The sequence below is a fragment of the Molothrus aeneus genome, chromosome 11, assembly GCF_037042795.1.
Source record: "Molothrus aeneus isolate 106 chromosome 11, BPBGC_Maene_1.0, whole genome shotgun sequence".
NCBI lineage: Eukaryota > Metazoa > Chordata > Aves > Passeriformes > Icteridae > Molothrus > Molothrus aeneus.
Genome location: NC_089656.1, coordinates 16,036,348 through 16,108,436, shown reverse-complemented (window position 1 = coordinate 16,108,436; position 72,089 = coordinate 16,036,348).

Below are 72,089 nucleotides of genomic sequence, written 5' to 3'. Positions count from 1 at the left end.
TGATAGCTGATAAGTTAATTTTGGATGGGTGATTACATCTATTGCTTCTTGTCTTCTTCACTTTCATTTTTACTTGATCTAATAACTGTTTACTGATTTTCATTTGGGCTCGTGGTGAACTTCTAATTCAATTGGTAATAAATTCAGATTGGTTGAGGCCTGTTATTGCAATCAGGTTTCCCATTTCCAGTTTAAAAGGGCAGTGGAGTTTTACTGGTGTTTTGAAGGAAGTTGGAATTGTTTTGAAACTGATGATTTGCAAAGCTGTTTGCAGGCTGACCGATTGGTAATCAACAGTGAGCACTTCTCTGTTCTTTACAAGAAGGATAACCAGCCATGCAATGAGAATACGTGATGGCAATTCACTAAAACCAGGAAAAAAACCCCCAACAGGCAGAGCAGGTGTCACTCTAGTCAAGTACTGAAAAATAATGTCACCCTTGCATTGTTCGAGCCCTTCATTGGTAGCCAAGAGACTGAAAGGGGAATTACACACGTTTGCTGCAGATTTTAGACAGTTTATGCTGTTTTAGTTCTCTCTTCAACCTGAACCTTTAGTGTCTTCACTTGCATCTTAATCCTGAGCTGATTTGTCTGAATGGAAGACAGGTACCACTGAAATGTGGATCGTGAGCTTCATCTGTCATCCCTGCTGCTGTATCATTGACTTCAGTGAGCTTCCAGAGGAATGAGTCTGGCCCACAAGAGGATGTGAACTGTCAAGAAGATAAACCTCTTTCTCATCCATTTGAAATGTTTGTGGGAAAGAATGCCCTAAATATTTAGCAGCTTGTGTAATTTGAGAGGCAATGCAGGGGTTTTTTTAATTTTATTTTTCTCTCTACCTTTCCATTTTCTTTATTAAATAGAGGAAAACCTTGCCTTAGGCCCAGTGTGCTTATGACAGGGAAAAAATATCTGCCAGAATCTCTATTACTGCTCAGGCCTGTATATATTGCTATTGCTCTTGTATTTGTAATAGCAAAAAGCGACTATGTAGCTTATAAAAAATCCTATTTGCAGAAAAATATCCTCCTCCCTCCACTTTTTTCAAACCCAGCACAGTGTGTGAAGAATCCAGGAGCATTTATATTGGTTCTGTCAATGTAGCAGGGCTCAAAGCAGCATGGATGTAAGTACTGGGCACGTGTGCATTGAGTGATGCAGCTCCTGAAAACAGGAGGGAACAGAGATGTTTTAAGCTGGTCTAGCTTCCTCTCCTTTGCATTTTTGGGAGTCAGTGCAGCTGCACAGAGAACATCACTCAAATCTACTGCAGCCCAGCTTGGTTTCTGGTGGACAGAAGAAATAATGTGGGATTTGAGTGCTGCAAACCTCATATGTCCCCACTGGGGTCACCTATTTCAGCACTTCCAAAAGCAGCCAAGCTGATTGCTTGCTTCAGCCACCATCAAAGATCTTGCCCCTTCCTATTTCACTGCAAGGAGCTGCAGTGAGTCAGGCTTGGGTGGAGGGGGGAGATCCTCCACCCAGATTGCCAGCTCAAGCTTGCCAGGGCTTTATCTTGTGTTCTTAGGCAATGTGTTAGAGTTCTGCCTCTGGAAGGGCACAGGGTTGCACTCTTAGAGAAAAGCACAGTCCATCACCATCATGCACCAGTGCCTGGCTGCTGCCTCTTCAGTCCTGGGTGGAGCAGGACCCTGAGGGACCCCCATGTCTGTGCTTTAATGGAGCTGGTTTACATTTCATATGTGAAAGGGATGGCTCAAAGTTCATGAATATTCTCCCTGGGAGTGAGGCTGTCCGCTTGTGTGCACAATTGCAAATTCCCAGTCGGAGTGAATATGTAAAAATTCACATTTATGCACCATTAAATTTACATGATACTGTCCACAAAATCAATATTTTGGAGCTTTTAGACCATTCTTAGCATTTCTCCCCTGTGCAGGGTGACTCTGAAGCAGATTCTCCTTGACTGGGATATCTAGGCAGCAGGTCCCTGGCAGTGTATCTTTCTCTCCAAGAGCTGTGCCAGCTCCAAGACTGGTTGCTGGTACCTTCAAAGGATGAGAAGTTGGCACCTCCTTTGGCTCCTGTGCAACCAAGTGCTCTTCTTTCCCAGCAGAAAGATCTCTGATTTCTGCCTTTGCCCTTGCCTAGGGCTGAGATGTCTTTGTCACATTTACCCTGTGGGCACAGGAAGTGATATTATATAAGAAATAATTTTGCAACCCTATTTCTACTAATCATTGCCACTCCTACTGTAATAACAGACAGATGCAACATACACTATTCATGTTTCTATTATTTTTTGCTACAGTTTGCATGTGTTTTCCATTTAATTACAGTATATGAATTTCGTATCACTCATTTTTTCCCTTCTTGCATTTAAAATTGAATTTGATATCTGTGATATATAGATAGGCCTGTGGTAAATTGTTTGATGCACTGTACACTCTTAAGTCTGTCTCTGCAAATCTCTTAAGTGCTCTGAATGTTTTCCAGTTTTGTTGGTGATGCAATAGCATCTGGGATGGTATTGGAGTAGTTTCTGCACAGGGCAGAGGAGTAGCTTGAGCATTTAAAGAAACTTTGCTTGACAACAGTACCAACACCAAAACCAATCACAACCATTTTTAGTTGTTAGAGAACTCTTTGCAATTTATATCTCAAAACAAATTGCAAAGGACTTTGCAGGAGGAGAAAACTGAGGTGTACTGCTCAGTGATGACCAGGAAACCATCAACAGGGTAGTGACAGCACTGAAATAGGACCCACATTTTTGTGACTGACCCACTCAGTGGGAAACATAACAATTCAGGCTTGAAGATCTGTGCTGTGCTACTTGTTGGATCCTTTCTTTATCAACCTGTATTCCCATGTTTGAATTGAGCATGTTTTAAAACTTGAGAAAGGAGATTTCAGTCCAAGTTTTGCATGAAAGAGGCCAGCTGAACTAGAGAGAAACAAAGAAACATTGCTAACTGCTTTTTCCTACATTGAAATAATAGTGGAAATCTTACTAACAGTGGGCTCTGCCTCATCTGTAACTTCCCATGTGTTTCAGATAGAGTTGAATTGTCCTGCTCCTTACCAAGAGCAGAAAAATAGCATAAGAGTACTGGTGAATGGGCATGCTTTGGATTCACACTGAATCCTGGAAGCAGAATTGTCCCCTCTGGATGTACAAGTATCATGGTAACTCTCCTCAGGTAGTAGTAAAGTCTTGTTTTTTCTAAGGTGCAATGTCTGTCTGCAGTGTGTTCTACAGATCAATCAATCAACTGCCAATGACACGATTTTAAAACAATGGCTGGGTGCTTACTTAGTCCACACATAGCTCATAGAGGCTTTGAAGGATGATGCACTCTATTGAGTAAATAACTATAAATAAAACAGACTATTAAAACATCTTTAAATGTGCATTATGCCATCAAGCTATGCTGTTTGAAAAGGGCTGTGGTGTTTGGGAAAAATTAAACATTTTCAACAACTGTCCAAATACATATTTCTACATAGTTTATGGTGTACAAAAGATATGTCTGTGACAGCTCTTGGGCCCCAACAAGTTTTATTAATTATTCTTTGAATAAAGTATGCTTTCAGTACATGTTTGTTCAGCCAGGTGAATAATAAGACATTTCTCTTGGTGAGAGCTCTCCTGGTCAGTTCCAGCTGGACATGACCAGCACTGGGGTTGTTATCACTGAAGTGTTTTTTCATTACTTGTGTGCCATCTAGGACCTGCAGATATTTTGGTATTCTGAATTCCCTAGACACTCAATATTAGATGATTTCAGTGTCCTAATTCCTGTTCAGTCAATGAGGAGCAGAGTCTGTGGGCTTCTGGCTTTGTTGTTTAATGGAGGGTACAGTGTGATGCTTGAGAGACAAAATTTCTTTAGATAAGAAACTTCAGAGTAGGGACCTTACTTTCCTGCTTGCCTGTGATGTTATCAAGCAATAATCCTTGTTAAGTAAGGATTAATGTTCAAACATGATCATGCTGATGAAATGTCTTTTTGGCTGGAAAGGAGACCTGGCAGAGTCTCCCTGTGCTGCCTTTGGATGGTTTTATAGACCTCGTTCACATGAGCCAGTTTGCCTGTGAGTGATGTGGGGGATCATCAGCTTCTCCCACTACCAAGAGGAGCATCTTGGGCTGAGATCTCACCTGCATGTAAGAATAATGCCTTACAAAAGCATTTTTGAGTTGTAAAGCTCCGAAACCAAGTTCTCTGTCAGCTCTAAAGTTGTTTTGGATTTCATCAGCTTGTTTTATCACATGCTAGAGAGTGCCAGTGTTAAGAAGACTTGTCTTAAGCAATCCTCTTAGTGTTCCTGAGAGAGGTGGTTATATTTTAAATATAGTGAGTCAATCTGTTGTCCATCTCTTATGGACAACTTGATCAGACCCCATGGGGCAAAGTTAATGGAGTCTTGTAATATCTAAAAAGCCCTTTTAGCAGCAGCACTGTTTATTTTTTGGTTGTACTGCTTATTTGCTAATTCCCATCTCATTGCAAAACTTTCTAGGTACTCTGATTTCATTATCTGACTTGTTAGGAGTGAACATGGCCCTTAAGGACTCCTCTATTTTTGGACAGTTGTCAATTTTACCAATTAAAAGAACGCCTTTGGATGGTTATCAGAAGCTGGAGCTGAAAACATGTTTGCAATTACTGATGACATAGCTGTTTCTATTTGCTGCTCTCTCTTTTAATTCCCAAAAGTGATATTTTTTTTGGCAGTAGATATGAGAAAATATGTCACTGTGTATAATTACAAAATGCTGTTCCTTTCTGTCTTGTAACTGTGGGGGGTTCATTGGTACAACACATTTGGTTCCTTCTTGTCTCACTCAACTGCATGACACACATTTAAGTGTATTATTAATTGTCATGTTAATAGTCATTATCATGTTAATTTCCATGGAATCATGTAATTCTGCATGCCTCCAAATTTATGTTCAAGGGTATATGCAAGCAGGAAAAAAACCCCACTGAATGGTTTCCTAGAACATTGCAATAAGCCTTAAATAAAATCACCTTTTGAACATTTTCCTCTAGGGACACCTGGGTTTTTCCAACAGACTTTCACCCCACCATGATCATGGCTACAAAACAAGATTCATCCCTGGGAATGGGCTTTGTACAAAGCTGCTTTAAATGTTCATTGTGCTTTCAACCAGGTTCAAAATACAAATCCACAGTACTGGCTTTACTTTAATTTCCTAGGTTGCATCTGCCATCTTATCAGAGCAATCTGACTGCACTGAAGAAGCTGCATAATATTTTCAGTGGCCTGGATTTTTCACTTGATATATAACAAATATATGAATAATGGCTCCATAAGTATCTGTGAATTCTTCAGAAGATAGTTTTGCAAGAGAAAGTTCTACTAGAAACAGTAACTTAGGAAGGGCAAGTCTGTGGGATAAGAGGTGAACCTCAATTTAAATGACTGCTGCTTGGGAATTTAAAAGGATTGATACAAATATTTTGAGGACACAAACTCCTGAAATCAGTGAGAATTTTTTATTGGTTTTGAATGTGTATCAGACTTCCTGTGCATGTTGTCTATATAAAAGAAAAGAGGGCACACAATGTCTGAAGTGCTCTAATTTTCCCAGAAAATTGTCCCATCTAAGAAAAAACTTGTCCACTTTTGAAGCATTAGTTACAAGGTGAGTGCACCTGCTGCAGTTTGTAGGTGGGTGGGTTCTTTCCTCTGATCCTGGTGACGTTTTAAGAGGTTTCAGATACGTTCATTATCCACTTTTACTTCTCTTTCTTAGAGAACCCCCAGGCTTAGGCAGAATGGAGGGTGGCTGTGGCTTCTTGCCGCGGCTGGGGGTTGTCACTCTGAGCAGGCGCGAGGCCATGGCACGAAACCAGGGTGGGGTCACAGCACTGGGAATTTTATTGTAGCATAAAAATAGCTCCCTGCCAAAGTCCTCAGAGAGGAATGTATTTCAAGGTCAGTTACACTCCACAATCATCTCAGAACATGCTTGTAAATAAATTGCATGGGCTTAGCTCTGCTGTCATTGACATTTCCCCCCAAGTAAATGCCAGGCTTGCTGTGGAGAAAATTCCACTGACTGAGAGCCCCACACCTGAGCAGGCTTAGAGCTTCTCTTCTCAGCTGGGATTTAGTAGTCTCAGTTCTAGGTGGCAGCAAAGCCCTTCTCAAACCCTCTGAGTTGCTTGGGGTACACCTGCCCTGGGTACTGGAGAGCAGAGGTTCCCGAGTCCCTGCTGGCCAGGGCAGCTCTGGGAGCAGCAGGGCTGCAAAAGCAGGGCACTGCTGCTCCAACAGGCACTGCTGCTGCTGCTGCTGGGGCTGAGCAGGGCTCTGGGGACAGCTGCCTCTCAGAGACTGCCTGTTTATTTGGGCTGGAGTTGCTTATTTTTCTGTGCTGCAGCTGCACTTCCCAGGGTAGGACTCTGCTGCTCCGTGTCTTTCTGTCTGGTGACAGTGTAGGCAGTTTCAGGCACAGGTGAACTCTTACCAAGCATTTGTGTATTTGCCTACAACAGCGGCTATTATCATTATTATTATTATTATTATTATTATTATTATTATTATTATTATTATTATTATTATTATTATTATTATTATTATTATTATATCAGCAGCAGCAGCAGCAGCTTGTATTCAGAAGTCATAAGTCTTATTTTAGGATAACAGACCTGCTTGAACACAGGCATTTGGAAGTGTGAATTAAAATATTGGTAATATGTTAGGATAGATATTTTCAAACTTCTTTCTAAACAGAAATTAACATTTTATCTGAAAATAGTAATGGACAAAAATTCTTTAGTCTAGCAAGGTATATAATTTAGAACTCGATGATAGATTAATTATTTTCCATCAAGCAAACCAAAGAAGAATCCATAATAAAATTTTACAAGTTAGCTGCCACCAAGAATAAACTCAAGAGCACTATATGAAATGAATTGTGTGTTTTAACTGAATCTTCTCTCAGGACAATAACTCTAATGTAGAGCCAAGGTCTGAAGAGGTCACCTGCAGAAAACCCTCCTGGGGCATTTCAGAGGAGAAAGGAAATATTCTTCTCCCTGTCAGGTTCACTTCGTGTCCTAATATGTCTGAGGATGTGCATTGAAAACATAATCCACAGCCACCATTCTGAGTGGGGGTTTAGATAACAAGGGTCATTAAGGAATCTCTGAGGATGACAAACTTAACCCTGTATGAACTTAAGGACCATATCATGCTACTAATGCAAAGAGTAAGTCTGGTTGATTGTAATTGTGACTGAACTAAAATGTCACTTACCATTAAGATCAATTTCTCTTTTTTTAAGAATTGAAGCACTTCTCTAAAAATATGTGTAAGATCAAACCTGGCATCTATTGAACATAGTCTGCACTGCTCTTTTCCAGTGCTACGTGAGAGAACATCTGGATTTCCATATGTTTCCAAATGTTTGCCATATCTCACATTGTGTTTGCAGGACCAGGGTGTGGCAATCCAGTGCAGAATCCCAAATTAAAATACCTATTGAGAAACCTCTGCATTTGTCATCACAAGCATCCGACTCCACAACTTCTGCTCAGGCCCTTCAGGTGAACCAGGGTGTACCGTGACTCTTCCTGCGCCCGAAGGATGACGTGAGCTCCCAAAGAATGTGCAGCACTCCTGGCTCTGAGCTCAGAACCAGGGGTACTGCTGAGCTCTCAGGATGCTGCCCCTCAGCTGGCTGTGCTGGGGTGAAATGCTCCAAACCTGTTCTTGGGGATTCCTTCCCCTGTTAGCTGTGTGGAATGTCAGGATGTTCACGGGTTAGGATGGTTGGCCACTGGAACAGCCTCCCCAGGGCAGTGGTCACAGTGCTAAGCCTGAAAGAGCTCAAAAAGTGTTTGGACAAGCTCTCAGGCACATGTGGGATTGTTGGGATGTCCTGTGCAGGGCCAGGAGTTGGACTTGCTCCTTGTGGGTCCCTCCAGATCAGCCTATTCTGTGGTTCTGTCATTCTGTGATTCTGTGGTTCTGTAATTCTGTGGTTCTGTAATTCTGTGATTCTGTGGTTCTGTGATTCTGTAGTTCTGTAATTCTGTGGTTCTGTGTGCCATATACAGCGGAGAGAGTTTGAAGTTGCCTTGACAGTGACAGTGTGAAAGATTCCTGACACCTGGCACTATAAAAATCATTCCCTGAGCATTCTCAGACCTTTATGACAGTGGCCCAATTTATGCCTGAATGAAGCAAAGATGCCACTTCAACTGCCCTCACCCAAATCCTCACACTTCATCCTACAAGCATGCCTTTGAGCCTTGAGCCTTGTGTGAATTTTTACAGCTCCATTCACTGGGATGTCATCAATTTGAACAATTAAAAATTACAATGATATTAAAATATCCAAGCAGCACTAGCTAGAAGTCAGCAAGGGTGAGAATTATCACATTCCTTGTCTCCAGTCATGTTGGGGCTCCTTGCTTGGTTTCTCTGCCCCTTGTCTTGCGTCAGGGTGTCAAAGTTCTCATTTGCATTTTAGCTTCCTTGAACTCCTAAAAGTGAAGGAACTTGGCTAAGCATAGAGTTTCAGTATATTGTGTTTACTTAAGGGGATTTAGGTGCTTACAGAAAATGCTGGGTAGATAGAAACAAACTATAAGGATTGTGGGTAATTTTTTTTAAGCTATACTTCTCAGTTCCATTCAGTGAGAAGGGATTCATTTTCAGATTTCTAAGCTGTGGGTGTCTTTTGTTTAAAGTAAAAAAAAAATATCCCTTGGGTGCCATTCATGGACAAGAATCATAGAAGAATCCTTCTCTGCTTTACAGCAAATTCAACTCTGTTTCTCAGTAGGGTCCATCTCTGTGTTGCTGAGCTGGTGTCAGGGTGCTGCAGATGACAAAGCCATTTCCTTTCTCCTGGGACCAGCATGAATTTTTGTCTCATTGGATTATTTTTTTTCAGAAGACTTTTTTGATTCCTGATGATTGGATGCACTGGCTTTATGGCTTTTTCTCCCCTCTTGGTTTGGTCACAAGACACAGTTACATTAATTTTTAGAGTGGTCCACAGTGCAGTATATAACTGAAGGCACTATGCAGCATAATGTCTTTGGGATGTTAATAGACACACAGTCACCAGGGAGGGACAAATTCATGTCCCTGGGAGACAGGAAATCCTGTTTTTTGGAGGGCTTGTGGTCTTGTGAAGAAATAGGTTCAGGCTAATAATCCTCTCAGTACGATAAATCAGGAGTGATTTCCTTGAACTCAAAAGGGGTCACAAAGAGATAAAACTAGTGACAGGAGAATCATTGCCCTTCTCTCTTAAGAGCAGACAGTTGGTTAAATTCCTTTGCTCCTCAGATAGTGTTGAATGTCATGCAAGTGATCATTGGGTCTGTGGGGAGTGGGATACAATCAGGATGTTAATGTGCTGGCAGTGGAGCTGTTTCTTCCCTGGTGTTGCCTGTGCTTTGACTCACCTTTGCTGCCAAAGTACTCCTTCAGTGCTCTTCATTTGTAACTCAAATCTTTGCCTACACACATTTGTGACTGAGATTTGTAAGAGACAATTTTATGCTTGAAAAGGGGAGAATTACTTTACAACTATACCTGTTGTCTGTGCAACTGCTTGACAACCTCGCAAGAATTCCTTTCACTCTGTGCCTCTGGTTCTCTTTGTCAGTAAGAAACAGAACATGTATAGTTCTAAGTGCTGAAAATCAAATACTGGCATGATATATTAGCTTCTCTCTATCCCCCTTCTGCTCCACCAGTGTTCTAAATATGGCTCTACTTTGAAATTAAGTGCACACAGAATATTCAGTTGCAGCACATTGCTGGCATACAGTTTATAAATTGTTAGTGTTTGGCAGCCCTTGGTTTTTAAATTCCTACTGATCACAAGTAGCTGGCACTAATCAGCTCCAATAGAGTTACGTTACTGTGTACCTTCTTAAATGGCTGGAGTGGAGATACACATCTAAAACCCAATATATAATAGCCACATGTCAGAAACACTTTACTCTGAGCAGGCTTTTTATTTTACTTTTTACATCTCTCACATTTTACATCTGGTTCAACAATTCTGAAGGAAACTACATCTGATGTGATAGCAGGAGATCTATATCACACATCTCAAAACCTGCCAGAAATGCAATTTAAATATAGTTTTGGACAGAGTAAAAGAAGTATTATTGGTATCAGATGTTTGGGCAGTGAGAAGTTGAGCTCCATCCCCCCTTGGTCTTTTTTCATACAGAAGGAAATCATAATGTGAAATCCTAGTTGTGCTAAAACTTGTGAGAGCTTCGCTGCTGATTTCAGTCCTCCGCTTCACCTTGCAGTTGTAAGGTACTTGCCAAGTTCAAGCAAAAGTGTGAGGCTGGAGCAGCAAAGACAGACCTGGACATGGCCCTTTGCAGAGATGAGCTGGGTTTGAACTGGTTTCAGTGGGGATAACTGTCAGCTGTACTGTGTCACAGACTTCAGAGAGACCTTCTCCAGTATTTGGAGCCACAAAAAGTTTGTGCAGGGCAGGCTGGTTCTCATAGATGTCACTCCATTCCAGCTTATTTTCATGGTGCAACTTTAGAAATATCTAAAATTTCAGATAAGCTAGTTCAAGTCAGGAATTTTATGCCTTGGTCATCTGAGAGGGCACACACCACCTGAGCTGAACTTCTGAGGTTTGTGGGAATCATTCAGCAGCAGTGAAGGAGAACAGGACCCGCTGGCTGCGTCTGTCACACATTAGCACCTTCCATGGCTCACGTCTAAGGGGCTGCCTGCACGTCCTCCACACATGGCAGTGGGCTTAGTTGCTTGGAAATAGGAGAGCCTGTGCATTAAAGAGATGTAATTTTAAGACTGTTGTTACTTGGGGTTTGCTGAAAACCAGACCTCACAGATCCAGGGTACTGAGACCTGCTAATCAAAGCTGTCAGTCAGAGCTTGGGAATGTGTTCAGCCACTTGTGTGTCAGCAGTGTGCCAAAGCACCTATGCATGTGTCCCAAAAGCCTTTTGTTCTTGTGCTGGGTGTGTAAGAGGTGTCACTGTGTGAGTCTGGGGCTGCCTGAACACACAAACCAAGATTCACTCGGTTATTAGGATCCTAATTGTTATTATTTCATCACTCCAGAGCCCTAATGAAGAGCAGGGGCCTCAGTGTGATGGACCCAATAAGGAGATGAGCATCAGCTCCTGCTTTGAAGCATGCTATGTTTTTGTCTCATTACTTCTGATCATAATCCAACACCAAAAGAAATCAAAAGCTGTCTCTGAATTCAGTGAGGGCTCAGGGCACACGAAAGCTCTCAGGAAATGCTCAGTGTGTTGTCAGGATCAGGCCTGTAATGTGTAACTCCAGCCTAGAAAACTCATTTCCTTTGAAGCTCACTTGAGTGTTACTACTACACATCAGCATGTTGCACCACACAGAGTATATCAAATTTGATGTCATTTTTTTTCTTCCTTTTTCCCTGGGAACCTGTAAATATCCTTTGGTAGCAAAACCAAAGAGGAATAAATTCTCCTCGATGTATTTACAAATGTGAGAAGCTTTTCAAGTTGTATTTGCAATTCTCTTTCTTGCAATGACCTCTATTTTCATAATCCTTCATGGAATATCATGGTTTAAAGAGCTTTCTCTCCCTGCTGTTTTTGTTAAAAGGTTTTTGGTGTGATATTTGGGAAGTCAAATTCTGCATTTAAATGTTGTGTTTTCACAGATATAAATGAAAGAGGCCATATTTATCTTTTTTCCCCTCTTTTCCCTTTTTCTGAGAACATCAAGCAATTCCACTTTTCTACATGCATTGTTAACTAAACCGTGAGAGCATACAGCAGCTTTAATAGTAAAGCAATTGTGATTACATCTTGCTTGTAATTACATTTATTTCCTCACATATGTCCAAAAAGGCAAGCATTAGTTTGGCCTGTATAGGCATGTGCTAATGGCAAGAAAATCATCTGGCAGCTTGACAGCAAGGAAAATAGCTTGCAGTCACTTAAAGTCTTTCATGTCATGGACACTTGCAAAGACTCTGAGCACTCAGGCTTTTGCTCTCATGCTTTTAAAATCGATTGCGTTCTGAGAGAAGGGGAATTTGCAATGTGCAGTGGATTTGCATCTAAATAATCCAAATATGAAGAGATACAATTGGCAAGGTACGGGTGTGTGATCACAGATGTGAAGAACCTGGTAATGGCACTCTACAGGACTAATCTACAAATATCCCTGGGCCCCTGCTCCGCTCTGTGCTAGCCTGGCAGAAACGCCTGCAGCTGTCCATGGAAAAAAAGGTGGGCAAATAAAGAGTCCCTGGCATCTGGAAGGACTCTGAGGCTCACTTGTATCCCACATTGCATCTCATTGATTTAATTGACCTTTATGTACAGGACAGTGCAATCCAGGGTGACCCAGAGGTTGTTCCTGTAGGAGCAGGGCTGTGCCAGCCCCGGCATTCCTGGCACAGGATGACCACACTGGTGAGTGTTCCTTTCACTTTTTAACAAAAACCTGGCTAGAAGTTTTACAGACTGATTTATGACAAAGCTGAAATCACATGCATTTTCTCAGTGCAGAAAAGTTTCTTATTGGAAATTATGAATGCTACAAAGTTCTTCAGAAGCTGCATGTAATGTTAAACTGAGTAGTGTCCCAAATGCTGTCTAGGAAGAGTGAGAATTTTTCAGTGTCTATAGAAGCCACAAACTAGGACAATTTGCAAGATTTTCTGAAACTAGAAGTACATTTGTATCTTCTATCTAGTCTGCTTGCCTTCCGGTACTATGGCTACCAAGAATCTCAACAAATTCACTGGATTGAGTGCCTAGCCAGAACAAATACACTCCCAGAAGGCATGCCTTGATCCCATGTTAGATCTTTCCCAGATTTGTGGTCACTCACACTTGATTGCCCGCCATATCCGTGATCTATGACTACACAAATGATGTCCACAGCTGTGGACTTCACTGAAAATTCGTTCAAGAGTCGGTAAATACATGAACGAATCTGCACACTCAACTCAAACACAAGCTTGCAAATATGTCCAATTTGATATTTTTCTTGCTTAGCTAGAGAAAAGCCACTGTATAAGTCCTGTAGCCCTGTGCCAGCCAGCCAGGCAGACAGACAGACAGGTATAAATGGTGCAGCTTCACTGTCAGGGCGGGTGGTCCCTGAGTTCTGTTACCAGATGAGCCATCAGCCCTCTGGTTTTTGCTGAGTAATTGGGCTGGGCAGCCAGGGGAGACAAACTAATGCTCCTGCAAAGCTGGTTCAGCCCTCCAGGCAGCATGGACAAAGAAACAGCAAAATAATAATGGAAGTTGCTTGTTGTCTGCAAGGGTCAGGCATGTTGTAGTTTTCTTGGGGCAATAAAGCTCCCAGTGAGTCCTGGTCTTCTTTGAGACATCCCTCGTTCTTTAGGTACTCACAAAATCATTAAATCTTTTAAAACGGATTTTTTGAGGGTAGCTGTGAGACACTATCGGACTAAAACTTTTTGTTTTAGGCTTTTTGTTTGTTTAGTTTAGTTTTTGGCTTCTTTGTAGCTTTATTGTGTTTATTATTCCCTGTCTCTCAAACCTCCCATTGAGCTGAAATCTTTCAGCAGCAATAGCTAGTAAATATCATTTACTTTCCAGAAAAAAGAGCCAAATCTCTCTCCTCCAGGCGTTATAAGGAAGGTAGGATTATTATTTGCTGTGGAAATGGGAGAATGCAGGAATTAGCATGGACACAATGATAAAATAAAGGTTCATGATCTGTGTTACCCTACAGAAATAAGGTTTGTCTTCTGGCTAGAATCGAGGTCAAATTATGACATCTGAGTACTGAGTGAGGAAAAGCAGAAGGTTGGACTGGAGTTTTGGTCTGTTCTCTGTTCCAGAATTTAGGGAGTGCTGAGAAATCTGCCTTTAGATCTATTTCTGGATTTGTATGCTGTGTCTCCAAGAGTTATATTAGCTTTTTCCATTCTGCCATCTGAAAATGTTAATATTTAGGGGATTTTTTTCATAAAAACGGCAACAAGATGGAAAATATTAACAGGAAACATTTTAGATGCTACAGGAAATTACAGCTGTGAAGAGTGTTTCATATTGTATTAGCAGGAGATTGAATGGAGCTTCTTCCCATCCAAACTTTTAAATCCGTGAAGAGGAGGAATGTCTTGACTCCGTGTACCTGCTCTGAAGGGGTATCAGATCTGTGAAGAACAGGTATTGTTTGCTTTGCTTTCACTGGCCTGGGAATCAGCAGAAACACTTGAGTTGTGCAACAGCTGCGTTGCACATCTGTGGGAATTGTGAATGAGGTGACAGAGATGTCACAGCTGACAGCCTGATATCCCAACTGGGGTGCTGTCAGTGGGACACACATGTTTGGCAGGCAGTGCTTGGTCCTGCCTGGGATCCTGCTTTCTAAAGTGGAGGATGCTCTGTCCCCTGTCTCTCACATCAGGGAGGGCCCTTGGATTTTAGAGCTGCTCTCATGGGACAAGGGGGCTCTAGAGCCCACCTGAGTCTCCACCTCACCAGCAGCCCGGACCTGGCGAGGTCAGAGTGAGCAGTGAAGCTCCCTGAGCTGCTGGTGAATGAAGCAATGCTGAACTTTGTTTTGTTAGCAAGCTAGCATAAGTCTAGTCTGGTTATTTCAATATTAAATTTGAAGTTTCACAGTTTATATCGCTCAAGCATTGTGGTGACTCACACTGGCTGGTAAGCTCTCAAATCCTGCCTGTGTTCCTACAGATGCAATTTATTTTCTGACTTGCTTGACCTAGAGAGAACATTGCTGCTGGAGGAGCCTTTCCATGAGAAGAATAATGCTGCTGGGTGAGCCTTTCCATGAGAAGATGATGTGCTTGTTTCATCCTATTTAGAAATCTCTCTAGATTCCATGCACAGAAATAGTAACAACAACAACAAAATACTTGAGGCTATCTCGAGAGAAATTCTCTGCTTTGGGAAGTGCATAAAATCAGAGGTAACCTCTGCTGCTGCTGTGTCTGTCCTCAGGCCTGTAGGGAACCCCGGGTTCCCTGGGAGCTGTACAGCTTTGCTCTGTTTGTGATCTAAGATCAGCCCTGCACTGGAGGAGTCAGCCCTGGCAGTGTGGGAGTGTGTTCTGTTCTCCCCAGCATCCCCTGCCCTCCCTGAATATCCACTTTGCACACCCACGGGATGGCATCCCTTCCACATGTGCTCACATCCGCAGAAGTGCTGTGCTCTGCAGGCTGCAAGGGCTGGATAGACCTCATCTGCCTCAAACTTAACAAATCCCCCTGTGCTTGGAAATAAAACAAACCTCAGAAGGGGGGAAAGTTCCCTCTTCTGAAATGATCAGATGCTATAATACAGTTTCTTTTGAGCCGAATTCTGTTGGGCAGACAGCTATTGATGTGGTCCCCATTGTCACTTAGGTATTTGGTCTATTCATTATTTTCATTTATATTGTTTATGTAGAGCACCTAGAGGCCTGTGATAAGCAAATTTCACCAAATAAAATAAGCCAACTTTAGTAGGTCAATTAGCATTCTCCAAAGATCATACATTTTAGCAGGGAGTTTTGCAGTTTACTGCTGTTGTCTAAGGAGAAAATGGAAAGTAGACCCCTCCCCTTGTATACAGTGTCAAATATCAGCTCTAAATTAGAATGTTACTTATTCTTACTGAAACTGGGAATTCATTGTATGAGCTGAGTAATCACAATGCTGTGCTCTGATTTTGTTTCTGGAGATCATCCAATGAAAACAGCCTGTTGTTACCTACTGGGAAGAAATAGGCAAATACAGTCGTGTCTCTAATATGTGTACACAGTATATCAGTGCTCTCCAGGTTGCTTGCTAAATGCAGCTTAAGAATGTTCTAAGATACAGACAGGGAGATTTGTAATGAGACCTGTGCAATGTATTTCTAGTGTCTGCTGTTTTCTTTATAGTTATAAAATCAATAAAACTTAGGTGTACCAAAGGGTACAGCTCAGTAATAGAGCGTTGCAGGCTGGTGGAGGTTGTTCTGATGGGGAGTTTATTTTTGATTTGAACATTAAGAGCTTCCTGCTTTCTCTGCTTACACAACTTCTGACTGTTTTATTGCCCCCTTCTCTTTACTTGGTTGTCCTCTTCTAGGGGTCCTCTGAGATGCTTTTTTCTTCTACTTAAGTTTTCATTGGCTCTTTTGTGATGTCTCTCTGCTTTAAACTCTTTCTCATTTTAGGTATCTTCTGATTGAGATTTCTTGCAATACTGAGAGTCCTAACATAAAACCAATTAATTGGTAATACTGCTGCAACAGGCAATGCAATATTTATGCTTTGTATGCCATGCTGTTTGTGCCTTACATCCCAGTTTATGAAGGTTGACCTGCCTAGAGCTGGGTATTTTTACCTTTATAGCTCTCCATCTGAGTAAGTGACCTAATCTTTACTCAAAGTTTTACTGACTTCTAGGTCTTGACTTGAGCCTGTTGATATGTTTCTGGTTTGCTAATTTAGACTTGAACTTCCTGCCAGACTCAGGCAGACCAAGCCATATAAGCTGTCTACCTTCACAGTGTGCCTCATGTCTGTTCTTCCAGTTGGCTGTGTTTGGGAAGCTGACCTCCCCAGGAATCCACCTTAGAAACTGGATGGTTTTTTTTTTGAGGGGCTAAGCTTGTTCTGACCAAAGAAATCACAGAAGAGGTGCATGAGTGGGCAGAACAGTTGGGAGGAAAGAACAGGGAGTAGCAGGATTGCTGCTGTCCAGACTCCTGGGTTCAAGGCTCGTGATCCTGGGTGAATTGCAAATGCACACAGAAACGCAGTGTGGGAGGAGCTGTGCCAGGGTATGGTCAAATCTGAATGCTGGGGTTCAGAGGTTTGGAGTCTCCACATCAGATACACAACCAATTCCATCCCAAGAACATCAGCTACATCCAACTGCTAATTGTGCATTGAAAGACTTTTAATCCTAGAATGTGAAATACCCAGCCCAAGTCAAAACAAAACTAAAAACCAACTACTACCCTAAATCTAGTGAGGTTTTATCTAATTTTTTTTTCCTGGGATATAATGAATTAAACATAGTATGAAATGCAAAAAGGTTACATTGAGACATATAATATTTGAAGGTTTAATTCATTTTTCTAGTGTATAAGACACAAGGCTATTAAATTTTTAAAGCAGTGATCTCCTGAAGTCCCTACTTTATGAGGGCTTTCTTCATAAAGATAAATGGTTTCCTTGCCAAATCAAATGCAGATTTGAAACAAATTAAGTTAATGTTCAATGGTACAAGGTAGAATGGATGGGGGAACTGTTTTATTTTGCATTGTAATAACCATATACACCTAAATCAATAGCTGTGGAAAAAAAAGGCAATAATATCACGTAACTGCAGGAAATGAAATATAGTGAGATGAAGGGGGGAGCGGGTTGCAGAATGAAAGGATTTGTATTGGAATAATGACATTTCATTAAAAAGGGAAGGAGTGCTATTGAATATAAGTCCATACCAGTAAATTCTATTTCTTATAATAACACTTGAGATGAGTTAAAGTTGCCCAAGTATTGTGATAAAGTATCTTGCTGGATTCCTTTCTTATATTATGCTGTAATTTTACATTAAAAGAAAAATTTGAAATGTTAAAGAGGCAGTGCATGTTTTCTAAAGTGCTTTCTATTTCTCCTAATGTTTCATTTAACTTGTTATATTATCCTGTGCTCCTGCAATCTGAGCAGGAGGATGTTTATCAGTTTCGTTCTTCTGTAAGCTCGTGTTAAAGGGACAAAACAAAATGTGAATCTGGCAGTGGTGAAAGGCATTGGATTGAGAGTCCTGGGGATTAAAGCCCACTATTTATCTGCAGCACAGTCTCAGATGGTGGGTAACAATGAAGACTGAGAGCGGGTGAATCTCTGCAATACAGGGATCAGATTCCTGCCTGGTGCAAATCAGCAGCAGCCAGGGCTGATCCATTGGGTAATGGCACTGAACAGGAAAGGATGCAGCCTTTTTCAAAGTATTTCACAAAGAAATTGTTGTTCCTCTGAAGTCAATGACAAAAATCCCATTGATTTCATGGAAGTAGGGATTTTAACCTTGTTTTTTATTGTTTGTCACCCTGAAGTCTCCCTGAAAGACTCTCAGATAGAAAGGAAAATATTATATGTGCTTCACTTCAGTCACTTCCCTGATTTCCTTCTTTTGAGGTTGCCCACAAAGGGAAGAGTTCCACTGACTGGGCAAACTGAGAGACACATGTGGCTGCTAGAAATTAAACTGATACCCTGCTGTTCATGTCCCATGTGTCACATGAAGAGGAGTTCATTAGAGGGACAAATCCATTTTGTTCTTTTGTGGAAAGAGTATCTGCTCTTTCAGGATACTCTGAAACGTGGGTGTGTGGGCACCTCTCCTGAACCTCTGCCAAGCAATCATCTGGAAAATCACTTGTAGTGGTAAGAGGTGTACAGGATTGTAAAGAAAGCAGGATTGATAGTGTCATAATACTTCAGTGTCAGTGTCAGATAGAAACATTGTGGGACATGGATGTCATCTGTGTCAGAGCTTCTCTCTCCCCTTCCTGACACGCTGTGTGCAGCTGCATGGAACTCTTGTTATCCCTGTCAGCAGTTTCTGAGCTCTGCCTTCTTTTCCCAAAACCATAAAAGGGTCTCTATGAGGTGGCAGCAGAGCTAGACCTATATTTTTATATTAATTAGGAGAAGGTTTGGAACTTAACTGAGTTCCTAGAGTTGCTCGTGGTTGGGTACAGAGGAGCCCTTCAGGAGAATGTGGTACCTCCTTGTAGCATTCTCACACCACCATGTCCTGTTGTAGTCTGGTTCCTGTGGTGCACTTCTGGCAATTATAGAAATCCAGTAATGCTTCACTTAGATCTCCTGGACTCATTATGCAAATTTAATGTGGTCAGAAATGCATGAAAATCCAGAGGACATTTGGATAAGACTTGGCTTTTCATTTAGGGCCTAGGAAATTGCTGTGTCCTGTCTCCCCATCACAGAAGAGGCATTTTTGTGCAGAGCTTGTGACTGAAATTCTTTTGAGCAGACATCTGAACAATCCCCTGTGCACAGTTAAAGGATGAAACTTGTCCATACACACACAGCTCAGCATCCTCCTGTCCCCAGTGCAATTTGCATCTGTGCCGTTCCTCCTTATACCCTGCACAGCCAATGAGCCATCCCTTTGTGTGAGCCAGTGGGGGTCTTGCTTTGAGTTATTTTTGTAGTCATAATCAGCTCTGTGCTTCACTTGTTGGTTCATTTGTTTCAATAAGAATGGGCAAAGCATTCTCAGGCAAATTTCAGACCTCATTCAGTCTGCAGAGTCTCATCCCTATGAGCATTATGGAGAGGTACATAGCTGTACTTGAGCTTGTCTCAGTTCCTTAGTCTGCTTCAAAATAAGGTCCAAAGTGGAGCTTCCTGAAGCAAATCAGCTTTTCAGAGCTGTGTATTGTGAAATTGGTACTCATCTCTACCAGCAGGAATTGATCCTGTGTGCTGAGCAATCCTAATAATGTACCTTACCCCTGAGTGTGTCACAGGCTGCACTTTTCATGCAAAAAGTATCAGTTTCAGGCACGTGATTTTTATTCTCTCCTTTCATACATTCATCAGCTAAGGTGTCACCAGATTTTTGCCAAGGGGCCAGGGGTAACTGATAGTATCTGAGGAGATTTGGCTGTCTCCCACTCAGGATATGAGTGAAATGGTTTGCTCAGTGAAATTAAATTTTTTTTTTTTAAATAAAAAAAAGCTACCAAATATATCCAGGCTCTCATAAAAAATGTCACAAGGAGTTTTATTTTAGAATATGTACAACTAATCAACCTCTGATTCGTGCATTGCTATCACATTTTCTGGTCTCTGTTTCCTCTGGATAGGACACTTGGGATGTGATCCTTTCAATTGCTTTTAATTTTACTCCCCATGAAATTAATTGTTGACAAGTCCTAGAATCTGAGCCACTCAAACCAACTGTTCATGGATTTCTCATGTACACGTACCAGTAACATTCATAAGTCACATTGTACTATGAATTGTATAAGTCAGTTGGAGAACAGAAAGAGTGCTGTATGGTTTATCTAAATAATAAACACAGTTGTAATGGTAAACATTCACTCTGAACTTTCCAAGAACATCTTGCAGCATAAAAAAATTTACTGCAGAAATTCTCGGATAGTGTTTTTAGATAATGGTTAAATGTAAGAATTTCACTGTGTTGCAGCAACAGTAAAAAAAGATGAAATATATTGAATAAAGATTTTATTTTGAGTTATTTGCTCAGCTCTGTAGCACCATCAATTTTTTCTCCCTATATAAAAATAATGAAGTCAATAAATGTGTTTAGGTGACCTCTGAGACATACAAAAAGGATGTTATGAGATGGGTGAATACTGGATACAGTATTTCATTCAGATGCTGAACAGCTGTTGTGCTAGACAGTGCTGGCATCCTATTTTTCACCACTGGTGCTAATGCAAATTGTGCTCTGATTGTATTTATATTCTGTCATATTGTGGGAATGTGAAAAAGACTGTTGGCCTGTCAGCCCTTGTGTCCCACCTGGTTATGCCATTTGCTAATGTGCAATTGCAGAATTGCAGACAGTCAGGAGCCTCGGCCACCAGAGTGGGAGCCTGCACTCAGACTGGCCCAGCCCCTGCTGACAACCAGGCCTGGTGGCTGAATTGGGCTCCAGCCTCTTCCAAAACCACTGGGCCCTGCTGTCCTGATGATTCCAACAGGCACGTGACAGACAGGCACTGGTTTTGGTTTTTCCCCCCTCTGGTAAAGTAGATTTTATTCAAATGCATTTAAAAACATCTGGACTCTGTCCTGGCCCTGTCACTGTGGGCTGTTAATTGTTCTTTTCCAAATCAGTGATCCCAGCTCGCTGCACATCGTGTCAGTGAGCAGCAGGGATTTGTTAGGGATCAGATTTGCCTGTGTGTGTTCAGAACATCCCCTGTGCATCACAAAATGGGAGGGGAGGACCCTTTGTTCTTCCCTTACCTGTGTGCTGCTCCTGTCAGGGTGCCTGCCCTGGAACCTGTCTTGTCATCAGTGCTACATGTTCATAGAAAATGTGAAAGTATTTTTCAAGGAAATACACAAATTAGCACTTCAAGACTAATTCTTATGCAGATTTAATATTTATACCTGTGGTGACTATTTCCTTTACAGGATGATGAAAAAGGAAATATGCATTAACATTAACAATTAGCAATATGATGAGAATTCTGTGTTTGATTAACCACATTTTCTATATGTTTTCTCTGAGTTCAGTATTTATTTTCTTTTCAGTCTGACAGCTGTACAAAAGTAGGTGCACACCTTGTCACTTTCAGAATGGTCTCTGTTGTGAATTGACTTAGGGTGTGTGATTTGCCCTGCAGCATCTTTTTAAAGTAATTAGTATAAATCAGTCAATAGATTTGTGTTAATGACACCAGCAAAATTGCAGTAGTTTGGAAAACACTGCACTCTATTATATGTTATCCTCTTTAAGTGCCATTGGTTTAAAATGTGAGAGAATTATCCATTTTAAAAGGTAGATCACTGGTACTTTGATTAAGCAGCTTTTGTTTTAGAGAGCTCCATGCTTTTATTCAGGACACAGTTGACACTACCTGCAGATTTCTGTTTATTTCATGGAATCACAGAATAATGAATTATTTGGGTTGGAAGGAACCATAAAGATCATTTTGTTCCAATGAGACACCTTCCACTTAAAAAAAATACTTTCAAAATATTGCTTCATAAACCTCTCACACTGAAAATAAGGCTAGAGAAGAATCCTTTTGACTTGCATACAAGTGACCTCTTCAAAACTAAGTTGGGGATTTGTTAGTCAAAAGGCAAGTTCCAATGTCCATTTTGGCATGTCAGGCTCCAGTTTAAATTCTTGGGTGCACTTCTTTCACCCATAATCCATGAGTGGTTCTTTGCCACTTATTGAATCCTTGCTAGATGAGTCCAATTTTTTTTTTTGTTTTTTTTTAGGGGAGTGGGATATATTTTCAGTCCCTGCCTTTGTCAGATTTTGTGGTTTTGCAACTCCTGTGTTTCTGTTTTCTTTTCAAAGTAAGTCTGCCCTTTGTGACCTCGGGGAGACTGTCTCTAGTGAGGCTCAGTGCCATGAGAAATGCTCTCAGAAGCATTTCTAGGAGCCTTCACTCCTTCACACTCATGTCCTAGAGTCCTCTTGCTTGTTACTTGTGTGAATAACAAAAAATATTTTTTTAAGTAGTTTGGACAATTTAATCAAAACTGAAAATAGTCTTAGATCCTGAATAGGTACCAGCTTTGAAAATGCTGATTACAGTAGCTCTGTCATCCCCAACATAAATTTTTCCTGCCTTTCTAGCTGTGTACAAAAAACAAGCTGTTTAGACAAAAAAAAAAAAAAGCCAGGAACTTTAAAAAAAAAATCTGTAATTAAGCAATCATAACAGCCTTTAAATAAATACAGCTTGCATTTACATTTTAACATGCACTTCTGGTGTTTGTTTAACTTTATTTCTTTTTCACCCCATTTCAACATGGTAGAAAATGTACAGCAGGATTCCTGAGTGCCTCCAGTGCCCCAGCCTGTCAGAGCCTGTGAGCTGCTCCTCAGAGCCCTCTGGACTCAGGCTGGCAGGATGCCTGACACTGTCACTGCTTAGCACTAGTGGGTTTGAACAGAAAAGCCAACCATTTAGAAAGGCACATTGTTCTGCCCATGCCCAGATCAGAATCTATTAAAGCAATTAAAACTCAATTGTGATCAGAAATGGTGTGTGTTCGTCTCAGGCCTCGGCTGTGGAAAGTTCAGATTCCCAGAGCTGGAGATCTGGGCTGGTTTTTCACACTTATTTCTCTTGTTGAGAACAATGGGTGTGCTTCTCGAGATCGGATGCCTTTGAGAATCTGATCATGTCACTTTATTTATTTATGTAGATTTGTGTGTGCACAAGTATATAAAACATGCCCAGAAACAAGCATGCACACATACATGGCAGCTCCAGGGTCTGGATTTTCAAAGGAGCCTAGGAGAATTCAGTGAGAGATGGGTGTCTAATTAAAATTCATATCCTCCCTGCCTTTGGCATAACTTAAGCCTGCAGCTAAGTTAATACCAAAACATGACTGAAGGGCAGCAGGATAACTCAGTAATGCCCACAAGAAGGCAGGCAAATTAGCCTTCCTTTCACCAGCCTCACATTTTCTCATTTCTTATTTTCAAAGATGGAAGTAAAATTACAAAGGAATGCCAAATCTCTTTAAAATACCACCCTTATATGGGATGCTTTAGATTGTCTGGGGTCAGGACCTATCTCTGCTTATTCATGTGTCCAGACAGCAAAAAGTGTCTGATTTTTGTTGGGACTTCACTGTACTGTTGCACTGGTGTATGAAAACCATAGCCAGGTAACCAAAGACTTTTGGGCACCTGTAAAATCATAATGTAAGCTGTAAAATCATAGTAGAAACAGTGCATCTTTCTGTTCAATATACTGCATCCCACACAATCAGACAAAAAACTCCCCTGATTTAGGATTTCCCAGAATGTGGTTGCTCATCTACATGTACAAAAAGAAAATCTTACATCCTGGAAGATGCTCTACCAAGCCTTTTTTTTTTATGATAGTGCACAGTACAGTTTACATTCCAGCCCTGGTCCCAAGAGGGAGGAGGGCACTGAGTTCAGTGCCTCTGCTTTATCCAACTCAGATGCTCCAGACAGCCCACCAGGGTGCAAAATGGAAAAATGGAATGCAGCCTTAAGAAAGACTTTTACACCACCACGGATCTTGAATTCTTCACTGCCCAGGATATCCTCAACAGGTAATTTGGGAAAAAAAAAAAACAAAAAACCAGTAGAGAAGATTATAATTTTTGTTTTCTGGAGACCACTGTGGGGAGGGAGGAATCTGAATGCCCCTCTTTTCTTGCCTGGGTGAGCGACAGGTTTGCACACCTACGACAGAATTGTTTCTCCAGCTGCTGCATTTTAAAAGAAAGTGTCTGCAAATACATTTTGCAAGAAATGCAATGGTTTCTGTTTTCCTTAGAAAATATTTACAGCACTGGCCATCTAAGGAGAGACTTTTTAATTCTCGTGTCCTTCCAAGACATAGTAAGAACTCAGTTCCAAATCAGTCCCCCTGAGCTGGTACTTGGGTATCCAAGGAGACAAATCATGGCACAGGGGACACACCTGGGCAGGTGTCACTTTGCTACCTCTGACCAGGAGTACAGGAGCCCTGAAAGGGATGGGGGCTTGGCTCCCAATTTTGCACTTTTCCTCATGGAATCTGCCTGAGTTGTATTTACCCAGGGGCACTGAGCCACAAGGGAGAGTGTATCAGAGCTAATAGGGCCCAGTGTTTTCTTCCCTGTTTATTGGTGTCAATCTGTGCTTTTTTTTTGGTGTGAGCTGCTTTATGGACTTAGAAAGAATGAATCCCAAACTTCTTTCTTTTCCAGAACCACTCAGGTTTGCTGCAGTTCTCTCACTTGTGCTCTTGGATGGTACTGACAGTAGAGAACGGATTTTTAATTAAAGGGAAAAAAAGGTATTAACAATACCTTACATCAAAGCAACTGGTCTCTAACCTGAGCAGCCCAGGATGCTTGCCCCTGCTAGGCTCCTGGACAAACACACTTCACCACTGTGATCTTAAGAGGCTGAAGTATCTTTCAGACAAGCTCATTCCTTAGACTTAATTAAAACCTAGTTCGCTCCTTTATTCAATTTATGAGGCCTAGCCAGTAGGATTAAGCGATTACAGGCAAAAAGCCCCATTTGTGAAACACTCATAAGCTCAAGCTGCTAGACTGCTCAGTTGTACTCCATTAAATTAATAAGGAATGAATAGACTGATCCATTATGAATAAAGCTGTGGGGAGCCTCAGCATTGCCTCAGACTCTCTGCACACTCCTTAGAGAACATTTGTGCAAAATGATTATGTTCATATTCATTCAATTGGAATTCTATAAAAGTGGAATGCATAAATTACTCTAAAGATGGGGAGTTTATCTTAAACATTAACTATGTGTGTGAATTAATAAGACTATTATAAAACCATTAGCATTCAGTGTATTTACCTACGTATGCTGCATACCTAAACTAAATTCAACAATTGTTCCTAATTGCTATTCTTGTTGTGTGATCAAGCTGTGGTTCATTTTCCCTTGTAGTCATAATATTTATGAATTGCAGTTTTTCCTGTGAAAACTTCTCGATCTCCCCTTTCCCCCCACCAGCTTTTCACTTGCTCCTGCAGTTTTTGTATTGGGAAGTGAAAGATCAACAGATGTTTACAGATGTGTTAAAATAAAGCACTGACTATCCCCTGAAAATATATATGTGCCAACCAAACCTTTATCTTTTACAGAGTTTTAGTTGGAGAAGCATGTCAGTGACTCCTGGGTGAGTCTCCCCTGAATCTTGTGCTGTTCAGCAAAATCCCAGTTTCAAATTGCAGAGGGTACAAAACTCATCCACCATTCTTTGCCATGTTGTGAACATGCACAGTCTGTTTCTTCTGGAAGAACTCCAAATGAAAGGTAAAAAGCAAACCCAAAAATGAAAATGAGAGGGTGCCTTACTGGGAAAAAAAAAAAAAAAAAACAACCAAAAAATAAAAAGTTTTTAGAGGACTTTGCAAACAAGGAGTTAAAATGAACGAACACAGGTTAGTTGCTCAGGTTATAAAAGCAGGAGCTGAGACAGGCAGTGGCAGGGGTGTGCTGCAGGATGAGAGAAGGGCTCAGGGCTGAGCTGCTGGGACAGACACTGAGCAGGCAACCTTTCCTCCTGCCCTGCATCTCCCTTCCCATCCTTTGACACTTTCTGACAGAGAAGCAGACCCTGTGGGGCTGTAGAGTGGATTCACCAGGGGCTGGGCTGAAGCCAAAGGACTGCATTATTAGGGCTGGTTTGATGTGGTATCAGTGAGATGGCAGCAGGGGTATCCAGGCACGGTGTTGTTTTCAGAGCTGTTCCTGAGCAGAGCGAGGAAGTTCCGTGTTAACACAGGTTACCTGGCATGTCTGACCTTCATTGTTCCCAGTGGAAACAGTGACAGTCTATTAGTCCTCCACAAGGGATATCACTGTCTCACAGCAGCTCTGAAAATCCCCCAGGACACTCCTGGAACAACAGTAATTCTGCAGGAGTTCACACAATGTTAGAGCTCTGTGAAATGTTTGCAACAAATCTTTGCCTGGACTGGAGAGGGGGATGTGGTGGGAAGGGGGAGAGGGAGAGCTTTGAACTCAGCTGCATTTGAGAGGAGACACTAACCTTGCAGGCAAGTCAGACCAGGTGGGGCTTTTGCCACAGGAAAATCTTGCTAATTCTCTTGAAATGAAACAGCCAAATGGATAAAAGAGGGTGGAAATTAGTTTTTTAGCTTAATCTTGCTTCTGAAGTAGAATATCAGCCTTTAAATCTGAATTTTAAACTGAAAGACAAAGAATTTAAACAGTGAAACTCGTAGGGGCTAAAAGCCAAAGAAACCAATTTTCAGCTGAACATTTAGGAAATGGAGTGACAGAGTTTTAATACAGCTTATAGGAAGTAGAATCTGAATCAAAGTATGATTGCCTTTGATGCAAAAATAATGCTATGGATGGGAAAATAAGTCTGTAGCTTTTTACACATTGAGTAGCTGCTAAGATCTTTTAATGGCTGTACTTTTAGAATGAAAGGGCAGAGTAAAGAAACTTTTAGGTTCACTACTGGATTTCTTAGACCCAATCTTCTCCTCTATGCTTATTATCCTTTCCAACGTGTTGTTCCTCTCAAACATTCCTGCAGCCTGTGGCATGGTTGTGTGGTGTGTCCTGGCCTCAAACTCAGCCCAGCCCACAAGGGCAGCAGTGATGCCTGTGCACAGGTAACCTGACAGGTGTCCTAGGCTCCAGTAAAGACAAACATGGGCTATGTTCAAGGTAACCTGGAGCTGCTGCTCTGGAGATTTTTCACCTGGGGGGTGTACCTCAAGGCACAGAGTTACTTGATGCCATTAGGGCCCCCGGATGACTTAATCCAGGCTTGATCGAAAGGATTAATAAATGAATTCTTGACAGAGCCAGCATGTGAAATCTGTATTGGAGAAAGGCTTATTCTTTGGCCTGGCTCCAAGAGAAACTAATCATCATGAACTTCATGCAGATTTACGATTATTCTTTCTGTAGAAAGGGTTAGGCCAGAGCTCTCTGGCAGTGCTGGAAAATCTGCACAAAAGGAGAAAGCCAAACACTCACATTGCATGTGGGCTTGTTTCTTTGAGATCCTTCCCTTGGATTTTCTGCATTTTCACAGAAAACTGATATAAGAGCACTATCATGTATTAAACCAGATAGAATCATTACGCTCCTCTCTACTCCAGGAGACAGAAATATCATACACTCTTATTTTTCCAAGGGAGATGATATCATGGAATAAAGTGATAAGAAAGAAAGCTACCGTGATAGTATGAAATATGTCCACTGGCTGCCTTCAGCACAGTAATCTTTTATATTCAAACTATTACTCAAAGTAGGGATTATTGAAATGCTGTTCTTCTGTAGCACTCTCTTGGGTGATCTATGGAACCTTGTAGAAGTCAGTGAAAGGAATCTTATCATTTCTTCTTGTTCCTTTAAAAAATGGTAATAAAATAATCTATATATTACATTTCAGAACACATATATACATGTATTGGAAATGCAGTATGATAGTGCGGGTTTAAAAAGTGCTATTTTATTATCAGATTTCTAATAATCTTTTAAAATATCCTGGAAAAAAAGGAAAAACTGCAACCTGTACATCCAGAACTTTGGGCTTTCTTTTCTTTTTTTTTATTGGAAGCTGGTTGAAGACTTTTTGTAATCTATTTCCAACATTGCATTTGCACATATGTTTGGATTTGTTAGGTTATCTCCTACTCATAGGATTTTGTTAAACAAAGTTGTGGAACAGTCATTAAAATGAAGACTGAACCTTTGTCCAGGAGCTTTGCTCCTTAGTCTTGAGATAGCTTTTTGCTTTTTCTTTTTAATGCTAAATTTTTCACGTTACAGCATTACTTTCTTGACTCTTACATACAAAAAAGGACATAATGAGGGGACAGAGATAAGACAGGGGCTGTGGAATTCTTTAATTTTACAAAGCAACAGACCAGTGGTCTGAAAGATCCAATATCTATCCCAAAAGAAAATTAAAATCACTTGGTCAGCCAGGCAGTGCAAGATGACCACAATTCTGTGAATCCCTTACATGATTAGGGTATTCTAGAGCCATGGGGATTGTTAATCCTTGTGATTTAAACTATGTAGTCTAACTACAGATGTTGCTGCTTTGTAGATTCTGCATTATTTGGATCCCATTAGTGTGTGACCGGGTTTATGAGCTGCAGGATGTGTGATGTGTGAATGGGTGTACAAGGACAGGGAGTGGCTCCTGCTTGTGGGGCTGCATAAAGGCTGAGCTCATTTTGTGCACGTGTGCTAATTAGACATGAAATCCAAGATCATCAACCTTTTGAAAGATTGATTTGATCAATGGTTGTACCCCAGATAATGCCCTCAGGAGTATACATGTCCCAGGATATCCACTTTTCTTGTATTGTAATGATTTTTGTTGGATTTTGTATGCCCAGGACCACTGATTCAACCATGACATGGAAGCAGAAGAGCCACAGCATGTGGAGCTGAAGAATCATTTCCTCCTGTGCTCAGGACAGGTATTTATTTATTATTAACAGTTCGTCATAGAAAATTAAGCAAGGTGATTTTTCTAGTTATGAGATGAAGGAGAGGGGCCTATTTATTCTGTCATCTTCTATAACCTTTTTGGGCAGTATGGATCACTTGCATTCCTTAAGATGATTGGATAAAACATTCCTGTCCAACTTCCTCAAAGAGATTCCTTCCTTGTCTCAGTGAAGCAACAGGGAATGAGATGGACACACTTAATAGACTTGTCTTTGGATTTTTTGCATTCCAATGTTAATATATCACATGTATATATCTGTCCCCCTTGAAAACAAGCAAAACACTGAGGAGAAACACCACCCTTGCTTAAACATCACAGGAGTCCCAGGGAGGAGACCTCAGTAATAATGTTTGCTATGTTGGATGTATACATTTAACTGTATGATTAGGGACTCTGGGAGGTGTAGAAACTCCAACCTAGTGGAATGAACCACCCTCCTCTATGAGAGTCTCTTGAGTGCAGGCTGGAGCTGGGGTAGAAGAGGTATTTGATGTGTGAGGAGCCAGCACACCCCAGTATGTCCCTTTTGTCACATTCACTGTGGTGCTTGCTGATAGAAACCAGTGGGAATCCTTCTAAAGTGGGGCTTCTGTGGGTCTTCTAATGAGTCAACTACTCTCCAAAAATACTTCTGATGAAAGCACAGTGCTCTCAGGAGAGGGATAAAGGTCACCTTGGTAAAAAATGATAGCTGTGTTGCAGTCTAGGGAAAAGTTCTAAGGTTTCCCAAAGTTTGAATAGGGATAAGTGGCCCGTTAGGTAATTTTCCATTTCTTGTAATATCTTGCCTTTTTTTTTTAGCCAATTTGCCCTCTCCCTGCATGCTCTATTTTGACCAGTTTCCCTGGAAGACTGCTAGAAACCCAGCATGTGCTAAAGACCTGCAAATCAGATGATCATGTAACAATGATTTTCCAGTTCCAGCTGCGTGTATCTCTGGCTGCCTGGTACGAGCAGGAGTCCACTGGGTACCCAGTGTGTCACACCAGTCCCAGTGCACTGACATTTTGTTGTCCTGTGGCTGTATCATGAATTAAGGGCTGAAGCCACACTGTCTCTGCTGGGCTGCAAGCACATAATTCCAATGAGCAGTATCCCCCACAGGGTAATAAACTCTTTAATAACAGTAATGCAGCAACCACAATAATGAAAAAAGTGATTACATTCTACATAAAAATATAAAAGCTCATTTGATCCTAAGGTCCCCAGTGGCATATTACCTGGACTTTTATTTAAAATATAACATTTCTTACATCTTATTCAGGTCCTTTGTTAATGCTAATATAAAACACCAGTAAAATTGTCATTGGAGGAATTTAATAAGGAGTGGGTATGGCTCAGCAGTGCATGCTGCTAATTCTGAGCCATTCCACGAATCTAATCTAGAAAAACACAAGATGCTCTGCTTGAGTGTTTCAGTCCTGAACCCCACTTTGCATATGCAAGGCAGATCAGAAGATCCCTTCTTTGGAAGCAGGGCTCTTTCCTAAAATAGGAGTGCTTCTACAAGTGCTCGAGTTTCCTGAAATGTGAGAGTCCCTTCTTCTACTTGCTCTTCATTCTTGATGGTTTCCCTGCAAATCCAGGCTAACTCCAGAGATCTAGAGTGACACCTGGGGATTTTCTTCCAAGCATATGTCAGGGATTCTAAAATCAGAAGCCAGCCAAACCTTAGTCTATAATCCACCTTGCTATATTTCTGTTATATCTAATACTGGGAGGAAACCAACCCTGTTAAGTATTGCTTTCCTCCCAGTATCCATAGTAGAGACATCACTGAGCCCATGGTCAGACTTCAAAAGAACCAGAATTCCAGCAGCAATCTTTTTTGCACTGTCCCTTCTTGTAATCTGTACAGTTGAGGAGAAATATATTCAGACTTGTTCCATTTCCTTTATTTTTCTGTCAGTACCACATGATTTCCTGCTGGAGGCTCCAGCCTTCCCATCATGTCACTGAGGAGTTAATCCCCTGTGCTGTAAGTAAGAACATATGGCAAACCATTACTCATCAGCCAGTGCCTGGACACAGTTTTGTTCTAGAAAGTGGGCTGGCCAAGATGCTGAGTGGAAGGATGGGGTTTTTAATAAAAGTTTTTATCAGGGTTTTAAATGTTCTCAAATCAGAGACAGATCTGAAGATTTAGAAAGTGTGTGAGCAGGTAAAGTGCATTAGTAAATCCCCCTGTGAGGTTTAACAAGGACGTTGTGGTGGCCTTGGAGGTTGTGATGTAAAATAAGCTTCTGCTTCCCTTTCTATGGAAGCTTCACGTGGTCTCAGAAGCCAAGGGCCTGCCTTCATTTCTGGGTGTGCAAATTGCTTTCTATCAAATGGAAATAAACAAATTCAGGTAAAAAAAAAAAATTACCATTTTGGTGGGGTTTTTTTCCCAAGTATATGAATATGTTGACTGTAATTCCAGGAGCTCCCTTAAAAATTTATGTGGCCATTTACCATCATCTAGACCTCCTCTTCACATGACATAGTCCCTCCAGCAGTTGTTGAACCCACAAAAAATGTCATATATGTTGTAACTCTCTCTGACCCTGTTCTTCCTCCCATTCTTTGATCATATCCATTGCTTGTCTCACTTGGTGTGTATGATCAATCACAGCTCTAGGGCAAGGATTTAATATGTTATGCCTCTGTTTTAATATGCAAATAGGCATGTGATGCAACAGGATGGGTGTTTCTGGGTGTTAATGAAGAATAAACACATAATGGTAATCAAGGCAATGGACTGCCTGAAATGGAGGTGATAGAGGGGAATGCCTTTTCAAGGTAGCATCTGCCAAATATCCTTTTACCTGAAGAGAAAGAGAGAATTCCCCACAAAGAGAGAAGTCACGTTAGAAATCTTTCTTGTGTTCTTCTTCAGGGTGTGGCTGCAGCACCAACCAAGATTTTTAAACATCTTTCTTTTTTTTTTTTGAAGTGATGAGCCTTTTAAAAATAATATTGCATGGGTAGCCTTGGTGAATAGGAATTGAGGGAGATGTGCTACTATGCTTGTTCTCTTACTAGTCATTGACTGGAAATGCTCACAAAAGGAATAAAAAGTACATTTGCCTTGTTAATACAATTTGTATTACATATTCATAAACCATTTCATAAAGCTCCCAAGGAAAAATTCAATTGTACTGAAAGCACATAATGGTGGAGTGGCCATACAGAAAACAGGCAGCATGTTGCAGAATTAACTGCACAATGAATGAAATGCAATGTCTATAATAAACCCATTCAGATATAAATTATGGGAGAGTAGATGAAATGTTTGTTAAGCAATAAAGCTTGCAACCGTACATATGAAATTGAATGGGATTTATCATAAAATATTGTGGAGGATACAGTCTGAATATGTGTTACAAATTGGCTGAATTAAAAATAATCCAAGGAAAGCAAGCTTTTGGGAGACTGAAAATTTTAGGAAATGAGTTCATAAGTGTTTAGCTCTGACCCAAAGTCCCCCGGTGCCAAGAAAAAGAGAGGCAAGAAAATAAGAACAGAATAATTTCTTAGAGGACCACAGTTATGTTGTCTTAATTTTAACCTCCTAAATTTTGTCTAGTAATCAGACTCCCTGTTGAACTAACAGTATCTCACTGGAGTAGAGTGTAGAGAATTTGGCCCAGCAGTGTTTGGTTAGTGTGATTTACAGTGGAAGATTCTCCCCCCAACTATTTATCTCAGCAAGGCTGTTGTACTGAGGGCGGGATAGATGATATTTTGGTTGGACCTTAAAGAGATATGTGGTATGTTTTCCCAAAAGACTTTACCAGATATCTCAATACAAACAACAGAGTTGCTGAAGAACACATTCTGTGGGATTCCATACCAAGCTTGACTGAAGTCCACTTCTCAAAATGACAGAGCCTATGCTTTTGCTCAATTTTCATAAACTGAAAATACTTACAGTTTTCACAATGTGATGGAAATATTGTACTTGTGAACAACAACCAAGAAAATCACCAAACCCTTAGAATTAAATTTAAAATTCAAGTAGATGTTTTTGGGGTACAGGGGATAAAAAGAGAGTGCATAATTTCCAACCACAAATAACATTTGTAGCTATGGAAACATAGGACAACCTAAGAAAAAGAAATAAGAGCTATAGAATCTGTGCCTGAGAAGGTTAAGAACATTATCCCTTTTCTTAATCTTACCTAGATGCTTTTCAAGTCTTTTCTCTCCTTTTGAAGCAATGAATAATGACCACTTCTCAAAGTAGTTAAATGTATATAAAAGAATCTGGAAGCCAGAATACAGAGTGCTGTTTCTGTAAGGGCTTTAAGATGGTTGCTCTGATTTATTGTTAGAAGATCCTGCCCCTAGACTAGACATGAGTGCAGCCAAGTGACATGGCCTTTGTAGGTCTGTTGACCCTGAGACCTTTTTTACTGTAGGTGTGTGTCACTGTGGTGACATTCCATAGAGTTTGTCACACTGAAGGAGTAAATACATAACTTCACCCTGAGTAACACCTGAGTCACCAGCAGATCTCCTTTAATCTCTTTGCCTATGCAGCCCAACGCTGCCTCCGCTGTTTCATAAATAAAGGGGTCCCCCTTCTCAAAGCCACAGGAAGAGAACACTTCCACTTATTACCCAGCAGTGTTTTAATCCCAAGAGACAATGCCAAGCTATTTCAATGGTCCATTACTGTAGAGTTACGTCTAAGTGAGGAGAAATTAGCTCAAGTAGACTCCATTTTGCTTCTCTGCCGAATGGATGTATTTCCCATGTGTCAGAGATTCTGTGGATTTCTTTTGTTCCCATTTTTTCACTGGAAAAACCACACTGAGTACAAACATACATCGGCATCCCGCAGTGTATCAAGAGGCCCTAGTAATCTTACCCTTTTAAGAAACGTGGCATGTGCCCAGCACTTTTGGATTGCATTTTATTTGTAGGAATACAGGCTATGAAAACCCTCTTCCCCACTGAGGAAGAAAAGCCTGTTAACTTGTCAGCCTGCATCTGAAAGGCCAAGGGTTCAAAGCTGCTCATCAGTGTTGGTTGACATTCCCCCTTAGAGCCTTAGGAAGTATCAAGTTTGCCAGTTATTGACTGCATTGCTGAGTTATCTCTTGTATAAGCACAATTTCCATAAAGGACATAAGGCCGGGGACATGTTCACCAGGCGTTTTAAGACATGGTTGATTTGATTTTCTCATTTCTTGTTTTCTCCAAACATATTTCTCTCAAATATTAAATCCTAACAATATTATTGATTGTGTTCTGCTCATGGAGCAATAGCATCTATTTGGATTTTTACTTTTTTTTTTTTTTTTCCTTAATGATTTGCTCAGGGCATGAAAGGAAGTAGAGGTGATGAAATACCTTTGTCCCTTGGAGATGAGGGCATTCCAATGGAGACCAGCTGCATGGCAATATGGGATCTGTTAGCACCATGACAGACCAGGCAGAGTCCCTGAGCACAAAACCTTTCTCTGCCTTTCAGGAGGAGAGTCAGGACTTCACATCTAGACCTTAATAGTAAAGCACCATGTTTTTCTTCAATTAGCAAATAAATTCCCTCATGATTTGAATAATTCCAGAGGAAAATTCTCCAGGAGCACAATAATTGTAAAGTAAGTTGAGGGGAAAAACATGCCATGTATAATCTGCCCTGGGCAAAGAAAATGCATCAGGTTTTGAAATGCTGAATGCTGGCAATTCAGCAGAAAGTGAGTTGTGGACAGAAACAGAGTGTTCAGCTGGTAGGACAACAGCGAGGATGTTTCAGTCAATTCTGTCTTTTTCCTGTTTACTGTGTGATTGCAAGTGAAGAGGTAATACCACTCAAAGAGGCAAATTTCGTTCTTAGATTCATGCGCATAATTATCAGTGACCTTTTATATCTGAGAGAGAATTGATTTTGATGAGAGCTCTACCTCCTGCTCTTCGTGCAGGGTCTTGCCCAATTTGTTTTACATGCTCAACAGTCATTATTTGGATGAACCAATCATGGAGATGGGCTATTATTGATAGATCTTCCAGGAAACATGTCAAAGGTAAGTAAAAATAAATAAAACATGAAATTAACATGAACATGGGTTTTTCCTAATCAGATACATGTTTCAGTAGCTCTTGCTCAAGAGGCACAGTTTAACCAGGAGAATGCCATTGATATGAAAGGTTTATTAAGAAAAGCAATTCAACATATATGTCATACACAAGGGAATACTGAAAAAAAAAATCCTCTAAAAAACATTTGTTGAAAAATGCACAGACCCGTATCAAACCATCTTCTAAGGTTCTTTAAAATGTTATAGCAAACTTTGTTTTTCTGAAACAGATCTGATCTTGAGGACCTGCCAGGCTTTCTGGCACAGCAGAGCAGGAGGTCAAAGGACTTTTATGACCCATGTTTAATGTCCACTTAGCAGGTGAGAGAAACAGGAATTTCTCAAGCTCATGTGTCCAGTCATTTTTGGTGTAATGACTCAATGCCAAGTCCTGCATCTTCTGGAAGAATCTTTCTTGGGCACAGGAGGAGCTCTCATCTTTGTGACTCAGATGGAAGAGTGCTTTGTGTCTTGCAGAGTGAAGGTCCAGATCTTGGTCTGGATGGTTGACAGTGGTGCAGTGTATGCCGGAATTTCTCTCTGGCTTTATGAAAAGCAGTAGATGCTCAGTGCCCATGTGTCTCTACTTGTTTATGCGTAAAACTGGGCTCTTGAAATTAACAAATGCTTTTCAAGAATTTTGTACAAACAGTTTGCTTCAGTGAGTCAGTAGCTGAGGTATGAATAGAGCCCAGGGCTCCTCACTCCTGGCCCTGTGCACCAACCACCGAGACCATTTACTTTTCTAGCCTGCGCCAGAGTGAAGATGTGAAAATACCACAAGCAAAACTTTTTATTTTTAATTTTTTTCAACTTTTCCACTCAGTTCTGCAGACTCAGGCAGTTTGGTCAGCTCTCCACGTTGAGTGAGAAGTTAATATTGGCTTTGCCGTGGAGTTTTTCACTTCTAGGTGTATGAAAGATGAGTCTTTCCTCTTGCTTTCCCCGCTGACCTCTGCTTGAAGGTGAGTGGAGATGTGTGCTGGCTTACTTTTGCTTTGAAGAAACTGGTGCAGAAGGAGAGGGGAGTGAGGAAAATTCGGCCCATTGGGGTTCTGGCCCTGAGCTCCTGTTGGCAAAGAGCGAAGAGGATGGGGAGAAGAGGGAGGCCAGGAATAGCAAATGGCCCCACAGTCCCCATCTGTGCTGTTGATTCCATCCTCTGGTGATCCAGCCAGGGGATCAACAGGCCAGTTGTGCCCAGTCATTAAGGAGAGGCATGTCTGTAATTAATGGCAAAGGGCCTGATACAATAAAAGACATGTCTGCCTTTTCCACTGCGAAGCCCGCATAGGGCTGTGAAAGACGCCAAAGAAAATCAATGTTAAGCAGCTTGTATGGATTTGTGCAGACCTTTACAGTGCCAAAGTCCAGACATATTTCTTGTTGAGCTGAGTCCTCATATGTTTTATTTATAATTTAATGCTAAAATTTATGAAGGAGGTGCATGGCAGAGGGAGAACCCATAACCTTGTCATTTCTTTTCTTAAAGCAGCAGCTACTAGATCTAGGAAAGAATTACGTCCTCCTCCTTCTATCTGACTCCCCAGCATAAAACTTCACATGATAGAAATTTTATTCAGTCTGCATGTGTTTTCAGTGAATCAGCTGTACAGCTGAGGTGCCTGTTGCATATCACACAAGTTTTTATCAAAATCACTAACTGCCAAACACTTCCTCGAAACTAAATCACCTCAGCTGTTATTCATCAAGCATGCCATGTTGCATTATGGGCTTTCATAACTCAGACACTTAAGGTATGAAAGAAATTAATTGCCTGTATTATTTTCCATAAAAACAAATAAACAGCAGTAGGTGCCTTTTTAAACGCAATTGGAGGATTGATTTTTAAATCAAATTGTATTTCATGAGAGTTCAAGCACTCACCACTAGAAGCTATAATCTTGGAACTTTAAATATAGATGCTGTAATTCCAGAATGTCACATGCTTTAAACATTGAAGTATAAACCATTGCCATAAGAAAATGTTGTGGTTTAACCCCAGCTGGCAAATAATCACACAACTGATCTCTCCCTCCCCCAGTTCATGGGGAAGAGAATTGGAAGAATAAATGTGTGAAATATTGTGGGTTGAGATAATTTTAATAGGTAAAGCAAAAGCCACACAAGCAAGCAAAGCAAAACAAGGAATTCATTCACCACTTCCCATGGCAGGCAGGTGTCCAACCATTCCCAGGAAAGCAGGGCTCCATCATGTGTGACGGTGTCTTGGGAAGACAAATGTCAGAACACAAAACATACCCCCTTCCTTCTTCTTCCCTCAGTTTTATATGCTGGAATATGATTCCAAATGACTTGGAATATCCCTTGGGTCAGTTGGGATCAGCTTTTCCAGCTGTGTCCCCTCACAATCCCTTGTACCCCACCCAATCTCCTCACTGGTGGGGTGAGGAGCAGAAAGGGCCTTGACTCTGTGTAAGTTCTGCTCAGAAATAACAAAAACATCCCTGAATTATCAACGCTGTTTTCAGCACCAATCCAAAACACAGCCCATACCACCTACTGTGAAGAAAACAAACTCAACTCTGGGCAAAACCAGCCCAGAAAATAAAAGGGGTACACATAAAAATATATTAAATATGACAGCAACATTAACAGCCTTGTTTGGAGAGAGGAAGTTTTCTTAAAAGAGTACATTATTTCCTGGTCTCTACTGTATCATTCCACCATGATGTCAGGATTGCATTTTTCCTGGATGTGTGGATCTGACATCAGCCACGTTTGTATTGCCATGCTCAGTTGAGACACCAAGGTGCAGGATTTCAGCTGGCATGAATCCAACCAGATCAGCACTGCAGCGCCAGCTGAGCTTAATTGAACTGTGCTGGAAACCTAAAAGGGATGAAGCTGCCAGGGAAACAACACAGGTTCCTGCAATGGAGAAGACCCAGTGACAGGAAGAACCTCAAAATGTTTTGTTCTGCTAAATTGCCAAGAACAGGTAGGAGTCCAAAACTCATACAAGACTCATGGGTAAGAATGCAATAGTTGCAAATATTTTTGTGTTCAGTTAAATTACCCAAATGACCTGGTTCAGCAGAATGTGAGCTGGGAGTCTCAGGGAAATGTCTGTCACATGAGATATTTAGTTAAATTTTGTTAAACAGTTAAATATTACCACTTTTATAAGCAAAAAGAACAGAAACTCCACCTAATCCAAAACACCTCACATTTTCTTTAACAAAAACGTGTTTCCTGTTTCATCTCTCCCCTTTTTTTGGAGGCCTCAGATATGTCAGTTGTTTAAAAGATGTGACTGCCCTTATAAATGTATCGAAGATAAGCTAGGTTGTAAAGGATTCAGGTTCATGAACTGTGTTTATACAGTCTATTGTTTAGTACTCATGAATAATTGATTCTTGTCCTTCCTGCACAAATATTCAATCAGATACCATTCAAATTGATAGCAGGTGTCTGATCTAGGAAAAAATGGCAATGTTCTTTGACTGGAGATGTGATTGTAATACAATTCTACTCCAGCCATGGGGTAAAGAGGACTGTCACACATTTCAAATGGGACCTGTTGAGAGGGAGAGTTTCTAATTAAAACAGCATACCGTGTAATTGTCTGGCATGTTTTGGGTAAGCAACCATCCCAAAGAATGCTTATTACATTTTATTTTTATGTGTGTATGTGTGAAATGGAGGACAGATCATAATTTTTAAAAATTGCTTGTTTCTGGTGAGGGGTTTGGTTATGCAGACAAGAATAGTTCTATGTAGTCTGTAATTCCATAGTATCCTTATATACTCAGTATTAAAAATCTGACTCTGATTTCCCCAAGACCATGTGATGACCAGGAGACATAGAATAATTGCATTATGTGATATATTATTTGAGATCCAGGAAGAAGGTGCCTATTCCTTAAAGCACAGATTCTTTTCCAATGAATTACAACTTTCCACTACTGGTAGCTTCCTGTAAGTCACTTTATATACTACAGGAAAAAAAAAAGTGCATAGAAACAGAGCAGGGAGCAGGACCTGCTTTTATATCCTTGAACCTTGGAGCACTGCTCATTTCTTGCTAGGGGAGGTTTGTGGATGTGAGCAAAGTTATGCCTGATATGGAAAGAGGAGCTAAAGAGTGAATATAGATATATAACTGGAATTTTGCTCCCAGGCACATGAAAATAAGTCTGAGGAGTCAGAGGTCCAATAAGTTCCAGCAAAAGTGAATACAAGTCTGATCATTGAATTAATCAAGACAAAAATCAGTTCTAAGTTTGGGTTAGGAAATACAGGGTATAGTCCACTTGCGATTAACTGATATTAGTAGGAACTCTGGAAGATCCATTGAGCAAATATGTAAGTTGTTTTTATTTTTCTGGCCACTGTCATCCTAAAAATGTTTGTGGGAGGCCTCAGCCTTTGGAAGGATGTGGAAGAGCAGGGGTGATGTGCTCATGTGCTTTGCATCAGGGACCCAAAGCACTGTGCTATGAAGAACAAAAGTGCTTCAATTCCTTCTCATTTTTACCCAGTCCATGGTAATCTGCAATCTGCAAAGGTGTTTTTAGGGTCAGTGTTTTTACTTTGTTGTGCTGCTTCCCCTGTGTCCTCCCACCCCTGAGTTTAATGCTTAGACTGATAATTGGAGGCTCTGACAATTGTTTTCTTCTGGTTGCTAGTAAGGACAGTTTTCCATATCTCTTTATTTACAGGACTTTATATTTTCATCCTCTTTTCTATCACAATGGCTCTGTAGGTGTAGAAAAGAGGTTCTGTTGTGTAGAATTCATGTCCATTCAGTCTTTGTACGCACACATTTGACTACCAACATGGAAAGTTAATGTTGTTTACAGGTTGGGTCTGCTCAGGACACAAACATTGGTCCAATGAATGGTTGGTCACACCAGGATGAGACTTTTTTGTAGTCTCTTAGATTTACAGATTTGAACCAGGCAGCTGTTGGCACTGCATAGTTCTCCCACATTTTTCAGCTCACCAGCACTCATGTATTTCCAGAAAATGAATTCAGCTATGGAGTGTTAACTCTCATGATTTATCTGCATCTTAATTGTGGCTGGCAGTTTTTCAATGATATCAAGTACCTGCCCCATGTCTCTCTCAAACCCTCAGACCCATCTTACAACCCTCTGGTGCACTGGATCCCTCCTTTAGAGCTGTCTCACAGCTGTCCATGCACTTGTTCCATGCTGTCCCCCAACACTGAGAGGCATTCCAGAAAGATGCACCTGCCATATGAGTGCCAGCACCAAGGTGTGTTTCAGAGGGCTTTGCTCTTGTCAATTGAAAAGCCCTCACTGGGTTGCTCATTTGGGTAAAATGTTTCTGCTCTGGAACAACATAAAATGTAGAAGTTCCTTTTCTTTTCTCTGTTGAATACTAAGCAACTGCCTGTTTGTGAAGATTCAAACAAATGCTTCACTTACACTCTGTCTGCTCAGCACTCCAGTGCATAAAACCTCGTATTTTTAGGGAGTGCAGACCCTGAAGCCAGTAGCACACTAAAATGCTCAATCTTCCATAAATATTACCCTTCCCCTGACCGTCCTTCATTTTCCATGCTGGATTCCACTTCTGAATCTATTCATTTTGAATAGGCAGCAAAATCCTTCCCTGGAATAGACAACACAGGTACACCTTGCCAGCTGTAGCAGTTCGTAATGTATATATTATTGAAATATATATTGGCAGGGGTCTCTGAAACCACAAGCAGAATTAGTTGTACCCAGAGAAACATACTTTCTTTCAGTGGCCTGAGTAGCCAATAATTACTAAAAATATCCTCCCCCTTTCCATAATTTCAGAAGATAACATAGTCTTTAGTTAGTTAGTGCACAAGTGACATAAAACATGAATCAGCTCTTCATAAAGACTTCCTTTTCCTGTGGTACCTTACAACTCTTCAGATGGGGCAGCTCACAAAAACAGCAATTTATTTCTAAGGGCATTTAATGCTTGCTAAAGGTTTCAATTTGCCTGCCTTCCACTACTAGTGAAAGGTTCCCTTCAACTAAGCACAAACCTGCAACCCATCCTGCAGTCACCTTACTCACATGGGGAACCCTAGAACTGCACATGTGGAACCCTAGAACTGCACATGTGGAACTTGATAACTGCAGTGATGTTTCCATCCCACTGCCAGAAACACGGTGGGGAAGGGGTGGCAAGGCTGGGACCTGGTCCCTGGCTCTGCTTCTCACTTCTCTCTCCTGTTCCTTGGGAAGGACTGACAGCTTTGATGACTGAGATGTGACCTTGCAGTGGTATTTGTGAGGCACTGGCAGGGTGATACTGTGGGAGGCAAACAGAGAAGGGTAATTCCCTTGCAACTCAGAAAATGGCATTTGCATTATTTTTTCTGGCAGTCTCTGCACGCCACCTCAGGAGTGCTCCATAGCTTGTAAATTGTTGCTTGTGTCAGTGTGTTTACAACTTTAAGGGCTCTGAAGAGCTGTCATACATACCAGTTCTTGAGTGCTTATGAGTTTATTTGGAATTGATGTGTATTTACAATAGTCAAACCACAGCGTGAACTATATGCTGTGCACTCGAGGAGCAACCAGGCTGGAAGTTGGTGCAAGAGGTGTTGGATAGAAGAAAACATCTTGAAATGCTACAGTAATGAGCATAAAACCCCAAAGTCAAAGCTTTTGGACTCTGCTGGTATTCCTCAACTCTGAATTCTTCCCTTTTTTCTTTCCAATAAACCAGGATTTGGTGGTGTATTCCTCACACTGCATTGGTTAGACACCACTTTCTAGGAAAACCCATCTGATAAGTGTCAGGTGCTGGAAGATATCACTGACCTCTCCAATCCTTTGAAGCTACACACTCTGGCATCTTTAGGAGTATTTTTTACCCCTATACTTATTCTTCTGACAATTCAACTCCATGAATTTGCTCATTCTTGAGTGTGCAAAGCCAGGAAGCAGAGCTGGGTGTCACCAAGTATGTGGGTTCTGCCTGACCTGCAGTGGGAACCTCACCTCTGGATTTGCTTGGAGTGGGGAGCTGGATGGCTTCTGTGTATTCATTCTGAATTTTTAGCTATCTAACTCTCTCTCTAGGAAGTTCTTAGAATAAGTCCATCAATCATTCAATTTCATAGGCATGAAACACAAGCATGGGTTGATGTTCAGCAAATGCTAAATTATATTCTGACAATTGGGAGAATGAGGGAAGACATAATCATAAAAAAGTGTAAGTGTTCTATGTACCTTTTTCAAAGGAGAAAAACAAGGGTTCTGGAATTCCTAAACAAGTCATTCCAATCACTATTCCTGAAAATACACTGGAACAAGTCTTAAAAAAATATCTAACTATTCAGATGATAAGAGGGTTGTAAAAGGTAATATAAGATTGAAGTGATTTGTTCTCAGCAAATCCATCTGACTTCTTTCTCTGAAAGAATAACTAGCCTGGGGAAAGGGGTAAGATGTTGCTGAATTGTCCTGATTTCAGCTTTTGGTTTTGTCATACATAATGTCCTTGTGGGAAAAGAAAATTGCAGTGGAATGTGCACAGCTAAAGAACTACACTGGGCACCACATTTTACATATCAAGAAAGCATATTAAATTGAGTGGAGGGTGACAGGAAAATCTGAAATTTATAGAACATGATCTATGAAGAAAAGTTGTGGAAACTGATAAACCTACAGAGAAATCATGGTGATAGTCTTTCTAATATGAGAAAGTTATGCAAAGGCTGGTGCTTATTGTTCTCCTTCCACTTGAGGGAATTCAAAAGAAACCAATTTAATTTTCAGCCAAGATGCATTAGGATGACTGGGAGGAAAACTTTCTAACCACAGGGGGAATTGAGTAATGATGCAGACTTCATCAGAGGGTTTCCAGAGCAGGCTAGACAGATGTTAGGGGGGTCTGGCACTACTAAAGATTCCAAGGCTGGGGAGGTCCTGCCCAGGCCCAGGTTATTACCTGAGTACAGCAGCCCAGGAGGAAAGAGTAAAAGCTACTGCCAAGAGACTAAGAATGAGCAGTGGTTTTATCAGATGGTGATAAATGGCTCTTTCTTAGAGATGGGGATGACATTAGTTTCTAAAAAAATAAAGTTCTTTCATCCTGAATTGATGGTGATATATACATTTTAATATATGTAGGAGAGCACAATGTAAAATGTTACAAAGACACAGCATGCTAGTGATAGTCTATCACAGACTCTGTTTATATATTGTGATAATAGCCCTAACTTCTTATTTTAAACATCAGTTACACAGTGATCTAATAAAAGATTAGGGTTTTCTAAAATAACTTTTACTAGATTTACATACATTTTTAGTTCACATACAAATTTTTGTAGGCCTCCTGAGAACTTACAATAATAGGACAGGAGAGAATGATGCAGTATTCATTTTAATTTGCTTGTCTTGGAATGCCCTTTGCTGTTTATATTACAGATTTCAATATACATCTCAGAGGATCAGAGCAAGTATAAATATCTATACCAATTTAAAAATGTACCATTTTTAGAACCTGTCATATATTTTCTGGTAAGGCATGCTATTCATCATCTTCTGAGGACCATTTTTCTTAGAAATATGTAAAAGCATATATACAACTAACGTACAGCATCCCAAAAGCTGTAGCTGGGATCATAAATTAAACCCAAAGTGCTCAATTTTAACTGTACCTTTTTGTGGTGGCTGTCTGGATCTGAGAGTGCTTTCAAATGTGAATGAGATGAGTTTCACAAAGTTCCATAGAAGTTGATAGCTATTATTTGGCTTATGTCTATTATTGCATAATATAATCCTCCAGAGAAAATGCTGATTTTAAGATTATTACCCAGCTTGCTTCTGAAGCCTAAACTGAAAATCTGGTTATGTGTCTAAGGTAATTTTAGAGTTTATTCTCTTTATTCCCCCACCTCCTTACCTTCTGTAACTTCTAGTACTGGAATGAGCAGCAGAATGACATTAACATCATAATTTTTGGTGCATAGAGATTTTTACAGCTTTTGGTCACTCTCAGTGAGTCTCTATTCTAAAAAAAAGTACCCAGACAATGTGTACTGAGGAATGAATCAGTTGTAGGATATCACTTTGGTGTGCTGTCACTTGGCTGTTCTCATTTCCACTTGCTCCTTGGCAGTGACCTGTCTGCAGTTGCAGCTGAGCTGACTTTAAAAGTTTCTATCAATAACATTGCACAGGAACACATAAAGGAAATATAAATTACTGGTAATGGTGGTGCTCAGGAGTGCTGAACCTTTAGCTCATTTATTGAACAGTTAAATATTGCCACTTTTGTAAGCTAAGGGAAAAAAAAAGGAAACCTCACTAAATCCAAAACTTCTCATTTTGTCTTGCATAAAGGCATTTGCTCTTTCATCCCCCATTCTGTCTGCCATGGAGGTCATCTGTGGTGTGTCTGTTGAGATCCTCAGCAGCCAAAATGTATTAGAGCTGCCACAAAGTTGATTAAATTGACAAAAATTGTGTCAAAAATGACTAGCAGACCACTACTGCTGGGTTATTTATGCTGTGCTCCAGACTTTAAACAGTTAAGAAAACCAATTAGCATCAAGCAAGCGTACAATACCATTTTGTTCTGTAATTCTACCTGTCACTTTTTTATTTCCCATTTCATTCTCATCTTTCTTCATAATTGGATACAAAAATACCAAGCTGTAACTACTTGTGTGAAGAAAGATGAGAGGCAGACTCTGAACAGATCAGCGTGTGCAGGAGGAGCTATGCCTTGTGAAAACCCAAAACCAGTTGGAAAGTGATGATTCAACCAGTAATGAACAGTGGTGATGGATGGGATGGACTGGGAGGCCAGAAAGAGCTGAGTGGTGTGGCTGAGCTGCTCCAGTGGTCACTGTGTTTTACAGACCAGTGCTTGCACCTCTGTGTTGGGCAGTGTCTGTTGAGGAAACAGCAGTAGCCATAAACCACTCAGCAATATTCTATATATACCAATGAAGATTTGAAGACAAGGAGACTGGGTTATGTATTTCATTCTTTTGCTTTACTGAGAACGTGAAAAACAACAAAAAGCAGGTGGCCAGTGGGACTGGTGTAACATCTCCTTTGACACAGATTGCATTCCAACATTTTTAATAACTCATTTTCCCAAGGGTGGGGTGATGAGGATGCTCCAAATAGTCCATTATTATTTTTTTTTAAAGGCTTGCAGAGCAGGCAGAAGGCAGCCCTATTTGCTTGTCTGATGCACTTGAAAATCCTCAAGGCACATGGATGAAGGCACTTGTTTATGGGCATCATTTCCAGGTGCACTTTGCAATCAGTAATGTTTTCCTAGGAAGTGAAGTATTGTATAAAGTTCTGTTGCTGTGGGTAACTCCTGCAGTGTGTAACTGGTGGATCTCTGATTTTTCAAGGAAGGGATGGTCTCTTCTTATTTCTAATAGAAAAAGATATATCAAACATTCTATTTACAATGTTGATGAATAAAAGGAATGTTTTCTGCCTTGGTCAAATAGAATAGAAACATTTGGGAAATTTTTATTATGTCCTTGTTCTTCTTTAATCAAGTACTTCAACTATTTTTGGTTCTCATTTCTGGAATTTTGCTTCTGCTTCAGTAACTTGCACTGACTGCACTGCAAGGAGAACCTCGTCCTTTTCTTGCACCCCATTGCCCTGTGTGGTGTGGAACTTTGGGGAGTCTTTCTGCATTTTCCATGACACTAAAATGATCTTGCCTTTCCTTTCTGACTTGCAATATATCTTGATCATTTATGCTTTATTTATTTATTTATTTAAGGAGGAGATGCTTTCCCACCATCAGAGTGGAAAATGGTTATCCCAAATTCATCTTTGCCTTGTCTTCTGGGGCTAAAAGGAATGTCCAAATGATAAGTCTGCTCTTTCAGTGATAAGATTTTCATCATTCTCTTTTCTTGCATTTAGGAGTGTCTAAACAACTTAAAATGATTTCAAGGTAATAAAAATAGCCAATAATTTATGCCCATCCAGATAGTCTGACTCTGCAATTGCTCATGTATTTTTTGGAAGTGATTCACTTCTAGAATTTCTTTGACCCCTTAACCAGAAGAGAGGGACAGACTGACATAGCTGAAGCCACAGCTCAAGGTCAGTATAATTAATATTATTTCATATGCAGCTTTTAATTTCAAGAACTTGAGGGGTAGGATCCCAGTTTATCCAAAACTTATAACTCAAGTGTATGAAGTCAGGAGGCAGCTGTGAGAGCTGAGGCTAAGAATGCACTTTAGTTTTTTTTCTGAGCTGGGGAGCACTCTTATTCCCTCATAATATAATATTTTGCACAACCCAAACATGTAGGTCAAGAGGCCAGAAAATTAGCACCGAGTTATAACACTCCTGTAAGGGGGTTTGATGAAAATAAAACCTAAAACCATTCATATGTTTTAAATGGTTTCCCTTCCCTCCATTCATGCAGTGATACAGAACAGCTGGCCATGAAACCTGGCTGCATATTTGTTAAACAGGAACAGATTACTAAATCAAATTTGTTGACCAATTTTCAAGTATGTGGCCTTGAGATATTAAAAAAAAAAAAACAAAAAACCCCCAAAAAGATGTAGGGGGGTTTACATTGCCTAAAGAGAGAAGGGGTAAGAGGCCAGTGATAGGAACATTTCATGGTGGTGGGATTTGGCAGGGGGGGAGGGAATCGAATCGCTAACTTTCGCGTGAGTACCCAGCTAAAACCTCAGGGAATTTTATATAGTGCATGTTGTCAGTATTTTAATCATCCACAGCTGTCAAAACTCTTGTAACCCGCCTCTTCTATTTAAAATGTGTCTTCTAGGCATAAAATAATTAAAGGTGCAGGACCATAAGGTAGGCTCAGAGCCGCTGCAATGTGACAAAACTCCACATATGAAAGGCATTATTTCAGGAAGTTTTAAATATAAATTTTGTTTTGTCAGAAGGCTGCAGGGCACACATTTTCTATACTGTCAAGCTTGATAGTAACAATATTTATATTTCAAATAAAAAGATTAAATTGCAGTCTTATGTGTTTCTGGTTTTCACATAGTTTTTACCAGTGTATCATAGTGTTCCATATCAGTGTGTCATCGAAACTTTTTTTTTTGCTGACACCAGTTTTGCTTTATTGTAATATTAAGTCTTGTACTGTCAGTCCCTGAATTGAAATAATGAGGGCAGACAGTAGTTTAGTTGACTAGCCTATATCTTCCCTTTCCTCCCCCCACCAAAAAAAAAAAAAACCCTGAAAACAACACAAAATAAAAATTAATTCGTTCAGAAAGACAGTTGTAAAGACAGAGATTTGGAGCCTACAGATGTGATAAAATGGCTTTGTGTGTGTGTGTGCACATGTGTATTTGTGCAGCCTTGTGTCGTCCTCATGCTCAATACCCCACCTTGCAGAGCTGCCTTCATGTGCCTACCAAGCAATGTCCACTTTGCAAAAGAATTAAAACTTAGTGGAAGAGGAGGGGAATTCATAATTTCTGAATATTTTCAACTTTATTTATAAAGTTGAAAATATTTATTATTTTTAATATTAAAAAACTAACCCAAAAAAAAGAGTGTCTTGGTTGGTTTGAGCTGTCTGGCTGGCAAGGCTTTTGTGCCACTGCTTTTTTTCTGTTAGTTTTGAACTTTCTGCTGGTGCCCATGGGCCCTTTGCTGTTCATTGTTCAGAGCTGGAGCCCAGGGCCGGGCTGGTGGCATCTGTGCAGCATCAGGGCTTGACAGAACAATGGGCAGAAATGGGAAGGGGTTCTGACTCAGGCTCGTGTTGGAAGGACCAATTGGAGTCACTGGGGCTGGGTTTGCTCCTTTTGGGTCGAAATCTGAATATTTCATCACAGCCCTTTTGTGTTTGCAACTGGCAAAGGCTTTCTGTGCTAATTCCCCTGGTTTTACCTCTGGTGGTGGTGAGGATTTCCCTCCAGTGTCTGACAGTGCTGGCTGATGTATAACAAATTGTCTGACCATGATCTCTTTGGTGAACTGGGCTTATCAGAAAACTGATTAAAAATTTGGGTGTTACAGAAATTTCTCCAGAGCCGCTATCATCTTAGGTGTGGTATGGGCTTCATTCTTCTCTCTGTGTTTCTGCACATTGGCCCTTCTTCCTGTCACTTTAAGCCTTTGGTCTGTCATTTGGCCAGTTGTGACTTTACAATAATGAAAGCTTTGATTTTTTTTTTTACATTAAAATGAGCTTTGAGGTGTTTTGTTTTGTTTTAATTGCTACTGATATACCTCAATATACATATTTTGTTTCCTTCCATAAGCAGTCAAGAAGTTTCTGGTCCATTGTAGAAATTAGCTGGAAAGCTTCACAGATTCTATAAAGCACATGATGTTGAAATGTCAGTGGAAAGGTTGTGTTCACTGAAGATCAGACATGCCTTTTCCATGTATACATCCATGTCTCTGTGCTCCTATATGCTTTGCAAAAGCCTGCAGGATTAATCAAAACAGGAACAATAGGGAAAGATATTTAAAAGTAAAGTTATGCACAAGTGCAAGACTTTTGTATGGAAAAGGAGACAACAGGTGGCACTACCCATTCTGTCCTCACAGTCTGAGCTCAGTTAACACTCCCAGACACATTTTTTTTCCAGTTTGAACTGATGGATATACAAATTAGGCTATTGCAGCACACACATCTCAAATGAGGGAGCATTTGGAAACATCTGGTTTCATTACACCAGGTAACACCTGCATGAAATTACATCTGTATGGAAAGTCCTTTAACAGAATTTAGTAATTAAAGTGAGGCAATCTAATCAAAGAAAGGCATAGAGAAGGTGATACATGAAGTTTTGTTCTCTGCCATGTAAATAAACTGCATTAGTATATTGGGTCTTTCAAGAAACAGTTAACATCAACAGCTTTCAATTGAATAGATTTCATGTTAAAAACAGCCTTCCACAGTATATCCCCAATATATATTCTGATCTTTCAAACAGATCTCCAGGGTGCTGTTTGGATTTATTGCATTTAATGGCATATTGTTTGGAGTGTGCAATGTGTGGGTCCGACTGAGTTTTACTGGGGGATTCTGTGGCCCAATTTCCTTTCAATATGTAGCTGTGTCCTTTTCAAATTTTGCTTTAAGGCCTTGTGCAGACTTTGTTTTATACCTTATCAACTGGTTTTTAAAATGTCTAGGCTGACTTTGACCTGAGCATCAGCAAGGAGCTCTCCCAGAGGAGGAATGTGGGGCCTGGGGGCTCTGTGGTGGTTGGGGGTTTCTCTGTGTGTTGTTGCTGTGTCTGAGCCTGGAACCAGCTCCAAGTGGAGTTTCTGGGATCAATTCTTAGTTCTCTTGTGATCCTCAGGAAAGGAGATGGTTTCTCTGTCCTGGACTAGGTTCTGTGTTAGCCCTGCATAGGGTATGGGCACTTCTGGCTTTGTTTGCCTGAGATTTTACCATCTGGCAGTGTCACCTGGAAAGCATAAATACAGCCATTGTTTCAGGGGTTCTGTCAGGGGATGCATATATTTTCCTTGTCAGAAAGAATAGAATAAAGGATCCAGCAGAAATCACAAAAAAATTGCTGCTACTGTTAGAAAGCGATAAAGGATGGCAAGGTTAACACTCCTAGATTTAGGATGAGTTCCAGCAATTCTTTATGGAGCTGTTTGACATTTTTTCCCATGCATTTTTTTTCTCTGAAAGTTGTTTTTTTTTGTCCAGAGTAAAAAAAAAAAAAAAAATACATGCAAAATTTTCATCTTGAACGTGGATGCCCTTGCCAAGATTATTAAATTTTCCAAAACTTCCCTGGAGAAAGAATAATCCTTGGAGCATAGCTGGAAGTCAAGGACTCATCTTGAAATCAGCTTTTTGGTAGAGTGTTTCCCTGCCTGCTCTTGAAACAGCATATTGTTAATCACCTGACCTTTGAAGGAGTGCAGCTGATTTGTTCAGGCTCTTTCATCCACGTTAATCCAGATGTGCCTTTTTAAACCATGTTCCTCCTGTTGATCTATTGATGTTCTCAGAATCCCTTTCTGTGCATGTGCCCTCAAGGCTGGGCCACAGAGCAGGGCAGGATTTGGGTGAGCCAGGAGAGCTTGGGAGCCCAAAGGTCACCTTGCCAGCAGTCTCCTGTTTGAAAGGAGAATTTTGCACTGGTTACCTGTGCTGACTGCTGCTGCTGCTCTCTTTTGCCACAACTGAGGCCCAAACACAGTTTTTTTGTGTAAGCTGCAGGTACAGCCAGGAGCAGCCTTTGATGTCTCTCTTTCTCAAGGCCCCTTAATGCTTCAATCCCAGTGTCAAGTGAGTGCATGGAATTGTGGCTCCACAATACCCCAAAAAAGTCTTTGCCTCCTTCTCCAGCATCTGTAAATACAGTTGAGGTAGTGAGATAGTGTTCCCTTGCTCTTTAAGAAGGCAAAAAAAAAAAAAAAAAGAAAAACAAAGAAGGCAGTGGCAGTAAACTTTCTGCAGAGCTTTAGCCTACCAAAGATTTAAAGGATTGACATTTGCATTACATTTTTCCCCCACCCAGTCTCCTCATTAGCTGGATATCTTTATTCTCTAAATATTTACCACCTAAACCAAATTTACAGTTTAATTTGCTGCATAAAATCATTTATTGACTGATAAAGCTCATTACTAAGGCCTAGCCCAAGCTGTAGCCTGCCACGACAGTTTTAATTCTTGTAGCAGCAGGCTACTGCAGGAGAAAAACAATCCTGTCACGTTAACGGCAGGGGTCTGAATTATTCAAATACACTAAATCCTCCCAGAACAGTTCCCCTGCTCATAATTTGTCTTTTCCCACCAACAATTAACTAGCAATATTCAAAGTTAACAATGCCAACTCTTTTGAAATCTCGGGGAAAATGGAAATATAGACATGCAAGAAATGTTTTTAGAGAAGAATACATTTAAAGACCAGTGCTGGGAGACTTCTAGGGATTATAATCAGTTAAATGGACCCACTGCTTCCTCTATCTAGCCCAGAAGGAATTTTCTGGATCTTTGTGTGTGTACAGATGTGTTTGGTGCTGAGTTCTGGTGTGAGGTGGCACAGATGCAGGGCTGCTTACACCTGCCCATGGCCCTTTCCATGGCACTCCTGCTGGCTGATGTTTGTCAGTTCTGTTATCTCAGAGAAAGAGTTTCCTCTTCCATCTCCTCTCTTCTGTCAGAGCTTTTGTTGTCATTGTGATTATGAGTTATTGTAAATAATTGCAGTACTAACTAAAATACTGGGCCAAAACCATGCAAGAGGCTATGAAAAGAGTGAAAACAGAGATCTGTGTGGATGTTCCTGGTACAGATCATCTTGGGGAAGCTGAAGGTCTGAATCTGTCCCAGTTAGGAGACTCAGAGCATTCTTTCCAAGTCAGGCCACAGAATTTAGGCTGGCTGGTGGTCTTTATACAAGTCTCTGACTTGGGCAATTTACAAAGTCAAGACAAATTGAGGCTGTCTGATCTGCTGTGGTTGTTAACCCACTGGCCAATTTGATTTTCAGAATAAGGTTTAATGTTTTCATAATTGGTTTTTCTTACCAGCTCTGTGGGGTGATGGACCCACTCCTGCATTCATGAACAAAGAGGGGTTTGGGATCACTCCAGTGACAGTGAGGAGGAGCTCTAGTTCCCTGTAGGGACCAACAATTTCATTCCACAGAGGACAATCCAATTCAGGTTTGTCCTGTATGTGTGACAACCACAGGCCATATATCACAGTCAGTGATGGGCAATAGGAAAGTCTTTAGCATTCTGGTGTCTCATATAAATATTGCTTCCACATAGCACTTTACACTCTTTCAGAGCTGTAAGTCCATATTTCCCCTGTCCCATTCATTTTCTCCCTTCAATTTCTGTGGCAGTTCCAGTGCAGAATAGCTTCTTGTGCAGGCCTTCAAAGTGAAAATGATGGCTCCAATTTGTGACCAAATAGCTTTGACATTGTCTGTACGTTTGCTTGAGTTTATAAAAGACTTTGGTTTTCTTATTTAATCCTTTGATGTAGAAGCAGTCTGAAAAATCAGTAATTCTTTCTGGTGTTCCCTTACTGACAATTTTAACTCTCCCATGAAATCCTTAGTTTTTAAACTCATAATGTGTCTTTTTATCCCTTCCTACAGCACACAGAGTGCTTTAATGCTGTGAAATCTTAGATCTCTGTGAAAGTGCATAAAGATAGGAGGAAGTTAAAATATATAAAAAAGAATATAGAAGATTGTGCATTATTTGCTACTCATCTATATCAGCATTTCACAAGATGTGGGCCATAGCTCCTCTGGTGATGGTCTGGAAAACGACTGAAATTCTCCTTCATTCCCATTTAATTTAAAGATTAAGTCTGTGTTTCTAGTCCACTCCCTGGGTGGTGGTTGAGTGGGCAGTAGCACCTGCTGAATTGATATGTCTTTATTTGATCTGATATCTCCAGTGAGGAATGTATGTGCTGCAGGAACAGAGGGCACTATAGAAGGTTATGGATGTGCTTTCTCAGTAGCTATAATCTCTCCTATTAATACACCCACAACAGTGGAACGGGACTTTGGCTCTAAAACCTCTATTGCTGAAGATAAAAGGGAATTATCAGTAGGACTGAGGCTCCTACCCAGTTTGGACTGGCAGTGTTAGGACTGATCTCTGATATGGGCTCATGTGTGTGCACTCCCCGGGTGCTGTATGTGCTGAGATTCCCCCTGGTGCCTGAGAGCAGTGGAGGGGACTCTGGTGGTGCTGATTTGCCCCAGCAGCTATGGGCAGTGTTAGAAATCCATTCTTACTGGACACTGGCCCGCTGTCAATGTCCTCTTCTGTTCTGCTGACATGCTACCACTGCAGCTAAAGCCATCCTTTGTGGTTTAAACACAGCTGTGATGGATAATCCACTGCAAACTCTTTCTTTTTCTTTATAATGAAGGTAATTTTAAAGCATCACCTTCTCTCACAGAAGTTATCCATGTTCACAGAAAATTGCTTATCATCCTCATCTGTTTCCTTTACTTCTGTGCTATCTTTTGTGATGGGTTTCTCATCTCACCTTTCCAGAATACCTGTGGTGTCACCTCTTTGTCCTGTAACAGTTTTATGGGAAAGACTGAGTAGACCTTGGGCATCCTGAAACCAGACACCTTGTTCAGCTGTCTCACATCAAGTTTTATCAGAAAACATTGTATGCAGAATTTCTGAGAGCACGCTGGGGTAGCTTGAAGGTAAAGCCTTCCTTCGAACTTCCCATCTCCTTAGCTCTTCTTCCTATAGAATCTCAGTATTTTCTTGCATTTATCTCTGCTTCTGCTATCCCAGAGCTCAGAGCAGTCTACCAGACTGTTTAATTTGTCTCTGGAAAGAAGCAATGTCTATGAAAAGAAGCATCAGGACCACGTGCACCTGGGCTGTTCACCTGTGCAGTGTCAGTGGCCCCACCGTGTTTGGAGCTGCTGCTCTGAATCAAGGGGGCACAGAGAGTTCAGTGGGGCTCTGCTGCTTTCCTCTGCCTTGCTGGGACCTTGCTGCAATCCCAGAGCACTCATTTCCAGCTCCCTTTGACCGTCTGCCCCTCGTTGTCACGGGCTAGAACGAAGCCTGTGGGGAACTTGACCTGTGCTTGTTTACTCCAAACGTGCCCACAACTGCAGTGAACCCTCGCTGCTCTGAACATGCTGTTCCAGCTCCTCTCTGTGTCTGAGGCTTGGAGGCTGGAGCTGGTTAATTGTGGCAAATGTGGTTTTCTGGGACATCTAAGGGTTATGTCACTTTTCTAAAAATCTCTTTGATCTTGAATCAAAAGAAGGGGGTGGGTTTTTAATGTCATCTTAACTGTGTGGCTTTTACAAATTAAAAACCTTCTTGAAATTGGTTATACAATATGTGCTTGTGTTTCTCTAAGACTGATGAGACCACCTTTGACTCTAAGCTGCTTTTTCTAGCAGATCATCAGAAAAACTCTGGTAATGAACAGTTAGGAAAAGCTAGAGGGAGCTTTTGAAATAAGAACTGTGCTTTTCTCTGTATTTTGCGAGCCAAGGCTTTAATTTACAATAAGCACAATAAGGGCAGATATGAAGCTGCTAGTGTGCCATCTCATGTCAGCAAGCAAAGTAGTAGAAGGAAATACATATTTATCCTGTCCTTGTCACTAGAATCATCACAGTCATAGGTAATTAGTATCTAGAGTCCGAATCATATCCCACTGATTTGGCCAGAATCTTAGAAATTACTAATTTTGGATTAAACTGATTGTGTCTTACTACCTTGTAGCTCTGTAAGCATTTGCAGAATCTCAGGAATGTTTTTTCTCAATTGTTTGCACCTTATAAACCCATTTATGTCAGTTGTGAGCTGGGACCATGTGGCTGAGAAGGGCTTTAAATTAATGGAGTCTTTCCTGTAGATCTTTTAGGCTTCACTACAGCAAATGCAAGCCTACTGAATTCTGCTCTTGACATACTTCTGTGTAGATATTTCCTTTGGAGTAGTCTGTGGACTTCAAAATATCTCTGAAATATAAGTGGGAAATCACTTTTCTAATTTATGGAATGGATTTTGCATTTTGTGAAATGGGTGAAATGTATAAAATGTATTTTTATCCAGTTTGAAAATCAGATTTTGCATCTCTAGTACCTTATAACCTTATTTGCTTTCCTTGTGGGTGTTCTATTCCCAATCACTGAATATGTTTGATTTCTGTTAAGTATGTATACATGAGACAAAGATTACTATTATTCAAAACAACCAATTCTTTGGTACAACTAGGATTTGAGGAATAACTAAAAACGCTTTTAAGAGACTGCATTTGCTGTGAGATAAACTCCCCCAAGTTCTGAAAAAATCTGTCTTAACATCAGGACTTTGGTTTAGCAACCCAGAATGACTAGCTGGCAATGGCAAATTTAATCAGGATTAAAAATACAAAGTTCAGAAACCAATGGCAACCAGTATTTTTCTGAGTTTCTTTGCAGATGGGGTGTTAATTTTAAAAGCTGAGCAGGAACCATTTTGAAAATCTGCCTGGTTCTTTTCTCCCTTTGCTGATGTGGGAAAGTAGACGACCCGGCTCTGCACCATTCCTGGTGCCAAAAAACCTCCTGGTCTTCCACTGCTTGGGAGCTGTAGGCACAAAGTGGTGTTGAGAGAAATGCCCCCGAGCAACTGCCATGATCTCACGTCTCTGTTGGTATGACATAGCCTTGCTGGCTCCTGCAGCCCTGCTTGACTCAAGGCTGCTGGGTACACCTCATTTCTTCTACCTGGGCTTTTAAAAGGCTCATCTGATAAGGTCTGAGCAGCTTATCTGCTTTACTACACCTCAAACTTACTTCTCTCTGTCCTAAATGGAACTTTTCTGCTGTTCAGTTTGAGAGCTGCTTTGTGAGGAAGTTGGTCTTCTGTTCCTATTATTAAATATGTGGGATTCTTTGGGGGCACATCACAGAGATTTGAGCTTTTCTTGTGTTGAATTCTTCTCTTGGATACAAACGCACAATTCCCAGAGTGATCTGCAGAGAATTAATCTGTCATTAGCAATATTGGGTGTAGTGCCTCTAATTCCCATGCACCACCCTGAAAATTTCCACCACCCCCACAAATGGAAAAGAAAAAGAGGACTATTCCATTTATTCTTTTTTATATGTAAATGAGACTTAAAATAATTGTTTGATAATGACATGGGTTTTTTGTTGTTGTTTGGAAATATCTCTTGACAATAATTTATCCTGCAATTATTGTTGCTTAGTCCTATCCTTATAATTAAGGCCAAGAAAGTGTTGTTCATCACCTCATTAAATGCTTTCTCTTTCAGGATGCCTGACTCCCTTTAACACAGCCAAGAGCTGATAAAGCCACTTGTATGCAGAGCTGGCTGCCTGCAGATCTTTGATCTTTTTTTTCCCCCTTCTTCAAGAATATGACTTTGTGAAGTAGTTGGTGCTGCAGTTTCAGTTTGTTGTTTTAAACAGCTCAGTTGCTATAAATACTCATTCACTTTGATTTTCAATTGCCCTTGTAAGACAATTGTTTTCTTGTTGGATTCCCACTGAATAGATAGCCCTCCTGCCTTTTTCTTTTTTTAAAATGTTATTAAAATATAACCCTCTTTTTAAGCTTTTCTACAGCTCACCTCTTCCTGAAAAGGTGAAATTTTTGCTCTAACCAGTGCTAATGACTGAAGAATTCTTTGCGCTTGTGTTATGCATTTCCCTTGGTTTTAATGGTGGCAAAAGGGGTGAAGGAAATGTCCTGACAGAGGCCATGCACGCAATCAAAAATATCTCTTAGACTCTTGTCAGAATTATTTGACAGAAATCTCACTTCATTCTGTTTTATTTTTCCTCCTTTCTGCATTTTTTTCACATTGAATGTAGAGCTGTTCCAAAAAATCTATTTCTAGAAGCTTTTCTGTTGTCTGAGATATCAGTGGCCATGCTCCTGCAGAGATTCTTCCCCCTGTGAACTCCTTTGTGCACCCTGAGTCCTCTGTCATCACTGAGGAAGGGTGCTTGTGGAAACCTCAGCTAAGGGCTGAAGAAGGGAAATTTTAGCTGTTTTAAAAACTCAAGTACCTTAAAGGTCCTCATGCCCTTCCATCCCCCTAAAGAAGCTCTCAATTGTGTATCTAATACTGTAATTCACATATTTCCAAGGTCTGTAAGTTGTATTTTTAATAGTATTATGCTTTAGGACAAATGAGCTTTTTGCTCTTTCCGGGCTCAGGATGAGGAACAAAATAAGAACCTTGAAGAAACTCCAGCTAGGAGGAGAGAAAGGTACATCCTCTGGCTGTTTCCTGCCATGCCTTGCTATTCCTGGCATGTTCACATTTCTTTTGTTTCATCCCTTACATGGTGACTTTCATTCTGGAGCTCCTTTTTGTCTATTTTTCCTTCAGCTTCTCCCAGATGGAGCAAAGACCTTTGCAAGTTTGAGGGACATACAAATGACATGACCTGAATTAGGAAGGGGCCTTGTGTGAGCAGAGGTAAGGAGTTTTGTGAGCAGAGGCAGGGAGGCTTTGAACACATGCCACATAAGGTGTGTGTTTATATAAATGTGTGTGGGGAAACAAAGTGCCCTCCTCTGGGACATTTCCTCTTCCAGACAGTTTAATAACTGAAGCTGAGATTGCTCCTTACACCTCTGCTTCATCTTATCCCATGGTAAGACAAAGTAACAGCCAGTGAATTAATAAGTCCATGGTGCTTTATATTAGGCAAGTGCCAGTGCACTACATTGGCAACCATTTATTAACTATTATTCAGTGTTTTGTACAACTCTCATCTGCCTCATGAAAATTGCCTATCAATGACCAAGAGTACAAAGGCAGCAGCACAGGTTTAGGATCATGAGTCATCCTTTGGTTTCCAAGGGGCTTCTCACCCACTAAAGTTTGCTTTCTGGTTCAGGGATTTTGATGAATTAGGGCCTAATAGCTGGGTGGAGCAGAGGGATTATTTTAGCAGTGATGAGTGCAGGTAGGGAAGCTCCTGAAACCAAAAGGAATGGCAGGCATTCCTGGATAAGCCACTTAACTGATTAAAATGACCCAGTGATTCATTTAAATAAGAGTTTACTTGCTCAGGCTTGAAGTGGCTAGTAATAGTTGATCTTGACTATTTGTTTAATCTAATGTAAGTGACTTGCAGTGTTAGAACAAACAGCTGTTTTTACACCTGAAAGACTGTTGTTTAAAATAAGTTTAAATTTTACCCCATAACTTTCCTTCTTATGCATTGCAGTCCTTGGCTAGAGAAGGTTTGGATGTTTCTTCTGCTTTAATAAAATGCAGAGCTGGTGGCAGGGAATAAAGGGAGTTTGTGGTGAATAGGAGTGGGACCACTTGTTCTGTGCTGGAGGAGGAGAGTGCCCTGGCACCTTGGATCCTATGAGAGGTTTGTGTTCACAGCCTCTTGTGATGGTCCCAGGACATACTCTGCTGCTCAATTAAGAGCAACAGCTTCTGCATTCATGCAGCAGCTAAAGATGTTCAAGGAGAAAAAATCTTCTGGGAATTATTAAATGTGAAGCCACCACTTGGACCAGGAGACTTAAGCAGTTGGGCAGTGCTGGTCTGGTCCCATAGATGTCAGTGATCCACACTACAAATCCTGCTCCTTACAGTATTGTCTGTTCCAGACATTCCCTGAGCTGTACAAATGAAAGGATCTTCCAAATCATTGACTGGAGAGCCCTTCTCCTCTTTACCTCTTGTAATGTGCAGCTGGGCAGCCTTGCTTTTATCACTAAAGCCTCTTAAATGAGTCACTGGTGCTGCATGGCTGTGTGTTTCAGTGGCTTACAGATCCTGCAGAACCCCTGAGAGCAGCTTTAGAGTGGTAGCTACCTGGCAGCATAAATCTCTCAAACATTAGCTAAAATCCAGTCCAGACAGAGTGGTGAATTCCAGATGATCAAGTGCACCTTGGCATGGATGTATTGTGCACATGGAAATAGGACTGTGCTCCCAAGAATCCTGGTTTTCTCAGCTCATATGGGCTACACCTGGGCTCTGTTGACAGTGCAGCCATGAAGGTTCACAGGAACAAATCTCAGCTGTCACTTTGCTATTTGTTCCTGGAAATGTGTGAGGGGTACTTTTGTTTCTTACGTTGGGAAACCTAAATGTTCCCCCAGGAATTAATCTGTCACTGTGAACAATCAGTTGTTTGATTATTTTTAAAATTTCTTTTAACATCAATAGATACCTAATAGAAAAAAAGCAGAATGTTTTTTCAGATTTCGTTTGACTGTCTGAAACCAAACTAAATATTAGAAATAGAGTAAAATTTGAAGTACTGCCTTAAAATTTAAATTAAGGAGCTGGAGATCCCCAGACATCTGTTCTTCCTTATTCAGGTCACCGGGCAAAGGACTGTCCAACACTGTTTCTTTTGCCCTGTCTGGTCAAAGAAATGGTAATTTTTGCTATTTTTTCATCCTGCATTTGTTGGTTTTCTAGTGTGGAATCTATGACATTAAAACTGGTAGAATAGTTCTGGCACTTTTCATAATCATTTGTACTCAGATGATGAATTAAAAGTGGCTTCTGATTTGGTGTGTGCCTGTTGCACACTGTGATCAGCTCAGGAGCTGTAACTGGAAATGCCATTTCTATCTGTTGAACAACACAGCACTTCCATATCCCATATCCATGAGGGCCAGGCTTCAGCATGAAGCCATGAGAGCATTTAACTCCTTTTGATACTAAAATCTTGCTTATATTAATGATTGAATAAATATCTTGTATGTGGATTATGGTTTGTGCTTTCCAAAGTGGTAATTTCCCCTGGAAGTAAAAGTTGCTGCTATCCATGATCACTTAAAGAGCTGACCATCAGTCTGACCATCAGTTCAGCAAATCTTCTGTGGGCCTGATTGTGATCTTGCCTAAATCTGTCACATATAACCTTTATTATGATATATAACACTGTTGTTACTCCTGCTCATCCCAGGAGAAGGGAGAGGAGGATATGTCCTGCTGCTGTGGTGGCTACCTGAGACATAAGCATGATGTATTTTCTAGGAATATTTCACTCTTGTGAAAAATGGCTTAAATTTCATTTTCTGAACTGTGTTGGGATCAGGATGAAGCTGTGTGCATTTTGCTGTCTGAGACACTCCTTTCCATATTCATCTTTAGTTTCCTGTATGACATTCGAAGCTTTTGAGCAATCTTGATTTCAGTAAAACTGAGCATTGCCTTTATCACTTTGAGTCTTGCTTGTTAACTTCTTCATCCTGCATTCACTGATGACAAGCAGGGCTCCCACTGACTTTCATGGTGCAGAGTAAAGACCTTATCTATGGCTGGAGTAATCAAATTTAGTTTTCTTTTCAGGTACGTGCATGTCTTTGATTCTCAGGTTATCAGTTATGAGAAATTTCAAAATCTCTTTTAATCAGGATTAGTACAGCCAGGGACATATTTGCCAAGGTTCTGTTTTGAAGCACGTTTGCCAGTATGGGTGAATGCAAAGTTTAATCTCCTTGGCAGTGTGTGACTTCCATGAAAAATGCTATGGATAACAAATATATATGGGTTGTAGTGATACTGATCTCTTATGAATCATTAGTGTGTCCCACCCGCTTATTTTATTTAAACCATTTAAGATTAATAAAAGAGTTGTGGCTTTTAGTGCAATCATTGTGGACTGCGCTGGGGCTAAAATTCTGGTGGCAAAATTCCTGAGCTAACTGCTTTCCACTCTCAAGTTAAATTTTAAAAACCATTATGATGATTAATCCTGGCTAATTATTGTTGTCATGAACACTAAACCAAATGTGGGGCCTCCAGACTGTCTCATGTCATGCTGCCCCATTGATTATTTTATTCCCTCCTTGAAATATGTTCTGGGAAGAGTAGCAGACTATAGTCTTCATGACATGTCCTCAAGTGCTCTGGGAGTTAAACATCAATTTCTATTTACATTTAATGAGCAAAAAAATTAAAACAAAAGGTCTAAAAACCAGAATAAACATAATCATCTAGGATTCCAGAGTCTGGATCCCATGGTGCTTGTGGCTTACATATTTTGTGGCTTGTAGCACATATGGGGGAGGAAAACAGCTGAAACATTTCTTTCACCTTTCAGGGCTCAACCAGTGTAGCCCATGTTCATCCTTCTGCTCCCAGTTATAATTCTGTGTAAAGAGTTCTGGGTGAGGCTCAGGCTGAACTCTGAGTTTTTTGTTGCTGCCTTGGTCAATGAGATGATGGTGCAGTGGGGAATGAGCTATTCCTTCAGCAGCAGAGATGTGAGAACAAATAAGGTTTCCTGTAATGCAGTCATTATCCTAATGGACTAATTCTCTGTAGTGACTTGAGACAATTTTCTTTTCTCATTTCCTGCCTTTTTTTTTTTTCTGAGGGTGTTTTTGGGTTTTTTGTTTGTTTGTTTTGCTTTGTTTTGTTTTCTTTCACCTTCCCTGCCTCCTTCTCCTCCTTGTTCTACTTTTCTGGATGTCTTTTGACCCCTCCTCTGTAATTCTCAGGATGTTTTATGTGTTTGCAGTCAGACATTGCTTCTGTCCACACTCAGGTCCCTCCATTTCACTTGGATCACCAATGCTGTGGATAGCTGGCTCAGGATCATGATCTCCTACAGCTTCACAGCACTGCTGACGCACATGGCTGAGAGTTTTTCTACAAATAAAATGGATTTAAAAATTCAGGAGGGAAGGTGGTGATGCAGCATTCCCCCTGCTGTGTCTGGAGCAGGTAGTCCATTCTTGAGAGCCTTGTGGCTGCAGGAGAGCTGCATCTCCTGTGGGTGTTGGTGTAATCACAAGGGCTAACTTTGTATATTAAGTGGTGGAATTTGATCTGCAACGTGCAGGGGCAGATTGTAAATGTGGCACACTGAGGAGTACGCCTGTCAGATTTGCATGTCAATATTCCATTGCTTGGGAAATGTGTAGGACATGGATTGAAATAGAGCCTAGGGGAAACTGCAGTTTTGTCCAAAGAAATGAAGAGATATTAATTTCACATAATTGCACACATCTTTAGGAGGTGCAGCTCTGGAACAGGATCCAGTGTTTTCTTTGTCAGGTCCTGTCAGTAATGGCAAATCAATCACAGTGCACAAACTTGAATTTCAGCTGGTAGATCCAGTCTCCATTGCACCTGTGCTGTTCCTTCAGCCCTCTAATTAGAATATGGCACACTAAGTTTATGGTTTTTGAAGACAAGCATGAAACATAGGACAATTAAGTAAAAAAATTCAAGTATGAAAGTTCAGTTTATATTAATAACTTGTATGCATATGCTCTCCAAATTAAACATTTGCATGTCCTCTGGGACCCCTGTAAATTAGGCAAACAGAAGAGGTATATACTGCTAGTCTTCCATAGAAAAAATGGGTGGAAATCCAACTCTGGTTACTTAACAGGGTGGCTGGTACAGCAGGGCATCTTTATTAGGAATCTTTATTAGTTTGCTACTAATGGGAGCAGTAATGGGAACCAGGTCAGAAAAAAGCATTTCTTTGACTAAGCAAAGGATGTAACCTCAACTTTAATATATGGATTATTATAGTGAAGCTGTTAGCTATCTGTCATCAACCAAATAGCTATTTAGCTGATCAGAGAAAAATAATTAAATCATCATGGTGTGAAAACATCTGAAAAAAATTATGCCTAAAACCTAAAATGTTTTCCTCTAGACAGCAGACACTAGGCAGGTACTCTTTGGGAAGACTAAATTGTTTTCTACATTGTTTTCATGAGAAAGTTGTTACCAATTCTTGCTACTCAGCTTTTTCATGGTTAGAACACTTTCCTCCAGACTGAGAGGCACATCCTTGAAGTGGAGTCTGTGGCTAAAAACCTGACATTTCCCTTCAGCCCTCACTACAGTGCTGGTGGCCATTTGCAGAGGTTTGGATCTTACCACAGGCCCTTCCTGGGCCCAGGATCTTGACTAGCCAGTGTTCAAACCACATTATTTCACCCCAGGGTGGTGCCAGGCAGTCCTCAGTGTCTGTGTGGAGAGCTCCTGAATTGCCTGCCCTCTTCCTCTCATTCCCATGAGCAGCAAAGCCCTGTGAGGTAGGGGCTGTGTGAGGAAGAGGAGGAGGCACCAGGCACATGGCCTCAAGAAATGACTCTGCTGCCTTGCAGGGTGTTACCTGTTGCTGCTTAGTAAGTGTTTGTTTCTTTTCAACACTAATCTCTCTCAAAATATTTAACTCCAAAACCTTGGAGGCTTCCAGAACAGAGAGAAACTGGCAGAGCCAGCTCAGGGCAGGCTTTGCAGCTGCCCTTTCCTGGGAAGGGGGTGCATGGGAAAAGCCTGCTTTTGGGAAGATGTGCAATAGGATATTACTTCATTGCTCTCTGGAACAACTCCTCCTGAATTCAGTCCATTCCAGCTCCATGTGCTGCAGTCTCAAGGGAAGGATCAAGCCCTTTAAGTTACTCTTTATTTTTTTGCAGTGCTTTTCTTTGCTCACCCTGGGTTATGGGGCCTTGCTCTGGGTTCCCACTTGGGCTGGTACATCTTGTCAAACACAAAGTGAAAGCAGGAACAGAGGACCTGCCCAGTTCCCAGGCTGACCCTGCCCATGCCTCCCTTCAGCCCTTCTTGCCCAGCTCTGAAGCCTGAAGCCATTTGACCATCCCCTCCCTCACCCTTTGTCCTCCAGCATCCCCCAAAGTGCTGACCCCTGCAGCAGTTCCTGTCCTTCCTGCTGCCCCCTCTGCACAGCCCAGCCTCCCTCACCACCAGCTTCATCTTCTCTCCTCTTCCCCTCCTATGTCTTCTCATGTAATGACTTCAAAACCCTTCTCCTGCCCGATTCTTGCCTCTGGCTGTCGTCTCACCGCCTCCTCTGCCTCCACATCTTTATGGATGATTCAACTGTATTTCAGTCCCATGATCAAGCAAAATGGATGGATAGGGGCACAGAGGAGCCCGTGACATGGCTTTGCTCTAATCTTAGGTTTTCCCTGTCTTTGCTCCTTTGTTTGTGGTTACCCCTTACTGTGCTCCTGCGATTTCTAACACAGATGATAAATTAGGACAGTGGGGACTGTAAAAGATAAGGTAATAACAGAAATGAAATACCAGGCCAGGATTTTAGCTGGAGTAAATCAGCTGCTGATCTAAACCAGCTGGGGATTTGGCCCATGCTAAAATGAAACTATAGGATACGAAGAATCCATATAATTATTCCCCAAAGAACACTTCTGTCATGGTGCCAGACTGATGTTTCTATTCTTGTTTTTAAAATGATGTATTTTAGAAAGTGATTGTCTCACTATTGCCCACCTGTGGTCACAATATTGGTTCTTTCAAAAGTGAACATGCCAAGTCCTTCAGGCACTCAGCAGTGCCTCTTGAAATGGCTCCCTTCAGCACCTGGAGTTTCTCTTAAAAGCTGCTAATTCCAAAAAGGAACAAGGCCCACGTTCCTTTCCCTGCCCAGGTCTCAGCAGCGGTAGAACGCTGCACCTCAGAGTCTCACGGTCCAATTCTGCCTGAAATTCCAGATTGTGCTGTTGAGTTATTCACCTTCCTGCACTCTCCCTTCAGTGCTGAACTGGTAAACCCACCCCTCTGCCAGGAAGGGCTTCAGTGCAGGTTGTAGGTGGTGGGGTCTGAGCCAGTGGGACAGTGTCCCCTGTGCCCGGCCCGTGGCTGGGTGCTGTGCTGGCAAGATTTGTGGGTTTGGTTTGTGTGGTGTGTCTGTGTGCACCCAGCACAGAACATTCAAGAATGGACTCTGTTTCTTACAAAATTTGGTGGAAGGTAGCAGTTTGCTCCCTTTCTTTTTCAGGAAAGATGGCATTGGTCATTATATCCAATTTTGCCCATTTTTTCTCAGCTCCACTTTATTTTTGTGTTTGCTACCATGCATGACCAGGAGTGAACCTGAAATCTTGAACTCCAGAGTGCTATGAGAGCTGGGCTTTCCAGAAGGCAATCTGAAGTCTCCTATTGCTTGTGATCTCTATCAAACTGTAAACCAAGGAGATGGTTCTTACCAATCATTAACAGCAGGGCTGGCACAAAGGGCTAAGTCTAGTAATCATACAAAAAAAAAAAAAATTAATAACTCTCACTGTAGTCTTAGTTCAGCCTCACCAGCCATGACATGTCCTTTCTTGAACACAGCAATGAAAATAGACCCAAGTACTGAAGGAGAGAAAAAAAAAAAGAAATAAAAGAAAACCCAATTTGTTCCCTATTAAGCTTCTGAAAAGCTTAAACCCATTTCTATTCCAGTTAGTAGCTAAGTGAAAATGTAACTGCTTTATATATTTCACTAGAATTAAACTTAAACCTACAGAATTAGGTTTATTAATTTCTGTCAGTGCTCAATGGGGAAATAAGAGTGCCCATTCATTAAGGATACACAATTACTGCAGACAAAAATGAAGCACAGTGCTATTAACCATAATAAAAATGTTGAACACTGTGGAAATTTTCATTAAATAGAATCTATTCCTTATATGACTCTACTTAATCCTTTCTGTCTTTTTCCCCCCTTTGTGTTCTCCAACTAATTTTATTTTATTACTTAGCTCTTATGTATGTTTCTTAATGTAATTATGATTAAATATTTTTAGTAGTAAACACTATTATTTCATAAAAAAAAAAATCTGTCCCCACACTTACTTCAGCGAAAAGTGGTCTTTGGAAAACAATACAAGCATTAAGTAGTTTCATTATTATTATAGCTCATGAAGATAAAAAAGAGACCTACAGAAAATAAAAAAGAAAACTGTATCAGCCATCCACTAAAGTAGAGCTGACTTTGTAGAGGAGATCCTTAGATGGAGCACCCAGGTGGACCAGAATAAATCCATTGAAATCAACTGAAATCGGCGTGGTAATTATGACTGAAAAAAAATTAAATAGTGAATAAATACAGAATATGTTTAGGCTTTGCTAAAAGCATTTAAGCTATAATAATTATTTATAACAAATATATTTCCAGATTTCCATTGTCTTCACATAACACTTTGAGGAATCACTGATCCCTCATGTGGAATTCTTTGAAGGAAACCATATGTCATCTGAGGGACACAGCTTTAATTGCTTGAGAAGGATCATCAGTTAGTAACTATGATATGGATTAGCTGATGACTTTAGCTCATGAAACTCTATTGAAGCCAATGGGATTATGATCATTTCTAATAAAAAAAGACTTATCTCCAGTTGAGTTAAAAATGAATGTGACAGTGCCTGGTTGAGTGGGTGACCTGTATTTCTTGCATAGCAGTAAATGAATAATAAATAACTATGCCCTGTTGATCAAAGATATTTATTTAACCTGAGGGCTACATTATTAAAGACCTCCTTAGGAATGTCAGAGGAGGTTTTGCTCATGTTCTTGTACTCCAGGGTCTTGGGCAGCTCTCAGACTGTCAGCACAGGACCCACAGCTCCAGCAGGTCTGTGGGTTTGGGGAATAAGGTCACAGAGAGAGATTTGGATCCCCAGTGTTCCTGTTAGGCACAGGAGATGCTGCATCTGAGGGCTCAGACTCAATTTTTGCTTTGGATGACAGGGATCACTTCCAGAACTCACTGAACCCAAGCTGAGCATTGTCATTATTTTGGGTTAGCACTTGCTTCAGAGCCATGCTCCAGACTTTGAGGAGCTGCTCCCTGGAGCATTTGGACTTTTTTTTTTTTTTCCCCTGGGATCATTTAAATGATAAGTCCTGATATAGCAAATTAAGAAGATAGACAGGAAACTAAGTGACTATACTGTAAATGAGTCATGTGGGGCAAGTTAGCTCTCTCTGGACAGAAACATGGACCTTCTGGGGAAAACCTGGGCCCTTTTGCTAGTGCTCACAGCTCCTGGTGAGGGACTGCAGCTGGCTCACTGTAGTTTTTGTTTGTGCTGTTCAGAGGATGCAATCAAATACGAGCATGAAAGATTTTTGACCAACCAACTGCTTTGTAGGGACAAGTGACTCTTGTGCTCACAAGTAAGGTGGTCTGAATGTGGCCATTTGCACTTAGGAAGGGTTGTATCAAAAGCCTTTTCAGAGTTGGTAACATTGGTTATTTATAGATCTTTTTCTTGGATGACCTGATTGATGATATGCAGATGGTCAAGGGGTCATTAGATTATTCTAAAGCCTTATTGTGCCCAGGGCTGTTTGAAGTCTAGTTGCTTATTTCTCTCTATTAATAGCACCTTTCAGTTTGGGCCTTGGTTGCTGGCTTGGATGTTCTGACAGCATCTGTTTCTTTATCCCATCTCACCAGAGAGCTGAATAGGACACTTGTTAGACTTCTTGGCATTTAAGTACTGGAAAAGAAGGCACCCTGAGATAGAAAAGATGGGAAACCACCATGTCTGTCCACCTCCACATTCACCAATAACACAGCGCAAACCTAGATTTCCATGATTTCAGTATTGCTGCTGTAGGACTCGTGGCCTCTGCAGTTGCAGCTCTGAACCAGAGAGAAATGGTCATGACCTGTCTAGTTCTTGGACTTAATGATGGAAGAAGTGAGGTGTGGAAACATGTAGATGGATTACAGCCACAAGAGACTGTTTTCTGAATAGACCTCAACTACTTAGCATTCAGTAAACAACTTTAATACAGGACAGTAAAAACTGCCTATGCACTTATTACCTTGGTATGGTTAACTAGGCAGAGTGTAACCACAGAAATATGAGTGCATTTCAGTAAACACACAAAATGGCTTCATTTTCAAAGTACAGTAGTTCCCTTAGGTGTTCTAAAATCTATTCTTCTGTAGACAAATATTCATTTTCTTTCAGCATTAATTGTAGCATTGTTGCTGATAATGTTTCCTGCATTATACTCAGCTGCCTCATACTGTGGATAAGAGAAATCAGATTGAGAGCAAGAACAGAAAATACTAAGATTGCAGCTGCATCTCCTGGGGAAATTATTTGCCATTTCAAATGTCATTCAGCCTGATTCATTATTAACGGGGAGTACGAGACACCTCCTGCTTGAAAACTGGTCTGCACAGAAATGGCAAGCTGGTTTTATTGTTGCTGTCCTGATGATGTAACCTTATCAAAATATGTGCAGGTTCTGTTTTGTCTCCACTCTAAGCATAACCTTTGGTATCCTGGGTAGTGGCTAAATTAATCTGCTCCCTCAGAACAATGCAATTTCAAACACAACAAACCCCTCCTGTTGTTAAAGAACATTTATCTGCTTTACTTTCATTTGCATTTTCCATAAATTGAGTAGCAGGAAGTGTGAAACACCTGAAGTTCAAAGTCTCTGGAATGCACAGATGTTGATTTTCATTATAGACTCCAAAGATTGGCTCCTAAGCAACACTGCAGAGATTTTTGTGTAACTTAACCACCTTCCATTCGTGTGCTGGGACTCTGGGAACTCCCCAGAGAGCAATAGAGCAGATTCCTGGAGGAGTGGGAATGACTAGTGTGCCAGAGTGAGAACTGAAGTTATTGTCAAGTAACCTTTTGATTATCTGGTGGGATATTTCCTTAGTCTGATTTAGTTTCTTTTTAAAGATAAAGCTAAAAAATACCAATATGCTTTGGTTCTTTTGCTACACCTCTACCCAAAGATGTGTGAGTGTGTTGGTGACTGAAACTGGCACTTGCCCTTCTCTTACTTTGGTATTTCTAGCTCACAATAGTGTGTGCACTCCATGCTCCTACAGCTTTGCTTGTGCTGCCTGCTCAGATTTTCTCCTCTGACATAAACTAAGGGATGCAACTGCCCCACACACATCCACTGGGGTTGGACTTCTGGGGATTTAATGAGTTTTCCCTCCTGAAATGTTCACACAGCATCTTGTGACATCTCTGTCTACGCCCCTATTTGGGAAGCAAATCCGTGCCTGGGTGAACCTGGGTGTATAAAAATATAAAATACCTGTTTTATACTTTGTGTTGTGCAGAGCAGTTTTGGTACTGTGATTTAGCAGGGTATAAATTTATAAGACTGGAGCTTTTCTTTTGTGCACAGCATGGAAAGATGAGTGTTTAACATGTGGGTTCATGTCCAAATAATAACATGTGATGTTTTCTGCAAGAACCATCCAACACAGGTTTCACACAAAATTTGCTTCCCTTCAGCACAGGGGAAACCTTGGTTTAAAATTCCAGTCCTCCCTTTGCCATCTACACCAACTCAATCAGCAAACTCCATCTTGGCTAAAGGCATCTAAAGTTGTATATTGTTTAATGTCTACTGAGTGGAAAAATTGTCTTGTCATCCTGCAGCTTTGACTCTTTTCCTCTGTGGAAGGAGATATTCAAATTGAAGCATTTGGATTGCAGTTATAGGGCAAATAAAGCAAGTCACCAGTGGCACATATTTGTGTACCTCCATCTGAAGATTAAACTGTTTCAAATTGCCCAGCACATCATGTGTAGATCTAATGTGAATACTGTGTTTGAATTGACTAACACTTTTGTAGAAAGGAGAAGAAGACAGAACCAAAATCCCACTGGAGTACTATTAATGAATATTTGCCAATTTTCTGTTCTTCTCTTTATTGGAGACTTCCAAAGACCAATTTTAAGCAAGATAGAGACAAAGTTGCTTTGTCACTAACAGCAGTGTTAAACATTCACACCTCTTATCAAACCCATGTCTTCATGAGGCAATGAAAAAATCCCTGCAAATGGTTCTGAAGGATTAGCAGAGGTGTGAAATCTCACCTTGCATAAGAAATATGTTTTGCTCTCTTTGTCACTTCTGTGTGATTTTGTGGTTGTGAGTATTGACTTTTCCTGTCAGGCATTCAGGCAGTAGATGCTGACAGATGTCTGTATCAATCATCAGAGCAGTCTTGAGGATGTGACCCATGCATTGAGAGGAGATAGAGCCTTGTATTGAATTATAGCCAAGAAGCACTCAACAGAATTGTGGCCAGGTCAACTTTGCACTGCACTGATCCTCAGCAGGTCCTTCAGGCCACTTCAAGTCTACCCAGAGGGTTGGCATCCCTGGGAACCACCACACCACACGAGAATTGTTTATTCTTTAACTCACAAAGCAAGGACAGTCTTTCCTTGATTCAGTGTTGCCAGAGCTGAGCTCCATTAAAATTCATGAACATTGGTGGATAAATTTCTTCAGTTTGAGAAGGTGATAAAAATGGTGAGTGCAAGCAAGTTTGCATACTTGTCCTTTTCTTTCAAAACCTTGTAGTGATGATCTTGGCTACCTTGCAGTGCTGTGCTGTTAAATCATCCAACAGGGAGTGATGCAACACCAGACATGTGCAGAACCTGCTTGAGTGGCACACAAAATTGCTGTGCTAGTTCATGGGGATGAGTCAGAGGAGGAAGTCGCTGCAAGAGTATCTCACAAAGTATAAAGGATCTGAGGTAAAAAATGTGAAGTAGAGTGTTAGGGATGAGGATGCTGGATCTTTATATACAGATAAAATAGTGCTGAAATGCTGATGAAGTGAACATCATTTCAGAGCACATGAAACCTACAATTTACATCAACTAAATGTGAAGAGGGAAAAGAACAAACATGAACCATTATGGAAACAAGTTCAGCCATATTTGTAAAGAAGCAAATCTCGTGATGGCGCGTGCACATATTTTAGTGCGTGCTCTGCAGTATGAGAACATTTACTTCTACTTGAAATTCTGCAATTTGCGTATTTGTTCTGAGCAATAATCAAAAAAAGAGCTAGCTTATGAAGTATTTGGCCATCAAGTTTTTCTCTGTGGATGATGGTCTGCAATTGGAGGGGCTTCTTGCAGTAAGTGCAGAGGGTATCTAAGGCCAGCTCCTGCTACAGACAAATCTCAATTCAAGTCTTTTTGGCCGATGTTGTTCTGAAAGGGTTCAGTTGTTCTGTGTCACTCAATGGACTGATGGTTTGGTGTGGGCTGCTGAGGACCCAGTTCACATGTGCCCTTGCCTGTTCCTGTTGTTTCAGGCACTGTCAGCAGGCTTTGCACTAACCTTAGAGACTGTGACCTGAGGAAAACTATAATTTGTTTCTCTTCTATCACTTTCTGTAGGGCAAAATCACCTCCTCTTTGGTTTTTGTTCATTGTTGCTAATAAGGCATTCACAAATCCTTCTTTATTAAATTAAACTGAGGACTGGTATGTTCCAAGTGACATCAAGCTGCAAGGAATCAGTTACATTCTTTAGAGTGTTGGAGAGAAATATTGACATTATCAGGATTACCAAAATCTCCTGAGAATATTTTTGTGAAACCAGTTTATTTTATAAATGTAAAACATGGTATCCGTTTCTGCAATATGGGATATTTAAGAGTCCTACAAAATGTTAATGCACTTTTTAAATGTGACTAAGACAACTGAGGCTGGATTCAGTTTCTCCCTCAAAAGGAAGAGATCACAAAGCAAAGAAATTCCTGGAAAATTTCTGGAAAAATGAGCAACAATAATTTCTGGAAAATTTCTGGAAAATTTCTGGAAAAATGAGCAACAATAATTTTCAGAGCATACTATCAGGTATTGTGTGAACTATCTGTGTCTGAAATATATGTGAAAATTGAGTGAATATTTAATTAAAAAAAAAAAGTTGAAGACAGGAGACAAGCCAAAAATGTTTTTACAAGCATCTCAGGTATTACCTACAACCAGAGCAATTGTAGGAATAGTGATTCTAACCAAAAGAGTATTCCAATTTTTGTCACATCAGGTAATATGAGACAAATAGCAATAAATTAACAATGTTTTCAGAAAACTGAAATTAAAATAATAAAAGCTTTCCCACTTGAGTTTGTTTTTTTTCAGCAAAGTAGGAGAATACAATGAATTTTTGTTTGCTGGCTGAAAAATCAGAACTAAACACAGGAAATTGGATAATATTAATGGACCAAAAAGATGAGTTTTTCTTTCAAAGTTTAAAAAATAGGTTCGGTGCAATAGACCTGAAAATAATCTGCTTTTGGGAACCAGGGTGTTTGTAGTATATCAGATAAAATAGCTCTCTTGGAATTTTTTCCTGTGGTCACATTGTTAAAAAGCTTTTAAATTTATGTTGTTGTTTTGGCAAAAAATATGAAATTGATGAAAAATTATGGCTGACAATGCAAGTTGGAATGAATAACTACACATATATGTTGATTTTAGCCGTTGATTTTGAATAGCAATAAATCTAGAATTCTACCAGCTCAACTTAGGGGAGGCTTTCAGCACAGTCAACCACAAAATGCAGTTGAACCACTCACAGAGCATAATTAGAGCAGATGCTGGTATAACATCCAACTGCTGTTCACGCTTTATTATGTTAAATCCTGCCTTTCCTGTTTATTTGGGTTTTTTTTCTCTTCCTTCCCTAATACTTACCAAGACAGCTTTTAGAAATTCCCCACAAAACCCAGAAGGACCTTGTTATTTTATTCCAGGAGCAGCCTAGAATAGTTTTTTGAGTGTGTCTGTGTGTTCTGTACAGTGTATTTTAAAAAGAAAAGCAATGTTTTGCTAGTATTGAGGTATATATAACTAGGCAGCATCAAGAACCCTTATGATTGAATTAAGGTTGCACCAAAAAATTCAGGTTTATTCCCAGCTTTTTGCCTGTGATTGGGCCTGACATGTTACTGCTTTTCTGCTATTCCCTCTCCCAAACTTCTCTTTTTGATTGTCAATGAAACTCTGCAGGGAGATGGAAACTCCTTCTCCAGTATCTTGTGAAGCAGAATAGGATCGTAGTGTTGGTTGAGACATCAGGTCAGTATTGTGATATAAATAAAAAATAAACAGAATGAACACAAGTTGAGGGGAGTCATAAATTCATCTCACTGAATACAAACTGGAATGGGTTTTTTTCTTTTTTTTTTTTTCTTCTGGATTTATTGCAATGGTTTGAAATGAAATTCTCTAGCTGACAGAAGATCATTCAGCATTAGCTATTTAAAAACTTCCACTGAAATAAGTTTGTTATTTA